Genomic DNA, 60,308 nt, shown 5'->3' with positions numbered 1-60,308 from the left:
GATGAGGAAAGAGATTGGAATAAAGATAAACAGTTCATCAATGAAGATGTTGACAGTGTGAAATTTTTGGAAATTGCCTGTTAACCATTTAAAGTCATTGGAGACCTTCAGAATGACAAGTCTGAAAAAGTATTCAGTAATCTTATCTACAAAAGAAACCCCAATGACAATTGCTTATGGTGAATCTCTTCTATTTTGACTCTTTTCTTTCATTATATTTTTCCTTCCTACAACAAGGAAAAATATGTGTGCCAGTCTTGTACAGGCACAATGGAGACAGAATTAGAATCTGATTTACTTTGCGGGAAGCTATGCAGTCCTTGTCCTTGGGGTTTATGCCTTCACAATTTCTACTGCTACATTTCCCAGTTCTGCGCATTTTCCACTTCTGCTAAAGCTCTCCAGCAGTCCATTTCATAACTCTCAGTTCCTTGGTAAACCAAAATAGTGCTTGAAATCCACTGGAGGGAAGGCTGTGTTTAGAAGTGATATTCAATATCAGTCTATTTCTATATGCTACAAAACAGTCAGCTTCAACAGCATTTTTTTTTTTTACTTTTGCTTGGTGTTTAGCCTACTCCCTTACAGTCAGGTCACCTGGTTTTAAAGACAGGAGTTCAGTTAGTCCCTGATCACCTTGCCTCTCAGGATACTAGCCACAGTTGCCAGTAAAACATCAAGAAATACATTGCCTAGACCACAGCCATTCTGAAGCTCAACACTGCCCAAAAGTTTATTTTATTAGCCCAACGAAAATGCTATTCCTAAAAGAAGGACAATAAATTAAAACAAAATAAAATACATTGCATATATGTAGTGCACAACAAAGTCAGAAGTTAGCACATTCCTTATGCTGGTATCAGACTTCTAAAAATCCCTGACAATTTAAGTATATTCCTCAAACTCCCTTCATGATAGCTCCTTGGTTTTTTTTAACCTTCTTCCCTAAATTATGACCTTCTTGCTTTAACATTCTTTCACATCCTTCACCACAACTGCATCCTTGATCATGCCAATTTACTTTTGTCATAACAACTCACATCTGCTAACTATCAGGATAAGCATAAAAACATCATGGCAGCCTTCTTACTCCCTTATTCCATGCCTCCCTTATATTACAGCCACATATCTCACCACCTTCCAAGTTAGCTTACTGCTTTATACAATAATTCATCCACAGAACTGGGAGAAATATTCTCCCTCTACTCTTATCCAGGTATTTCTAATAAATGCCAAATCAGTGTTTTGTTCAGGATTAAATCCTGGATAGATGTTTTGTCAGAAACTGACTTAGCATTAAAAAGTTGGATCTTCAGACTAAAGCAAGGGTGTCAAACTCAAGGCCCGTGGACCAGATCTAGCCGTGATGTGGTTGGATCCAGCCTGCGGGGCCATCCTGGAAAATGTAAAAGGCTGGCCTGCATTGCTTTGGCCCAGTCTACCCCGGTCATTTCAGCCTGGTCTACCAAATGTGAAGAGAAAACACTGGGCCAGCGTGGCTTTGACCCGGTATACCCATTACAAAGAGGAAACATCGGCCCAGCATGGCTTCAGCCCAGTCTACTCAATGCAAGAGGAAACATGCCAGCAGTTTGGGGTGTGATATCAAGCTGGTCATGCCCACCCAGCTGGCCATGCCCAGTGAGTGATGTACAGCTGACCATGCCCACCCAATCAGGCACACCCACCTGGCCCCCTGAGGTCAACCACAGCCCTGATCTGGCCCTCAAGGAAATTGAGTTTGACACCCCTTGACTAAAGGGTCTTCCATCTCTGTCACTGTCATGTCATTAATAAGATTGTAGTCTGAAAGGAAGGGAGATCAGGCACTGGTCTTCCCTCCACTCCTTGTAACAGCTAGATTGCAGTTGCTCAACATATGTTTCCCTGCAAATTATTACCTCAAAATCTGTGACCTGTTCTCCCCCCCCCCCCAATTGTTCTGTAACAGCACACCATAATAAAATAAGATCAGTAATATGTGGCAGTTCCTTCCTTATTAGAGTCCTATCTCTTTCCAAATATTTGCACATAAAGCAAAAACAGGCTAGGGCAATAAAAATAGGTAAGTTATTGACTGAAGCAGGATTGTTTAGTCTCCTTTTCTTTGTACATGCAAATGATGCCAATGTATATAAACAATGGATGGGATTTTTATCCACTATCTTGCCTGTTTTTTTGCAATTCCCCTCTCCAAATGTTGCTGCTGCTACTGAGTGAGCAACCTCAGGGACAGTTGACCCTTTTACAACCAGGAAGCAGATGATTCAGACTTTATACCAAAGGCTTCATCTTATAAGAAGCTGGCAGGCCAGTTGGTATCTTTGTGGCTCCTCTTCTGAGTGTTGATGGTAAAAGTCTTTTTCATGTGTAATAATTGTATAAAAGGAGGAATTGAGAAAGGTCATGCTGTTGTAAAAAGGAGTGAAAAAATATTTAGATGGATAGGTCAAAAGAGGCTAACATGGAAAATGACTACTCATGTGATATCCATCTATGAGTGGAAGGTCAAGAAGATTGTTGATTGTGTTACTACCACTGACATTTGATTCTGCTGCCTTTTGTTTCCTCAGTTGTTGCTGTTTACATAGTCCTTGACTCATATTTACTTGTCTGGTTCCAGTTTATCTGCTTTCTTCGTTTGGTCATTTTCAGAGTAGCAACCAGAAACTTCATTAAGGATAAAAAAGTGGATTAGAGTACAAGAGAGTTTTTTTAAAAAGAGAATAAAATGTTGTTATGCTCAGATAATTATATAATCTTTCTTAGACATCTTGACTATATAGTGAACAGACATCATGATGGCTGTTGTCAGCATTTTTGTCATTTCATTGTTCTCTGGGACTCTCCTATCTGACCTATATTTACTCAATAATCTCAGTTACCAAAAACATAATGACCTTGTGAATGGTCAAGGTAGATTCCATTAAATCCAATCCCAATCTATAAATTTGACTCTTAAGATATCAACATGCATGTTTTAAGATAATGTCATTTTCAGGCTACACTCAGAGAATATGCCCTTGGTTAACTTAACTATTAAGGATATAAGTGAGATTTGTGACTGGATTTACAGTAGGTTTATACAAAATGTTAGGCTAAAATAATGTGAATGCAGGCACCAAGAGAAGACAGTCAAAAGTTAACATTGTGGAGATGTGCATTTCATATGTGCATAGCAATTATACATGCTTGGCATTATAAGACAAGATAGAAATACTTGCACATGGATTCGAGAACAAACGAAAGTGTATGATATCAAGAGAGTAAAAAGAAATAAAATGGGAATAGGACGGTCACATAGCAAGAAGAACTGATGGCAGCTGGACTAAGGCAGTCATAGAATGGATTTCACTTGATAAAAAGCATCCACAAAAAAGACCTATATTAAGATGGATCGATGACATCAGCAACTATTTTGGGTCCAATCGTCAAAAGAAAGTTCAGGACTGTATTGGTTGGAAACAGGAGGAAGAGACCTTTAACCTGCAGTGTACAGAAAATAGTTAGAATGATGATACAAATAAGTAAGAAATCAGTCTGGAATAGAGATATATATAACAGTTCGTACTTTGAACTGCAAGTTTCCGATTGGGATCTTGGCAGCAGCCTGATTGAGGTTTGCGAGGATTAGTGCTAGGAAGGTCAGCTGGATGGGAGGGCTGGTGGAAGGACTTCACTGAAAGCGGCAGAGAAAAGAAGGGCAGAAATCCAGAGGCCTTGTCTTTTTTCCATGTAAAATTATTTCTGAGGGTTTTGTTTTTGGCTGAAATCATATACAACAAAAACATTCCAGATTTTATGTGACCCATTCAGAATAGTTCAATAGAACTTTTGGAATGCAATGTTTTTGTTTCATGTATGATTTTTTTTTTTTTTTTTAGTTTTATAGTCTCCATTTTTGGAAATTGTATAAAACTAAAGCCCACTAATTTGGGCTTGAAGAGCAGGCTCAGATTCAATACTGTTCTTTGCAGGAATTCTGTGGCCTCATACATTCTCCTAGGAATTTGGATGGGATCAGGATTGTGTTCTGAGTTCTCAGCTTCTTTCTCTCTCTCAGAAATATGCTATTTCTTTTTTTTCTGTTGAAACTGAACACTGGATAAATACTGCAAAGAATTGTTGAAACTCCTTGCCACTCAGAAGTAGGATGTATATATGCATGTTATAAATATGGGATTGTTTGCAGTGTTGTCCATAGACCGAAGCAACTTACAATTCAAAGCATGTCTAACTTTTGTGAAATGTAACATGATCTTTTTCCTTCTGCCCATAATGACAATGTTATGGTTTGGGGGTTTGATACAATGTTTCATTCCAATTTCCCACAGTATGTTTCTACCAGCAGGAATTTTAAGTTTAAGTTCAGTTTTCTGCAAAGAAATGAGAGAAAGGGCGTGATGAAGCACCTCTGCTGCTTAACAAATAGTCCCATATGTAAGAGCTATAGCATTTCAGTGCATTTAGTAATTTCTGATGTTGTAATTCTTGATGATGTAGTAATAATTCTGTTCTGCACTTAAATATATATTGCCAGAGGCAACTATGCATTCCATAAGTCTGCTATTCTTATTAATATTATATATACCACCAGCTAGGTGACTTTAGGCCAGTCACTTTCTCTCAGGCCAACTCACCTCACAGAGTTGTTGTGAGGTAAACAGAAAGGAGTATTAGATATTTATTTTTTTTAAAATGATTATTTAAAAAATAACAAAAGGGGATTAAAACAAACAAACAAAAATCATATAAAGAGAACCAGAATAAGACAATGCTTAGAATATTAGATTTGATTATGGGGCTCCCATTGTTTTAGACCCCACTTAGCCATGAAAGCTTATAGGGTGACTTAGGGGCAGTCATGATTTTCACCATACCCACTTAACAAAACCAAGTCATATAGTGTCTTTTTGGCTAAATTTCCATTTTATGATAACTCTTACTGGTGTTTGTTGTCATGTAGTTTATGGCTTAATTGTTTTTAAACATGGTCTCCTTCACTCTGATACAGTACCCTAAGCACTACAGGTTGTCCTCAATTTATAACAGTTCATTTATTAACCATTCAAAGTTACAAAGGCACTGAAAAAAGCGATTTATGGCTATTTTTCACACTTATGACCATTGCGGTATGATCAAAGTTCAAATGCTTTAAAATTCAGATGCTTGGCAACTGACTCATATTTATGACGGTTGCGGTGTCCCCAGGTCACCTTTTGCGATCTTCTGGCAAGCAAAGTCAATGGAAAAGCCAGATTCACTTAACAACCATGTTACTAACTTAACTGCAATTATTCACTTAAGAACTGTGACAAGAAAGGTCATAAAATGGGGCAGAATTCATTTAACAATTGTCTCACTTGGTAACAGTTGTGGTCATAATTCAAAGACTATCTGTGTTTCATACTGGCTGTGTTTGCAGAATAGGCATACAATAGCAGTCTCAGCCCATGTGACAAGGTAAACTATGAACATACGATGTATATACAGCATATAAAGGCAGAAATGAATGTTGCTTGGGTTGTATTTGTCTCTGTTAGATATTGGACCCAGGACATTCTACAGTATATTTCTCATCAAGGCTGCAGTCTTGGAATATTTCTTTCGGGGTAGTGTGCAATAAAATATCTTTACATATCTAATCTCAAAACTAGAAATCTCAAATGGCACTATGACCCAAATTGTACTGTCTGCAGATGCACTCTTTTTGTCCTTTGTGAATATTAATTTTGCTGATATTTTGATTGGATCTTTTTCTCATGTTTTTGTTTGCCTTGTCTCTCTGTCTCTATTCCCAATGCTATACTTGGCAAAAAGAGTGTCATGCTTGGCATTTTAAAGCCATTTTCCAGCTACAGCCTGCACAGCTGTGGGAGAAACAGAAGGAGGCGGATCTGGCAAGGAAAAAAGTTCCTTTGCTGGATGTGAGGAAATAGGAAGATGAAAACATGCTCCACCCGCCTTTTCACAGCCAGCCGTACCCTCTGTCTTCCAACCCAGTCCTGGCAAATGAAACTCCCTGATTTCTGGTGGTGCTTGGCGTACATATAAAAGACTTGGAGATTTCCTTTCCAGAGACCTTACTTCACTAACAACACTGAAGTGTTCCTGGCTTTGCAAATAAGTGACTCCTGACTGGGAATGTTTCTCCTGCAAATTCTTCTCCAGTCTTGGGCTCTCTATCACTGGGCATACGGTGAAGGTAAGTTTGGAAAATCATGTTGGCTTGATTTAAAACTGGAAATAGTGAGTATTCTGTTTGATTTGATTAGATTTCTGAGTAAGAAGGGTGAATATAAAGCTGGCAAAACACTCTATGAATGTGAGTTGTGAAAAGTAGAGGAATAAATTTTTAGTCTTTAACATTGTGATTTTGGCTTAACATGCTTATCCACGGATCTTTCTCTTTTTTAGTCATACTGCTTATTTTCACAGATCTAATTCATATACCTGATGGTGGATTATCTATAGTACCAAGTTACAGAATAGTCTCCTTAAAATTATTTGCCTGGGGCTAATTCTACTATTGTTTAGGTAGAAAATAAATATATTTTTTTTAAATTTATGTTGGGTTTTGAAAATATTTAACTAATTGTGTAATCCTAAATATCATTTGCTGGGGAATAATCCCGCTGAAATCTATGGAAGTGACTTCTAAGTACATGAGTGCAGAAATAAAGTGATTGGATTGAAACGTTATCTGTGCATTTGTTTCATGATGCATCCAAATCAGTAAAAATATTTTAATGACATTCTGAAATTTACAAAGAATCTGTTTTGAACTCCCAGTTATGATTTGGAAATTAATGCATATCTATTTAGGTATATTTAGAGATAAAATCCTATTATCTTCAAAGATTGATGGTGATAGATGCAGAACTGTTGATTGGAACAGATTAGTAATAATTTTCAATCTCTTGCATAGAATGAATTTAGGACTATTTCTCTTGGAGTAGTCAGGACAAATTTGTGCAAATGATTAACTAAAAGGATTCCTCAGAGGTAGGATATTGTGCAATAGTTACCATGTTCTAAAGAGTAACCATGTTTTAAAATAAGGAAAGATTCCATAAGATAACACTGCTATCCAGTTGTAATGGAACTTCAAGAACTTCAGGGAGTGTCTGTTATTTAAACATGGAGTTCCTTCTCATGTACAGGCATGCACCCCACATACTTCCATGCATTCCGAATGCACCCTTATTCTAGTTTTTTAGGAATAATGACTCAATCTTGAATCTATCTCCTATTTTATTATTGGTAACACGCCTTGCAAAAACAGTTTCTCTCCTCCCAGATATATGGTGAGCCAATGGCTTGCCTTTTTCTTATCTTCACTCTCAATCTTGCATATTTTAAGGCACAGCGTAAACAATAACCATAGCATAAATCAGCTTCACATTGTTTTTTTTAATTAAAAAAAAATACAGTCCCCACATCAAGGAGAAAAGCCATCTTGCCACAATTGCATCATTACATTGCTTACCATGGAACTTTGGTTTCCCCAGAATATTAAGCATAGCTCCATCAAAAAGTATCCCCCCCACACACATTGGTCAAGTAAAAATAAAGTGAAGTAGAGAACTTGACAGATCATCAGGAAAATGATTCGGCCATAACTAATACTGGTGGACAGTGGATCATCTCAGAAGTGATAGATTATTCTCCCTTTTAGCCACATTTTTTCCATTAGAGAAAGAATGTTGAGGCCACTATAAACAATGGTGCCTGTCAGTCTGGATTATATAGTTCCCTGGCAATCATCCAGTGCCACAGTCGGTGCTAAGAAAAACATCTTTTCAATGGGGAAATTAGGCAGGAACGCCCCCCTTCCTGAATGTGCAATACTTCCTGTACTAATCCCTCTTCTTTTTTCAGTTAAGGTTACAGGATGTCTTTGAACAAAGGGAGAGAAAAAAAGAGTGAGATAAAAAGATCAGCCAAGCTGATTTCCTTTCCTTTTTTAAGGGGAGGTTTGCGCAAACTCCTGCCATCCTTCACTTGTTTAGCCAGAAGGAGTGGACTGGGAAGAAGGGACTTAAATTATTGCTTCCACTGGCTTGATTATCTCCTTTTTATTATTATTTTTATTCTCAGAAACTCATACCTTCATCATGACATTGACTGCCAACTTTTCAAAAGAAAACTCTGGGAAATTTGTAGGCAATGCCATCCTAAATGGGATAATGACCCATAGCTTGGAGGGTAATACTAAACAACTGAATGTGAGCCAGCTGTCACCATTAGAGGCATCCAACCAATGGGAACAGACAGAAAGCAAACTGCGCCAATATCTACAGAGCTTCCAGGGAATGGTTGCTGTACTCTCAAAGGAAAAGGTCATATCCTGTGAGTAATAGAGGTTTTAAGGTGGCAATACTTGGGAGTTCATGTTAAGGCAAGAAAAATTGCCTTTCTTTTTCTTTGCCAAGAAAAATTGTATTGCTGAGTACCAACATCTATGGTTGATGAAAAAAATGATGATATCATTTTCACTATTTTGAGCTGGGAAATGTATGCAATGTAATTTTTAAAAGCAAAGCCTTACTTCCCAGTAACCAAAAATAATGAAAGAATTGAAACATTCCAGCCATACAAGTAATGTTACCACATCTATTGTACCCCTTCTTTCTGCTAAAACTGAATTGCTCACAATTTCAAATTAACACTTGAAAGGGGTTATCTCCTGTTAAGAATGAGAATAAATGGGATTATTTCATCAGAGATATGGAATTGATAAGCAACGTGTTTGTGCTCATTAGATAGCCATGCTGTGTCTAACAGGAGCTAATATGGATTAGTTGCAAAGAAAACATGACAGATTAATGCTGTTTCTTTTGTTAGTTACTATGATAGATGAGGGGAATGCTGCTGCCATGCTGCATTTGGAACTCATCAAAGAAATTGAGAGTTTCTTCAAATATTCTCCATAAAATGGTAAAATAGGGCCTAGCTCATACTATAGGTAGGTAAACTTTGGAGAGCACTAGTTATGGCTGCATGTCAGCTTGAGGGAAGTCAGTAGTGTAGAGTCAAAGAGCTCGGTCCATGTCCCCATACTTTTTAACTTTTTATTAAAGAGAGTTGAGGACACTTACAAAATTTGCAGTACTAAGGAGGGAGGAGTAGGAAGTTAGCACCCAGCCCTCTCCTAGGAAATATTGAAAAGGCAGAATATTATATTTCCCTGGATCAGAAATGGAGAAACATGTTTTAGGCAGGAAACAGACTCACTCTTAATAGCCCCCATTTTCCTTAATGGCTCATTAAAATGCCCAAGCCAGTCTATTCTACAAAATAGAGTTCTCCCCTTCAGCTCCTAGGTGATGGATGATATTAACCTTCCACAGAAACTCACCACATGGCATCTGGAAACTCAAAACTTGGTCCCACGGGAGTCTGACAACCAATCAGAATACATTTCTTACACAGGAACAGGAAACAGAAAGGTGGGGCTGAATAGAGAGTATAAAGCCAGGAACTTTCAGCTCTTCCTTCTCTTTCTTATTCTTCACCCAACATTGAAGCACATGATCACCTTTTCTGTTCAGGAGTCAAGCCATGTGGTCCTGTCCACCATTAAGCCATCTTTCCAAGCAGCCTCCATGTCTCCAGTATCTTTTTCCCCACTTGAAGCTGAACCCAGAAGGACATTTCTTCCAACAGAGGGATGGCCAATACTTCGTGGGGGATGGAAGATTTAGACAACTTGAGTAGTACATTGAAATAAACAGAATGGAATTTAATATAACATAATATTCCATATCTGGGTAGGAGAAAGGAAAGACCCAAGTATAATATGGAGGATATTGGTTGGCAGTAGCCCACATAAAAAAGATCCGGGCTATGGTCAAGTTCCTTGAATACTTTGAGGCCCTAAAGGTCAAAAAGGGCAATAACAAATTGAAGCGGGTTCAGGATATGATTTCCAAAATGATAAAAGAGTCTGGAAGCCAAGCCACATAAAGAATGATTAAAGGACTTAAGTATGTTTGGCATACAGAAGAATCGGAATAAGATATGATAGTCTTTAAAAAACAAAAGGATTATCAGATACAAGTGGAGGTATTATCTAATGTTCTAGAAAGCATGATCAGATCAGGTGAGTTAAAACTGCAAGGAAGTAGTTTAGGTTAGAAATCCTGATTTTTCTGAACTGTCAGCCAGAGGAGCAAGTTGTCACAATTCGCCTCTGCTGAAGGCCAAAGAGAAGTTGGTCATCTGTCAGAAATGGTCTAATAGATGCCACAGTAAGGAAGGGGATGGACTACGATAAATAATTTGTAAAGTTCCGTCCAACTCCATGATTCATAGCACTGGCAGCAAAAATAAGGAATTACATTATCTAATACAGTGTTTCTCAACCTTGGCAACTTGAAGATATCTGGACTTCAACTCCCAGAATTCCCCAGTCAGCGCTGGCTGGGGAATTCTGGGAGTTGAAGTCCAGACATCTTCAAGTTGCCAAGGTTGAGAAACACTGATCTAATCGTGGCACGACAAAACCGCGCTATGCAAAATAGCGGAGATTAAATCGCGTCACTAAAGTCGCGACGTCATCATCGCGCGTCATCACCGCGGGGACAACAGCGCGGTGACAGAAGGGCGTTCTACATGCTTCGTTCTTTGCCTCCAAAGGTAACCCTCCTCCTCCAGCTGACAGCGGCAGCAGCAGCCTGCGGGAAGGGTCCAGCACAGCCACGGGGGACAGCAGGAAGCCCGCGGGGGGCCCGAGCAGGGCCGCCGACGGCGGAGGAGGACGCAGCGGCGGCGGCGGCTGAGGCTCTCCCGGGGCCGGCGAAGCGGGCTTGCCCGGCAGAGGCAGGCCGCCCTCTTCTTCCTCAACAACATCTCCTTGGATGGGCGGCCGCCGCCACCGGGCAACCTGCTTCGCCGGCCCCGGGAGAGCCTCAGCCGCCGCCCGCCCGCCCGCTCGCCCTGCCTCTTCCTCCGGGGGAGGCGCCGGCGGTGGAGGCCGCCCGTCCAAGGAGATGTTGTTGAGGAAGAAGAGGGCAGCCTGCCTCCGCCGGGCAAGCCCGCTTCGCCGGCCCGGGAGAGCCTCAGCCGCCGCCGCTGCCGCGTCCTCCTCCACTTCCTGCTGCCCCCTGCGGCTGAGCTGGACCCTTCCCACGGGCTGCTGCTGCTGGGCAGCCCGCTTTGCCCCGCGCCCGCTGCCGCTGTCAGCTGGAGGAGGAGGGCTACCTTTGGAGGCAAAGAACGAAGCATGTAGAACGCCCTTCTGTCACCGCGCTGTTATCGCGGCGGTAGGGTCGTTTTTTTCTTAGCGCTTCAGACGCAGCGGATTTGCCTCCGCACTTATGTCGGCGCGGATAAGGACATCGCGGTTTTGTGGTGGAACCGATCTAATAGATGTCCACAAATTCTTTTTAAGAAGAGTCCTTTAAAAGGGAAGTAAAATAGAAGATTGGAAGCCACTTTCGTAACTTTCCCCCCTTTTTATATTTCTTTCACTTATTTTATTTTACTTTTAGTTTTTTTGGAAATTGGTAATTTTCACTTTAAAAAAAATTAAAAATATATAGATTGTACTGAAGTTATGATAAAGCAAGTAATTGGAAACATGAATGTTGTATAAGAATATTTTCAAGCCTCAGATTGAGTGCTTTGTTTGTTTGTTCTATTATGCTCTATTACTTTGTGTGTGATGTTCAAATAAATCTTTACTACATATTTTTCTAACGAACATTTTGATTGCAGATCCCATATCCCTATATTGCACAAAGGGGTGCGAAGTGTCGGAAAATGGCACCAGAAGCTTCTACAAGATTTCGCTGAATGGGAATGATTTCCTGAAATTTCACACAAAGAGTAATAACTGGGAAGGTTTAGCTAACACTTCGGTGGCCAACTATACTAGTCAGAAGCTGAATCAATTCCCAGAGACAACTACCAATCTACAGTTCTTCCTAGAAGAAACATGTGTCAACTTTCTAAGGATGCATACTAACAACAAAGAAGCCATAACTGGTATGTGAGACAATTGATACTGGTAGTTGCAGAGAAGCCTTTGGCTAGACAGATATCCTGACAAATTATCCTGGCTCAGTCAATTCTTCTTATTCACTAATTTTCAGAGGAAAAGATATGCAATAAAAGTAGTGCTGTCATCTCAATAACACTGGAGAACTAAGAGATAGAGAGGAAACAGAGTGCTACAAGATATGGAATAGATAGTATAACTGGCTTGAAAAGAGATGTCAAATAAATGCATAAGGACACATAGTAAACACAATGAAAAGAGATGGCATATACTTAGAAAGCAATAGAGATGGAAATATTGTATATAGATGTATATATTGTAAAAATGAGAAAGAAAAAAAAAGAAACAAAGAATATGTATAAGATAATGGAATGGAAAATGGAAAACCCAAAATCAGAAAAAATACCGATAAGAGAAAGCTGTAAAAGTGTGAAGGTAGCAGCTGCCCAAAAAGCCAACAGTTCTAGGCTACATAAACAGGGATAGAATCAAGATCACGTGAAGTGTTAATACCACTTTATAATGCCTTGGTATGGCCACACTTGGAATACTGCATTCAGATTTGGTTGCCACGATGTAGAAAAGATGTGGAGACTCTAGAAAGAGTGCAGAGAAGAGCAGCAAAGATGATTAGGGGACTGGAGACTAAAACATATGAAGAACATTGTAGGAACTGGGTATGTCTAGTTTAATGAAAGGAAGGACATGAGAGCAGTAGTCCAATATCTCAGGGGTTGCCACAAAGAAGAGGGAGTCAAACTATTCTCCAAGGCACCTGAGGGTAGAACAAGAAGCAATGAGTGGAAACTAATCAAGGAGAGAAGCAACTTAGAACTGAGGATAAATTTCCTGACAGTTAGTACAATTAATCAGTGGAACAGCTTGCCTCCAGAAGTTGTGAATGCCCCGACACTGGAAGTCTTTATGATGATGTTGGATAGCCATTTGTCTGAAATGGTGTAGGGTTTCCTGCCTAGGCAGGGGGTTGGACTAGAAGACCTCCAAGGTCCCTTCTACTCTGCTATTGTATTGTAATTGTGATTTTAATGTTTGCAAAATGTCAAACAAAAATATTTAAAAACAAACATACACTGGAGAGCAAAATTCTGCAGTTTTTGCTTTTCCTTAATAGAAAGTAATAATTTTAGAAATGCGTAATGAACCAGGAAAATAAAATTCTTGATCATCAGGAAGGGCATTCAGCCAGTATATGATCAGTTCCAGCCAGTTGCCCTGACTCTAGCCCAAATAGGGAGTATAAGGGAGGTAAAAATGGAATATTTCATAACGTGATGTGAAGATGGGCAAAACAGGGTCTGTGATCCCACCACATAGTGCAAACTATTGAACAAAATAAATATTGCATGCGTGGTTGTCTGTTTGACTTCCGGGGTACAATTCTAACTTGGGGAAGAAAATCTATGTCTGTACAGTAAATCATCACAAGACGTTTCCTTTTAGCATTTTCTTTCTGCAAAAGATTTCCTATTGAGATAGTATTTGAAATGATATGTTGTTCCCTCCCTCTCCCACTCCATCATCCATAACACTGCCCACAAACCCAGCCTAAAAACAAGCCTAAATTTTCTATTTTCTTTTGCAGGGCAGCATGAAGGACCTTCACACACTCCGCTGGTGATAAGCATCAGTATGGGTGCTCTTGCTCTAGTGGGATTAGCTGTGTGCCTATTCTTGTGCACAGGTGGGAAGAGATAGCAGAAGCACTGACACACAAATGAACTATCAGCTTTCTTGGTTTCTCAATGCAGCCTATTGGAAGACAAACACGCAGGACTCATAAGTGTGTGGGGAAACAGAACGCCACAATGAAAAATATAGGCATCTTGTATCTATCTCAACAAATGATTGCCTTTTCTCCTTTACAGAAACTTCAGCTCAAGTTCCCACCTAACCAGAGTTCATTCATTACTTTGAGTCAGTCACTTTCAACTCAACTCAACCCAACCCAATATGCTAGTTTTCATACGACATTGTATTTTATCATGCTGAGAGCACCAGGTTAGAGACCAGGAGACTAAGTTCTAGTTCTGCCTGATATGAAAGCCAGCTGGGTGAATCTGGGAAGTCACTCTTTCTCAGCCACAATGTTGAGTTCAGGCGATCAATGCATCAACACTTGGTTGATCTGGAAAAAAGCAGACGTTCTTTTGTAGGCAATTTTTTTGTGTAGGAAAGCAGGAATTTTTTTTTATCATGCTGTATCAGTATATACCTGTTTTTTCCTATTGTGCTGATTTTTTATTGTGACTATGTTGTATTTTATTATATTCTATCAGCAATTTTTTAATTTGCACTGTACTAATACCCCATTTTGGTGAGGTATTTAACAATCGGATTTGCATGTTCTTTTATTCCTTTATCCTTCAGGCAAATACAGTATAAAAATCTAGAATGCCTGAATTTTTTTTTGTTTCTTTCTATGTTCATCATGAAAAATTTTAGGCATCCCTGATCAGATCACATTAGAGTTTTAACAAAGGAAATACATTGATTGTAATATAATACACTTCAGTTGATTTTGGGTGGCTCTTTCTATACTTCCTTCCATTCCTATAGTTCCAAAGACAATTTATGATGATAAATCCAGTGATGTGAGAAATCTTATAAGCCTGTGGACCTTTAAGAACATTCAGAATTAGAAACTGTATGTTTTAAATTTAATTGGGACACGCTAGAAATAATGCTTCTTTCAAGAGATTTTTATAGAATGTCTTCAGAATTTTACTAGAAATTAGGATTCCATTATTTTTTCTGGATGCTTAGGACTACAGTGTGTACCAAGAAACCATGAGATAACTCCATGCATTTTATCCTCATAACACTGAGCAGCAGCCAACAATTGTGAAACTGTTTCCTGTTCATCACTTCTAAGTGCTTTAAAGATCCCCCAAAAGTTCTCAGATAATTAAGGATCTTATTAGCTGTTCACCAGAATTTAGACCTTGGGCTTTCAGTTATGAGTTCGCATAATCATATATTTAAATATAGTTACATTTTTTTTAAAAAAGAGCATTTTACCTGTCTGTTTCATTTGTAGAACTTATAGTTCTTTAAAAAAAAGAAAGAATGGCAAAATTGGCTGGATGTTTTTTATAAAGTTATTCCAATCTATGCACAGTTTGTGACTATTTATTTTACTGCTGGCCTTTTTCTAGTTCTCTATTCATATAGTGACTTCATCAGTTCCATCCATTATAATACAATGCTGCGGGTAAATATCAGTGGGCTGGTTTTCCAGATTAAACAAAACAATTTCATTTTCAGTCAAAGAAATAAACATTATTTACTGCTAGGTCATTCTTGAGACTAAGAGGCTGATCAAAGGGTCAGAAACTGCAGCCATCTTTTCAGTAGATATATAAATATGATAGTTCAAAATTCACAAAAGTCTGCATGAGACAGTTACGGGTGTGTCTATTAGCCAAGACACTGGGAAAAATAGAAACTATGTGCCTTCCTAACCATATCTTGTCCAATGGTCCTATAGCCATGTTGAGCAGTTACAGTGTCTTTGTTGTATGTACTGAAAATATGCCAATATTTATAGGAATGAGTACCATACACTGTGCAATATGCATAATTTGGAAATATCTGGGACATTCTAAACACTCAGATTCCATACTTTGCAGTTCTGGAAACATATGTGCTACTTAAAATATGAATGGGCCCAAGGTTCTCACAAATTTATAAACTAGTATTGTTACTTATCTAGTTCCATAAAATGTTGTAACTGCAAATTAGAGGAAATATCAATATAGAGCTCTGTTTAAAAAAAAACAGCAGCTCCTATTTAAGTGAACAAAAGCAACATAGCACATTTCTTCTAAGTGCAATGACAAACTGTTAGTAAAAAGGCTCTCAGTTCATTTAAACCAGTTTCTCTCAATTTAACATTTCTAAGTGTTAACTTGCAAAGATCCCCTATGGATGGTGGCAAAATCTAACACTTCTACAACTGTAAAGAACAAGAAACACCTGGCAGTTTAACCAGAAGAGAGGCCAGCAATTTGCAGAGGTAGTTGTTATCTGCTCATGCCTCAGATTTGAACAAGAAAGATAGGGATAGGTGTAAGTCCAGGATGGGCCATAGAACATCTCACAACCATGGTGATACAAGATAAAGGAACCATGAAAAAATTATGAAAACTCATTAAGAATGGCAAGGAAAGTAACATCAAAATATATTTGAAAACGGAACTTCAGTGTGCTAATTCAGTTAAAAACACGATCTTTCTCTCAACTGTTGGAGCCTAATTGCTCCAAGTAGAGCACCAGTTGTATCCAGAATAAAGAAATTTCATTTGTTGTCTTCTGATCCATCCCAAAATTATCCTTGCTATTGTAAAAAAAAAAAAAAGATTTCAGAGGTTACTTCACCCTCTGCATTTGTTCTACAATGACCAGCAGAAAAGACTGCAGTTTACAGTACTTATTTCATTTATCCACAAGAAAGTCCATTTGTCTCAGTCTCAATAGCCCTGCAGTCCATTGTACACCTTCTGAACAGATGCTTGTTTTAGCAGTTGTTTGAGACCTGCAAAATAATAAAATCACAATCACAATACAACAATACACTCGAGACTGCTACTATATTAAGGGAAAAACAGTCATTATTCTTAATTCTCAATCAGCATATTACTCAAAACAGTTCAGAGAGGAAACTTTCAATAATACTATCGTTAGTCCTCGACTGATCACCACAACTGAAAATTTATGTTAAGTGAGTTTTGCCCTATTTTATATCCTTTCTTGCCATTGTTGTTAAGTGAATCACTGCAGTTAAGTTAGTAACACAGTTGTTAAGTGAATCTGGTTTCCCCATTGATTTTGCTTGCCAGAAGGTCGCAAAAGTTGATCGCATGACTCTAGGACACTGCAACTGTCATAAATATGAACCAGTTGCCAAGCATCTGCATTTTGATCACATGACCATGGGGATGCTGCAACGGCTGTGTGAAAATGGTCATAAGTCACCCTTTCAGTGTGGTCGTAACTTCAAACAGTCACTAAATGAACGGTTGTAAGTCAGGGACTACCTGAATATATTCAATTATTTTGAAAAGGAGGCAATCACATTGTTTTGACAAATAGTTACAGCAGAATGAGAACAAGCCAGGTACCTTTCTGAAAAAGATCCCAACTACTTTTAAGATTAGCCATTGCATTCTATAATGAATAATTTCAAATTTATGATAATGGGTTGTTTGTTGGTTGCTATTTACTGTATCTCTTCTAAAATTTGAACCAAAAGAGATCCTAGCTTAGATCTCTTAATATGCTACAATGAACTGTTTTTAGAAGTATATGTTGCTTTGGGGCTGTATAATTTAATAAATAAATCTACTTTGTTTCAAAAGTTATTTTTATAGTTCTTAGCATCTCTAAACCAAAACTGTAGAGTTTTGGAATGAGTTTGGAAATCACAGAGTACTTGATTGCCCTCTCTCTCCATTGGTGTCATTTCTGGTTTTCAGATCGCCATGAATTTTTTTAATGTGATCACTGTAGCTTCTTATACTGTTTTCATCTTATTAGCTTCTGATACGTAGTACTATTTGTTGTTGATGAATTTATTAAAATCTGCTTAATTGATGTTCAGCATTTTTATTTGACTATATTTAACCTTTAAATGTTTCTTTATGCTAAGAACCACAAAAACAGCCATCAGGTTTACTTCCCCACAATGTTCCTTCTGCTTCTATTCAATCTTCCCAACTGGTTAGCATCAAAAACATGGTTAGCATGATTACCAGATTACCCTAATTTTAGTGTTTTTTCCCATTCCTAAAAAATTAGGAAATTGTCAGTTAGGGATGTCAGAGATTTCCCCTCAAAAGATGTTAGGGTAATTAAATACCCCAATGCTATTAAATTTAAATTTAAAGTTAAAGGTTTTCCCTGTCCAGTCATGTCCATAGGGGATGGTGCTCATCTGTTTCTTAGCCGAGGGAGCCAGCATTGTCTGAAGACACTTCTGTGGCATGTGACCAGCATGACTATATGCTAGGGTGCACAGAACGCTGTTACCTTTCCAGTGAAGTGGTACCCAGTTATCTACTTGCATTTGCATGCTTTTGAACTGCTAGATTGGCAGGAATTGGGGAATTGTTGGCAGGAATTGACAGGAGCTCACCCTGTTGTGCATGCTCAGGTCTTGAAAAGGGCTATCAACCTTCCAGCTGACCTGCTCAGGATCTTAACTGCTAAGACATAGCATCCTGTTTAATTACATTTAGAGGGCAGCTTATATTTTACGCCTCCTTAAAAAAATTGCAGTTTGCTTTAGGGAAGCATTCCCATCGGCTCTTTGTTTAGCAAGAGACAATCAACACTAACACCAGTATGTAGGTTGGTTTCTTGACTCATTTTTTTGCTGAGCAGGCATGGAGCTCCTTGTTCTGGCACTTTCTGTTACTTCTGGCTCATTTGGACAGATTGTACCCTCTAGATTTCTACATTCTGAGCATTAATATGTTGATAATGAATTTAGTAATGAATTGTCAATGTTCTTTCTAAGTTATCATTATGTTGGTACTATACATACTTTCTCGCTGTTCTCCAGTCAACTGTTCTTTTGGAAATTCAATATCAAATGTAATGATAAGGGAGCCTTTGATGTTATTGTTATCAAAGTTTGGAAGACCTTCTCCTTTCTTCCACAGCTTGGCTCCAGGTTTTGTGATTTTATCTCGGGCAATATGGACCTAACAAAAAAAACATACATGTTGAAGATTTTCAATAGGATTAACATGTTTAAGTGGGAAGTATTTTACCAAAAATAATCATAATGTCAATACAGGTAGTCCTTGACTTACGACCACAACTGAGCCAAACATTTCTGTTGTTAAGTGAGGCATTTGTTAAGTGAGTTTTGGCCCATTTTATGACTCTTGACACCCCAGTTGTTAACTGAATCATTGCAGTTGCTAAGTTAGTAACATAGTTAAGTGAATTTGGCTTCCTCATTGACTTTGTTTGTCAGAAGGTCACAAAAGCAGATCACATGACTCCAGGACACTGCAACTGTCATAAATATGAACCAGTTGCCAAATGTCTGAATTTTGATCACATGACCATGGAGATGCAGCAAAGGTTGTAACTATGAAAAATGGTCATAACTCACATTTTTTCAATGCCATTGTAATTTTGAATGGTCACTAAACTGTTGTACGTCAAGGACTATCTGTAGTATATCTTAATGCCAACATGTGTATTATGGATACAAAAGGAAATGTTTTCAGACAAAGTAATCTTCTACTTACCTTATGTCCATCTAAATGAGCAATATCCATTTCAAATCCAACAAGAGCTTCCACAAGTGAGATGGTAACATTTGTATACAAATCATCTCCTCTTCTTTCAAAGACTGGATGCCTGTAGTCAACATATTAAAATATAAATATTTTTTATTTCTTACTTCTTCAGGCATGGCAAAATCACTCTTTTTACAGCACGTGAAATTAAAAATTATAATTTAAAATTACTGACAAATTGGAAATTATGTATTAATTTTCTGAAGAAATCCATTTAAATCATTTTGAAATTTGAGTGAGTACAGTATGCAAAGTAATTTTTTGAGTCATGATTAGAATTAAATTAGCATTTGTCCTAACACCACAGGGATATTAATTCTAATTTTATGTACTAGTGTTTATACGTGTGAGATGTCTCTGGATGTGTCATAATATGGCATAGAAAAACTTTTAGATCTTTTATAGCAACTCTTTGTTTCCTTTGAAATCACCTTTAAACATTCAGTGCAGATATTTTTTCCAGAAACAACTCGACTCAGCTAGTCTTTGGTAATAGTTGAGAAAGATTTAGTCTGCTTCAGACCACCATTGTTTCCCAGAAGCAAACATTTTTAATGCTCTATGCACTTCTTGCCCCAAAGGATAATCTTACAGTCGGAGCATCTCTGGTTTAATGGAATAATCTGCCCACCAAAGCCTTTGACTGCATAACATTTTTTATTGCAAAAATATGTTAATTGCTAGTACCACTAAAGCAAATGTGTTCATTGATAGCTAATATAGAAAAAAACATTGGTAAATTATTTCATAAAGCAGACAAACTTACTTAAGAACTTTTATTTGGAAGCGCAAGTCACCTGGTTCTCCATCAACATGTGGTTCTCCTAATGAAGTTTGAACAAGTGTTAGGTATGTTTAAATATTTCATAACTAAACCATCTCTTTATAATGAGACCTTAAATCAGTGATGGCTAACCTTTTTCTAAAGATGTGCCAAAATTGTGTGCATGCTCTCTATCACGCACGCCTACCCCCTTGTGCATGCGCACGCAACCTCTCCTGTACATGCGCACGGACCCCCCAGGAACAAATTTCCAGTTTGCCCACTGGACCTGTTTTTCGCCATCCCCATGCTCCGGAGGCTTTCCTAAAGCCTGGGGAGGGTGAAAATGGCCCCCTCCCACCCTCCGGAAGGCCAAAGATCAGCTGGCCGGCGCGCACATGCACGGCGGAGCTGGGGGGCTGGCAAATATGGCTCCACGTGCCACACGTTCGCCATCACGGCCTTAGATCAATGTTTCATTAAGATTTCTATAATGGCATGATCTCTCAAGATGGGGACCTTTTCCTCAAACTCTGTCCTTGTAAGTTAATGAAATTCAGTTAACTAAAAAAAATTGGTATGGTTTATTAAGGCAAAAATCTAAAAATACAAGCTTACAACTAGTTAGACTGAATGTAAAATCTTATTAAACCACCTCTTTTGCTCTGCATAAACATCTATGGTTAGCACATAGTTTTGATATAATAATTATCCAATTTATTCAGATTGTGAAATATCTGGCAACAAGAATAAAAATAGGTAGTGTTGCAGCGACAGGGATAAAAAATTCAAGGATGATAAGACTGACCCACAAGGTTTCTATTTGTAGTGTCATAGGAACTCACAGCCAAGTTCCCTTGAAAATTATTATGTAGACATTGGCCAAAAAGCTTATAAAATAAAAAAAGGGAAAGAAAAAAAATGTCATGACATATGGAAGATAAATAATCTTCTGCACAAGAATATGTATCTTCTGTGTGTATTTAAATTTTAGTAATGTTATTGGAAATAATTTTTCAAAGGCACAAAATGTTCTAAGTATATTTATAAAGCAGAGTCCAAATTTCCATCCAGTTTATTTTCATCAATTTGAAGTTTTTCATATCTCATATAAATTAAAACTTCCAATAAGATGTAAAATGTTAAAGAATAAAAATTAAAAGATGTACCTTCCCCTATAAAGGGATATTCCATCCCATCCCTAACACCAGGTTCTATCTCCACTTCTAACGTTCGTTCTTCATTCACAAGTCTGAGAAACAGGAAAATATCAAACAGTCAAACAATAAAATATTTATATGAAAGCAGAGATTCACCTTTAACACTGCATTATTTTAAGTATTTTCATTCAGACTGTATTGTGTTTTATTTATTTTACAAATGTTAGCCTACTCATGCTTACAGCTATGGTCCTAGGTTTACATGCCCCTTGCAATAAACAAACCCCTCATAGGTTTACATACCTCTTGCAGAATTTTTAAGATGTGATTCATTTTATAAGTGAACATGAATTTACTTACACATTTTTGTCATGTGATTGAAATTAAATGTTCAGGCATCTAAGAACATCACAATCATAAAACAAATCATAGCAATAAATGAAATAATAAAATTGTTCTGTTCAAAAATTCCCATACTCTCAAATATTGGGCAGCCTGAAAGTTGTGAATGGGACACACTTGGACCTTTCAACATGACGATGATCTGATACCTAAAGCTATGTTGACCCTTCAGCAGCTGCAGAACAAAGTAAAGGTTCAAGAGTGGCAGTCAATTTCCTGACTGCCACCTCATTGAGCCTGTCTGAGATCTCAAACATACAGCCCATTCTAGACAACCAAAGTGTCAGTCCTGGAAGCTATCTTTTACATTGGGCCTTCAGGCCTGCCATTTTTTGCTCTGGGAAAATGGGAGGGGGGATTATATGGAGTATGGGTGATATATAGTCAAAATAACATTCCTGTCTCAGAGAGTCAAGGACACATTGCCCTGCACCTGCGATGGTGTGACTGGAAGGCATCTCCAGTTTTGGACAGTGCCTGATTTGGTCATGTGATGGACATGTTGGTGCTGGGCAGGGACTTGAACTTTCATTTGGATGGGGAAAACTTGGAAACTTCCAGATTTGGGTTTTCCTAGATGTGTCAATATGACATCTCGAATAAAAATGGAACTTTGAGGAAACTCAAGCCTCAAGAGTTTTCTTTTGTTGGGGGTGTTACTTGGAACCCTGATATTAATCCGAATCAGAAAGTTTCCAGGTTGTGCAGGACTTGCAGACTTTTTGCCAAAAGGATAGATAGCTTTACCACATGAGAAAATGAAGGGCTTCATTCATAACTATCCTAATAGACTGCTTAGGATGTTGATGTTAAATGGAGCAATTAGGACTGTTAGGACCATTGATGTTAAAGGGAGTAATACATATTATTAAGAACTAAGAGGATGCAAACCACTGTTTTATTAGGTTTTCATTGCTATGGTTTAAAGATTGTGCTATTCTGAGATGCCTAATAGCTAAATTTGAATCACATTATAAATCTTTTAAAAATTGTTTGATTACTTTTGTTTACTTACAAAATAGTCCATAATGTATGAATTCCTCAAGGGTTACGTAAATTTATGAGCACAACTTTATTTGCATAGCTACAGGAAACACCTCAAACCTTAGCTAAATATATATGTTGTACAACAGTGTTTCTCAACTTTGGTAATTTTAAGACATGTGGACTTCAGCTACCATGCTGGCTGGGGAATTCTGGGCATGCATCTTAAAGTTGCGAAGATTGAGAAACACTGTTATAAGAAGGATGGCTCTACATGGGTAAAAATTTGAAGGCCGGATGTATAGATATTCACAAAGCACCTGTTGGATACCCCTTTTAAAAACGATGCCTTCCTGGAATAGCATAGTACTTTCTACACTGCACTCCTTAGTAAAAGATACATTTGATTTAAAGAATTGTCAGCAGGTGCTACCATATATCTTCTACCCCCACTTAGAATTTGAAGCACTGCATTGCAACTTTTATTTGGCAGAACAAATCTACCAGGGATGTTATAATGACAGAGCAATTGTATGGGTGCCTTTCAATCACCGTGAAGATTTTCAAGCACTAAAGTTTCTCCGTTCTCTTTTCAAGCCATAAAGAAACCCAACAACAGTCTATGCCACCTTGTGGCTCATACTGGAAATGGAACCATCCTCCCTCTGCTATTTGTAACAATTATGTATGATAGTCAAGCACCAAATAGCCACAGGACCTCAAACTCACTTGACATTGGGACACTCATCACAGACAACCTCTTGTGTCATCTGGAAACGTCCTGGGCCTAACTGGGTTGTTCTCATCTCTTGCCGGCAATTGCATTTCCGCTTCCCTGGTGCCTGTCTTGCAACTGGCTTGTTTCTAATAACCTGCAAACAGGTAAAGAATGATGTTATTGGAAGTAAATTTTACAATATACAACACTTTAGCCTTTCAAATGAAAAAAAGCAAACATCTCATTTACAATACACCTGCTATTTAAACTTTGTAACATAAATACACTTAATATAAACAATCACAAATTATGCCCTGGATTTTCAGTTGTTAGCATTTAGTTGTGATTATTATTGAACTTTCCCTTATTTAAAATTAATAGCTCATTAACAAATAATAATTTATTAAATAAATTATTTAATAAAATAAATACCAATTTAGAGGTTTATAATCTTAGCACACAATAGAATTAGGAATCCTTTGACCATGTTTGAAGACTTACTCAGTTTCCTTTTCAAAAATACTTCAATGGAGCTAGTGACGCTTCAAAAAGGGAAAATGTGAAAGAAAAATCTCAGGGAGACTTCAAATCCTAGCTAAATTCCTACACTTTAGATGATAATCACAGCGATTATACTTAATTTCAAATATAATTTAATATGCATGTAACAGAAATAAAGTTTAGTTTTTATCTTGGTTCCACTCATTACTTTTTGGAGGATGTCTGTCATCAAAGGCAAAAAGTGTCTTTGTCTAGAAAAAAGTTACACGGTCCTGTTGTGTATAAATAAAGCCACTGATTAATTTGAATTGCTCTTCTATTCTTTCTTTCACAAGCATGTAGCATTGAAACAACAGAAAACAGTTACCTAACATTTACCATGCACTGCAATTCCACATAGGTGGTCCCAAGAATATTTTTGGTGTTTCCTTCATATTCATTAACTGAAAGAAAACTATTTCTAATAATGACCCCTGAAAAACAGATTTATATAAGCAAAGGAGATTGATTAAGCAAATTGCCTAACTTACTTCCACAAAATTTCCTGAGTACACTTCTTCCAGTGTAACTTCTAGGTCCACAATAATGTCGCTTCCCCTTGGAATGTTCCTGTCTTGCTGACGAGGATTGCCTCCAAACATGAAACCAAAATCTCCAAAGAAACTGAAAAGACACGAATATTAATTCATTTAGCTTTCTTTCTATTAAACTTACAGGAGAGCAGGTAAGAATTACTAACTTGGGCAACTATCAGTATAGGAAATAAGATTTACTGACTTATGAGAAGAAGATATAACAGAATCAGACTTGCAAGAGTCTGTTATTATAGCCAATCTCAATAAAAGTAGCTTTAGACTTCCTGTGGAGTTATAGTGGGTATGACATCAATTTTGCAAGTCTACTATGCTCTTTTATTGAGATAAGCCAAATACTTTTCCTTTGTTACTGGAGACTGGTTATAATTCAGTTTAGTGAATTAGTGAGGTGTCTTTCTCAGCCCCTTTCAAATCTTATCTGGTTTTTATGCTGGACTTAAAATATGTTTTATTTCTTGTCTTGGCAACAGAGCTTGCATATCTTCATCAAGGCCATCTTCCTTACACTCTACAGCAACTCAGGCAACTCTATTTTGACAACCTCCTTACTTGATTTGCTGTTCAGGGCTCTAGAGAAACTTTCATGGAATTATTAGCTAGCTATGGAGAAACAAGCCATATAAGAGTACATTTATCCTTGGTTGTAAAAATGGAATTGACTGGGCAAAACAGCCATCAGCTTCCTATAAAAACTGATATTTTCTTTTAGAGGAAAAAGTATAGGAAGTCTTTGACTAATGACCATAATGGAGCTTGCCCATTATGGTTGTAAGACATGGTGATCATAAAAGTGTGGGCTATGTGACTGATTCAATTTTATGACCTTTTTGTGATAGTCATTAAGCAAAACCACAGTCATTAAGCAAATACCACCATCATTAAGCAAACCAATGGTCCATGGTTTAGTCAAGAGTCAGAAATGCTGATTTTCGGCAAAGCTGTCACAAAATGTAGTCAATGTGATTCTGGAATGCTGCAAATGCCATAAATATGGCCATGTTGCTAAGCACCTGAAGGTCTGTGATGTGACTGGGGAGGGCAGCAACTGTCAAAACTTTAAATTTGGGTTGTAAGTAGCCACAAGATAGGTCTCTTTGCAAGTTGAGGACCACCTGCAGAAGGAGTCTGGTAGATAAAAGTGACATACACTTTCTAATCAATCAATACACTAACTGTGAACTCTAATATTCTGTTGCCAGGCCTGTAACTTGTTTGAAATAAACTGATAACTATGCCTCCACACAAATCCACTGACTTCTTAAGTTTGTGCCCATAGTGATTCGTGGTTTTCCAAATGTTAAATGGAATTGAGCATTCAGATTCAGATTTAAGGCAGAGTTATTTCAACTAAACAAATAGCATGGCATGTGACTGTTATTGTCTCTGTTGCAAGACAGCAATTCCTGGTGAGGGTTCATCCATGGCGTAGTGTTAACTGAACAGGTAGACCTGGCATGTATTAATGAAACCTGACTTGTCTTCTCAGAAATGTGTGCAGGACACTTTGGGTTTTAAACAACATGTAGGACAGCAATGAGAATGCTACTTGTCAGAGCTATAACCAGCAGCCTTTTTTTGTCTTGCAAAGTGTGAATGCCTGTATGTCAGACTGGAGCTCCTGCTTATGACATAGCTTCTAAGTCCATGGAGTAATCAGAGTTGAAAATATAGAATAATTCAGAATAGAGATAATCTCTTCTCAGATGGCCTTGATCTTTGGTGAATCCTAGGCAGAACTTGGAATGATATATCTCCCACTCCAAACATATATAGAACTTCTCCAGAGGTTGCATAGGGTCATCATTATAAGTTCCCAACTTGAGTGTTATGAACAACTTTCTAACTCTAACTTTCTAACTGATATAGTTTTTATTGTTCTGCTGGCATTTACTAATAGCATTTACTCATTGCTGTCTTTCATATTGTTTAAAACTAGTTTTAGATGCTTCATTGCAGTTTTGCTCTTGCTGAACAAAACATAATTGTAACACGGCTGAAATTAATGAATAAAGGTGTCATTGTATTATACTGTAAGATAACACTTTATCATGGAAAAAAGTGAGAAGGAGCAAGGCACACTTACTGTGAAAAAATATCTCCATGAGAACTTTGATGTCCTTCTTTCAACCCTTCTTCACCATAGGCATCATACTGCTTTCGTTTTTCCTCATCTGACAATACCTGCAGGAGACATAAATTGCAAGTATTAATATAGGTTTAAGGCAGTGATGGCTAACCCTTTTCTCCTTGCATGCCGCAATCACACGTGTGCGCGTGACTTTGCATGCGTGCCCACAGCAATAATGCAACGCACCAGTGCATGTATGCAGGATCCCCCCGCACCCTCCCGTGCATGCATGCAACCCCCATCGCCCAGGCATGTACGCACCCCCCCCCGCACCTTGTTTTGGCCCTAGTAGACCTTTCTGAAGCCTCCTGGGACCAAAAATGGGCCTAGGCGGGGTGGTGGTGGTGTGTGTCACTCCCCTACGCCCTATTTTGGTCCTAGCAGGCCACCCTGAAGCCTCCTGGGACCAGAAATGCGTGGCAGAGATCAAAAAATCAGCTGGCTGGTGGGAGGCCTGGTGGAGCTGAGCTGAGCTGGGCAATGGCTTGCGTGCCCATAGAGAGGGCTCCATGTGCCACCTGTGGCACGCGTGCCATAGGTTTGCCATCATGGGTTTAAGCTATTCTAAAAAGGAAAATGGACAAAATTATCATTTTGCCTCCATACGATACAGATCTGATAATTTTGTGGTTGTTTGATATTTTCCAGAAAGAAATATTTTAAACTGAAAGCAGTTTGTGTCCGTCCCTCACCTATGTATCACACCCAGAATTCCACAAATGGTTTCCTTTTCAGAAAATTATATCCTGGAAAACTATTAAGACACACCTTAATGGACAAATCATCATGTGACCCATAGGCTTTTTTGGGGTAAAAAATAACCAATCCAATGCCACCAAATATTGCTGCCACCAGGAATATTGGTGGAATATTGCTGCCTTGATTTCACAGCCACTTCTGCTTCAAAAGACACACTACTGAGTGTCCCCAATGCCTCCAGGCCTCAGAGGATATGGCCAACTCCCACAACTATGCTGCTAGCCACTGAACAGCTAATCAGTTTGCCAGCTACTCCTTTGTGGACCATAATTATTTTTAAGGTATCAATCTGGCATTTTTCCCTCAATGAGTTGGGCAGGCCTGGTCTAAAGAAAAAAAAAACATTCCAAAGTTCTCTAAAACATTCAATTTGCACATACTAAATCTTTTCCTAATTAAATGTAATTTATATCTATAAATTTACATCTATATTTAAATAGTATAACAACAAATAGGAACATGTTTCATTGGTTTCTGTCTAAAAGATATCCTCAGCAAATGTGTTATAAAAACAAATATAAGGTTAGCAGAAACAAAACATTAATGTCACTAAAGATTCTAAACAGAATAATGTGACTGTAGTACATAGGGATTATTGGGATACAATATCAACTCTTTTTCCTCTAAATCTCACAGAACTGGCAATTTCAGGAACACTATAATGATTTTCTGGAATTTAATCTTCAAACTTCCAAGCTGGAAGCAATTTGTGGTCGCTCCCCTCATCCAGAATTTATGCATTAGCAACTGCTGCCTAATTCTCTATAGTCAAAAATATGTCTAATTTAATTTAGTAATACTTTTATAAAAAACAGTGCACAGAACTGCACTTTTCATAATACTTCACATATCTTTTATCTCTATATAACCAGTGATCACCTAGATAAAATTACCTTGCAATCTCCAAAAATAGTTATTTTGGATGATTCTTTCTTACCAAATTATAGCATATAATTGCATACATTATGTTGCAGCTTGTTCAGAATTGTTAATCCATTTTGTCATAATACATTTTACAGGACTGTCTACAAGAGGAATTAATACCGGTAAGTACTTAACTATCCAAAGGATTCTAGTTCAAGGAAAAAGGTTGAGAAGAAACTGACAGAAATGAGGAAGAAGAATGAAGCATAACAGCTTCATCTGTTTATTTTCTTTTCTGTTACATATTAGCTATTCACTTTTCTATCCTGATGTGTGTATGAGGAAGCTACACACAGCCAGAGCAAATCTTATTATTAAAGCTTTTTCCTCATACATAAATTTGGAGTAGCATGTCCCAAAACAATGCAAGAATATACAATACAATAGCAGAGTTGGAAGGGACCTTGGAGGTCTTCTAGTCCAACCCCCTGCCTAGGCAGGAAACCCTATACCAGTGATGGCGAACCTATGACACGCGTAGCCATTTGGGGTGACACGCACAGGATTTCATGCGATTCATCCTCGGCTCCTGCACGGCCGCCGAGGATGAAAGAATCTGTGCTGGATCTCCCCCGCCCACACTCACTTACTGTATCGCCGTCGCCCCTTTCTGAGCCCAGGGGCTGCTGGTAAGGCGTGCGTGCCGTGCGCACACACGTCATCAGCGCGACGAGGGAGGACCCGCAGGAGAGGAGCGCGGGAACAGTGATTAGAACAGTGCGCGCCTCTCTCCAGTCAGGCCGGCACAGAGAGTCTACTCCTGTACTGGGACTGTCGGTTATGACCACACCACAGCAGGGAACAGCGGAGTGCCAACGGGAACTGTGAGCGCCATTAGCAGCCCTCGCGTCACTAGGAATATTCATAGTAGGGGCGGGCTGGAGCGGCATGTTGATGAGGACGTGGAGCTGGAAGCAGCCGACTCCACAGCCCTGGTTCACGGCACCCCAAACAAGTTCAATAATATTAAGGGCAACATACGAAATCGACTGATGAACAAAGAAGTTACTAAGCAGGTATGTTAAATAATTTGTTTTTGGTTTATTAAATACAATTATATATTGCAATTATATATTTTTGTAGTTTAAACTATAAATTGCGCAAAATTATGTTTTTGTCGAAGTGACACACAACGCGAGTTATGCTCGATTTTTTGCCGATTTTTGACACACCACGCCAAAAAGGTTGCCCATCACTGCCCTATACTGTTCCAGACAAATGGCTATCCAACATCTTCTTAAAGACTTCCAGTGTTGGAAGTCACAACTTCTGGAGGCAAACTGTTCCACTGATTAATTGTTCTAACTGTCAGGAAATTTCTCCTCAGTTATAAGTTGCCTTCCAAATTTGACAAATTAAGCAGAAGCCTCTGCTTGCTCCCCACCGCACATAGCCATCTACAAATCTTTCTCTTGCCATTAATCAATTAATCATTAATGAAAGTATTCTTTAGCAACAGCATATTAAATTCCAATGCAACATTCTAACACATAATTTTATACTTTTAAACATCACTTAATGAACATCCATGTTTTGACATATTTCATCTGCTACACTTAAACACTGAATAGAAATAAAAATCCTCTATTGCTTATTCACAAAAAATAGCACTTTCCATAAATCATTTTCAAGTACTCAATTAAATCAGCCTAAAGAAAACAAAGGTAAGTTTTCAAGAAGAAAAGTCTCATTAATGTCACAAATATGTTGCTACTCCCAACCCACCCCCACCCGAATGGTATGAATGTTGTGTTCTTTTTAATTATGTATTGTTCTTATGTGTCATTGTTTGTATCCCCTTCCCCATGAGTTGTAAGCCGCCCTGAGTCCCCCCAGGGAAAAGGGCAGCCTATAAATAAACTTTCAAATTCAAATTAGTATCCATCCTACTAAAATTCCATTGAAGAGGACCATCCAGGAAGCACAGGATGCATATGTTGACCACAGACTTCTCCCAAATACACTTACCTCATAGGCAGCCCCAAGATCCTGAAATTTTTCCTGTGCTTGTGGATCATCAGGGTTTCTGTCTGGATGAAGCTGAAGGGCTAGTTTTCGGTAGGCCTTTTTAATATCTTTAACAGATGCACTGCGAGGAACTCCCAAAATCTTATAGAAATCTCTCCTGAAAAACAAAAAGAGGTTATTCCCTCTTATGATCCTCAAATTAAAAAATATTGGGAGAAAAACAATTTACGTTCTTCTTTGCCATAAGCTGATAACAACAACAATGGTAAAGTAAATTAAAAAATTCTACAAGCCTTATTATCTAAGGATAGCTGCACATGTTTTTTTTTTTTACTAACCTATGATCTTAAAGCTATAGTCTTACATGTATTTCAGCTATCATATTTAGGATTACATAGCCAATACAGATAGCTCTCATGTGCTCACTCCTGAATCTAACAACCCTTCAGATAATTACTTATATCCTAATCACCGCACGATTGGATTACTGCAATGCACTCTACCTAGGCCTTCCTTTTAAGAGCATTTCAAACTACAGTTAGTCCAGAATACACAGCATTCAATGTCCTTTGGTATATCTATGACATTTGCAAACTACACCGGTTACTGGTAAACTTCTGATTATCACTTATACAACCCTTCCTGGCATAAGACCAGGTTATTTGAGGACGTGGACAAGGCCATGAGAGCTGTAAGTGCCTCCACGTGTGTACTGGACCCGTGCCCCTCCTGGCTGGTTGTTAACAGCAGGGAGGTGACACGGGGCTGGATCCAGGCGGTTGTTGCCGCCTCCCTTCGGGAGGGGGTCTTTCCCCCCACATTAAAGGTGGCGGTGGTGAGACCCCTCCTGAAGAAGCCATCTTTGGATCCGGCCGTCCTAAACTACTATCGTCCAGTCTCCAACCTCCCCTTTGTGGGGAAGGTTGTTGAGAAAGTGGTGGCCTTTCAGCTCCAGCGGTCCTTGGAGGAAACCAATTATCTAGATCCCTTCCAGTCGGGTTTCAGGCCTGGCTACAGCACGGAAACCGCTTTGGTCGCATTGATTGATGATCTCTGGAGAGCCAGGGATGGAGGTCATGCCTCCATCCTGGTACTCCTTGACCTCTTTGCGGCTTTCGATACCATCGACCATGGTATCCTTCTGCGACGACTGCGGGAGGTGGGGGTGGGAGGCACTGTTTTACGGTGGTTCTCCTCTTACCTCTCGGACAGGTCGCAGTCGGTGTTGGTCGGAGGGCAGAGATCGACCCCTAGGCCCCTAACGTATGGGGTGCCGCAGGGTTCGGTCCTGTCCCCCCTCCTCTTTAATATCTACATGAAACCGCTGGGTGAGATCATTCGACGGCACGGGATAAAATACCACCAGTATGCGGACGATACACAGCTGTATCTGTCCGCCCCGTGCCAACTCAATGAAGCGATTGACGTGATGTGCCAGGGCCTCGAGGCTGTTAGGGACTGGATGGGGGTTAACAAGCTTGTACTCAATCCAGATAAGACCGAGTGGCTGCTGTGCTTCCCTCCTACTAATTGGCCAAGTGTTCCACCTCTCAGGCTGGGAGGTCAAACAGTACGCCCCTCAGATAGGGTCCGCAACTTGGGAGTCCTCCTGGACCCACAGCTGACTTTTGAACACCATTTGTTGGCTGTGACCAGGGGGGCATTTGCCCAGGTTCGCCTGGTGCACCAGTTGCGTCCCTACCTGAACCGGGAGGCCCTCACAACAGTCACTCGTGCCCTTGTGACCTCCAGACTGGATTACTGCAACGTGCTCTACATGGGGCAGCCCTTGAAGAGTATTCGGCGACTTCAGCTTGTCCAGAATGCAGCCGCGCGAGCGATCGTGGGTGCGCCTCGGTTCACCCACGTAACACCTATCCTCCGTGAGCTGCACTGGCTGCCTGTTGATCTCCGGGTACGCTTCAAGGTGCTAGTTGTCACCTACAAAGCCCTTCATGGTATTGGACTTGGATACTTGAGAGACCGCCTACTGCCAATTACCTCCACTAGACCAATTAGATCCCACAGACTAGGCCTCCTCCGAATTCCATCAGCCGGCCAGTGTCGACTGGCGACTACCCGGAGGAGAGCCTTCTCTGTGGCTGCTCTGACCCTCTGGAACGAACTCCCCGTGGAGATTCGTACCCTCACCACCCTCCAGGCCTTCCGCATAGCCCTTAAAACCTGGCTGTTCCAACAGGCCTGGGGCTAAAGACTCGCTGCCCCACTTCGAATGGTATGATTGTTGTGCTTTTAACTATGTATGGTTTTTATGTTTTTGTAACTCTGTTTGTATTTCCCCTCCCTTTTTGAGTTGTGAGCCGCCCTGAGTCCCTTCTGGGAAAAGGGCGGCATACAAATAAATTAAACCTTAAACCTTAAACCATCTATCTCCAATGATTTCTGCCTGTCAAATAACATTAGTCAGAGTTAATGTGCTCCAGGTCCCTTCAACCAAACAATGCCATCAATTACATAGAATTCAGAAAGTATGGTTCTTTCTGCTGTAGTGTCTTCCATCTGGACTAGTAGCCCCCAAAGATCTATGTAGCTCCCACTGTAATAATGTTTTAGAAGTATTTAAAAACTATGATGGTGCTCCCACCCCTTGGGATAGGGTAATTGTGAATCCTGTTGGTGGAGATTTATGGGGAAGGGGGTCAATATATGGGATATGGTAGTCCAGACATTTCAGATTTTTTTCTTTGTTGTTTTTCTGTTTTTAAACTGTAAGTAGTCCAAAGCAATTTTGGAACTTGATTGCCTCCAAATCTAAACCAAAGGGAAAAAAAACTGTAATCCTTACACAACTAGAAAACTCTAAACTGGGAAACCCTGGCATAAGATTAAAAAGGTCAGATAAAATTCCATTCTTTATTTGTTCATTGAAAGTTGCATACACCCGTGAATGTATTGACAGAAACAGGAATAAAACTCTTAAGTATAAATAAATGCACTCTATGTGTTGAGTGGAAGAAATTTCCCACATTTCAATAAAATTTTCAAGAAGCTTACATTTTTTTTAAAGAAACAAAAGGATTATATTTTTAAAAAATGAAATGCAATAAAATAAAAGCATATTAATAATTAATAAAGGGAATAATAATCAAAGTTATTTAATGACATATGCCTGTTGCTACAAAATTATATCAAAAGTAGGTGACAGCTAAGCTTTCCTCAGGAAATATTCCATAATTGGACCCGTACTAAGAAAGTCAATAACCAAAAAGATAGCAGATTCAAAAACCTGACTTCAGTAGGGTAGAGGACAAGTAAAAGTGGAAACTTGGATATGGATTCAGCCACTGAAAAGAAGTAAAGTAGTAACAGGTCTAAAGCGAGCTTCATGACTGAGACGAGGAATTTGAACCTGAGTGGTTATACAGGTAGTCCACAACTTACAACAGTTCATTTAGTGACTGCTCAAAGTTACAACAGCACTGAAAAAAGTGACTTATGACCATTTTTCACACTTATGACCATCGCAGCATCCCCATGGTCATGTGATTTACATTCGGATACTTGACAACTGACTCACATTGATGACAGTTGCTGTGTCCCAGGTCCACGTGATCAGTTTTTGTGACTTTCTGACAACCAGTCAGTGGGGAAGCCAGCTTCACTTAACAACGTTACTAACTTAACAAATGCAAATTATTGACTTAACAATGGTGGCAAGAAAGTCATAAAATGGGGGCAAACTCACTCAACTAACATTTCACTTAGCAGCATACATTGGGGGCTAAATTGTGGTTGTAACTCGAGGACTACCGGTACTCCTAACACACCATGTCCACTACGACTCATCTCTCTTCCCTCACCCTCCCCAGCGCTTTAAAACACTGGGCACATCTACCTATGAAGGCACAAGGAAATAGAAATGTTTCCTGGCCACCTACGAAGGGGGATGAAGGAGGAAAGGGCAATGTTGTTGTTGTTGTTGTTAGTTGCGAAGTCGTGTCCGACATCACGACCCCATGGACAATGTTTCTCCAGACCTTCCTGTTCTCTACTATCCTCTGGAGTCCATTTAAGCTCACACCTATTGTTTCGGTGACTCCATCCAGCCACCTCATTCTCTGTCGTCCCTTTCTTCTTTTGCCCTCAATCCTTCCCAGCAGTAGGCTCTTCTCCAGTGGGTCCTTCCTTCTCATTAGGTGGCCAATAACCAATAAAGAGCAATAACCACCTACAACTCTCCATAGGAAGAAACAGCCAGGAAGCAGAGGGAGAGGGAGCTGTCCGCACACGAGGTTGAGTAGGTGGAAGATTGGAGGATGGGGAAGGGGGGGGCAGAACGCAGCAGGTCCAGCGGGCCTTCCAGAACAGCGAAAGGGGAAGAAAGGCAACGGGGGCTCCACCCTACCGCGGGGCCACCTGCAAACCGTAGCCCGGAACGGGCTTTCCTTCCGGCCACTTCTTCCTTCACTGCACTCACCCGGCGATGGCGTCCCCAAGCAGGCACAGCAGTAGTAGAAGGAGGCCACCGAGGGAGCGGGGGGACATGGCGGGGGTCTAGTCGAAGCAGCTCCCGGCCCTTACCTTCCTCACGCACCGGTAACCATAGGCACGAAAGAGAACCCCCCGGTACAGCGACGCGGCCAATCAGAGCCCAGCAGAGCAGGCAACCCGCTGGCCAATCACAATTGCACACTTCACCCGCCACCCGGGTTAGATCGGACCAATGAAACTGCGGAACGTCAACAAATCAGGACGCGAGAAAGAGCGTGGCGAGGAGCGACGTGATGATGTCACGCCTAGGTAGATTTCAAAGAAGAATTCGTTTTAGTTCCGTATATTTTAAAGCAGTTTAAGCCGTGGCTTCCTTGTTGGTTTCTAAGGTTGAACTCGTAGCAAACAGGTTTTTTTTGTCAGCCTGTGACTTATCAAAATCAACGAACTCCATTTTTAAAAATTAAATAACGCAGTTACATCAACGGTAATTCTGACAGTTCATAAAATCTTATTTGTAAATGCTTAACTATGCTCCGGCCCTTCCCTTTTTTCTTCATCGGTTCTCTGAAGACCAGAATTCCTTGACACATTAAATGATAACACATTTTTCTAATACAGGCTGGGACCAGCGAATGCATTTTAAGAAAAACAAAATGCCGTTCTCTGCAAATACATTTATACAAGAATAATATTTGCCTCACCAGGGGCAGTACCTTTCTGACTTTCTGGGACTGGAAACTAACCAGATTGGTTAATATGAGAGGAATATCTCTATCAATTTATCGATCTCTTTGAATGTCTATAGATTTGGAACTCTCTGCTTCGGCTGCAAATTTCTGGATGATAACTAGATGGCAGCAAAAAGAAGCTTTTGACTGAGGTTTTTTGGACCCCTTGGATGTTTATACGCTGAGTTAAGTTAAAAGCATCCCGGAAAATGACCCTCATAAATCACCTCAGGATCTATAAGGAGATATTTTTAATAAAATGTATGCATTGAAAGAATAAAAAACGAAGTCAAACTATTATCAAATACCTAAACACGATCATTAAATGTAAAAGTATAAAACAGAATGCTGTTCACAACGCTGTAGAATAGATTAATTGAGTGAGGCAAATGGAGGTCAGTTTTCTGATCCGCCCAGTCTACAGAGGTCGCTGTTGCGAACTCTTAGCCTTTTAACTGCCATTCCTAGCCAGAACAGGAGAGATACGGAGATAGCGATTGGTCTAGTGATTCTATAATAGAACGTCTTTTGAAGCCTTCTCCAGGGAGCGGTTTTATTGGCGAGTGAGTCAGACGTTGTGCGCAAGTGCGGAAAGAGTTGGCCGTGGGCATTCGAAAGTGACTTGGCGGCTGGCGTTCAAGAAGCGCCGGCGAAGAGAGGCGGGTGAGTTCCTTTTCTCCGCCTGGAGGGTGGTGTCGGTCTCCTTGTTTCGTCACTCCATCTCTTTTCGCTTCGTGGTGGAATGCTGTGAGCAGTTGTACCAGAAGTGCGGCTGCTCTGTCTCTCCTCTTCTTTTTCTTGCAAAAATCCTCCCCGCCAAAACCGTCCAACAAGAAGAAAGTTCGCATCTTTCATGCTATCTTCTTTTCCTAAGGGTTCTTCCAACCAGATGTTGCATATCTCCTGCTCTATTGCATGTCCTTAGTTTTTATTCTCCATATTCTAAAAAGGAATGGAGAATAAATAAGTTGCAGACTTGTCTGCTCTACAAGGGAACTCACAAGAGGCCAAATATAGTCCTCAAAAGAGTTCCATGTTCATTTACCTCCCAGCCTCCATCATGATTTCCATCTTAAGAACTCTATATCCTTTGTGCTGAACCAACAATGTATCAGTTTTGCTTCAGTGCACTTAAATTTCAACAGCAGGTAGATACATATGTGTGAAGTATGTATAAATAGCAGAAATGTAATAAAATTTTACCAGACCTAAATGTTAGTACAGTAGTTTAAAGACATAGAAACGAAATAGAGGGAATACATTTCCATTTGCCCATAAAACAGAGCAACAAAATGCAAGGCAAATTTGAAGAAAGTTTAGAAAGAATCATACTTTTGATCACACCTGCCTTTATAGGAGCTATTTAATTAGAGAATGAGACCATTCACAATGCTATGGAAAGTGCAAATAGAACAAATTTGTAGCAGAAGGCAACTAGCAGTAAGTAGCAGAATCAGGATAGAGGGCCTAGGCTTTTGAATAACAAAAAAGTGCAGTACAAAACCTCAGTAACTGCATCAATATTTGATATACGCAATTGAGAATGCCTTTAAATATTAGATTAATATCCAATAAAAATGTTTTACTTTTCTTGTTAGTTTGTAAGACAAACACGGCTAGAACAAAAAACAATAAAATCAAAAAGAAAAACACCAATAATCCCAAAGAATGTATTTGAAAAGAAGGATATACATACACAAACCCAATTCTTGAGAAAAAAACCCAAACGTACCAAATACCTGCATTTAATTTTTCTTTCAAAAATGACATGTAAATAGAAAATATGTATTATTGCTTATCAGACAAATAAATGTTGACTGGATTAAACTGAATTTATTATTTACTGAATATTTTTGGAAGCTGTTGAGCTCTTAGGGTTTTAAAAAGATAGTTTCCCATATTTTTAAATACCACTGAGATAGTTTACTTTTCAGGTTTTTGCAGTCATAAAAATTAACATTTAACAATTACATCTAAATTAATTTGTTAAGTTAGATAGACCAATCTCTATACATTAGGAAATACTGTATAGTCAGTAAATTACCACAACATTCATAACAAAATATTACTGGGTGATTTTTCCAATTTCTTTAAAAAATTATGACCTGACTACTGGATTCTGATTATCTGGGCACTGACAGCAAAGATGATACATATCCATTAATTTGTGCCCTATATCACCACTTCAGAACAGTTGCAGTGTCTATAGAATTACTCTGGCAGAATGTAATATGATGCATAGATTTTTTATATTTATTTTGGGCTCAGTTGTGATTGTAAGTCGACTACTTGTGTAACATTGACAAAGTTCCCTTATTAGAGATAGTCCTGGACTTATAACCACAATTTAGCCCAAACATTGTATTGTTAAGTAAGGTAGTTAAGTGAGCTGTGTCCCATTTTATCACCTTTTTTGCCACAGTTGTTAAATGAATCACTGCGGTTTTAGGTGAATTATGCTTTGTTTAGCAAATCTGGCCTCCACCAGCTTCTTGGAAGCTGGATGGTAGGGTTGCAAATGATCCCTGGACAGTGCAACTGTTATAAATACATGCCAGTTGCCAAGCGTCTGGATTAGACCATGGGGGTGCTGCAATAGTTGTGAATGTGAAAGTGGTCATACATCACTTTTTTCAGTGCTGTTGTAACTTCGAATGGTCACTAAATGAAGATTGTAAGTTGAGGACCACCTGTACTATATGAAATATAAATACACCATTCTTCCAATATAATTGATGTTCTTAATTGATACAATTTATATATTTACAAATGAATGATTCAATTCATTGAATGATCTGACATCAGGTTGGTACTTTGGTCCATTGCTTTTGTAAAATAAATTCAGAAACCACAGGATTACTATCTATCATTAAATCTCTAATTATTTTATTTCATGCTTAACTTGTGAATGATCAAGGAATAATAGGAGAGACTGATTTGGCATAAGACATAATTTACATCCTTTTCAGACTTCTTTTTAAATCTGAATGTGAAACAGTTATTTTTTACTTTCAAGAGGAAATGGTATTTCTTTAACTGAAAAATATATTGTTTACTTGGTTTATATTCAATGTACATTCTGTGACTTTTTACAGGAAAATTCTACTTGTTATCCATAGACACCTATCATTCTTCTTTACATACTATATAGTACAGAAGCTACAATACAGTATATTTTATTTCTGAAGCTGCTTTTTATGTCAATAAAATTCCTTTATTTGAAACCATATAAATAGGCAGTTAAATTAAGCACACTTGAAGTAAAAACAGGTTATTTCATAAATAGATTATTTTACCTGCTTTCAGTAGCTTTTGTAATAAATGTAATAATGCCAAAATAATAAGATCATGGCTGATTTCATCACATAGTGTCATCATTTTTTACTTTTACCCCCCTCCCCTCCAAGGTGGTCATGACTGCTTCTGTCCTCTTAAACCATGATAATGAAAATAATATCAAATCTTACATTTTGTTAATATTATATCTTAATTTTTTAAAATTAATGACATCCTATGTCATGATGACTGTATTAACATGAGTCCACTAAATCTTTGTTGACACTAATTGAAATGCACTTAATTCAAACTGTAGTTGAGATATGTCTGTATTTAAAATCTTCAGAAATATTAACATCTACAAACATTATTTTATTATCTATTTTTATATTAAAATTTTAGATATGCCTGCTTTTATTATTATTCTTGCGTTAGCATTCAAAAAATAACATAAAGCAAAGTGGGAGAGAAAAGTCTAAAAGGCTAAAGCATCAGTGATACTTTTTTTGGAAGCTCTTTTAACAAGAAATAAAGCACTCCACAAATGTTTTCTTTGAAAGAGCAGACTAGAAGTGAGTTATGACAGAGTGTTGCTTTTTATCTGTTGGCAGTTTACAAGGGATGCAACATATTGAAACCAACAGTCAGGGTGTTTAAAATAAGGCTGGAAAACTTCAGAAAAAAAAATAGTTTCCCAAATCTCAGAAATCAGGATAAGGCCATATTGATTAAATTAATAGTTTGTTTTACTATTGAATGAACTTGAAATTCTTGGATGATTAATGGATTGATTTAGACTGATCTTCCAAATGTTGTCTTCTGTATAGTCCCAGATTCAGACCTCTTACTATGACTTTCTGCAAGTAACTCTAGTTCAAGGTCATTGCTAGAGAAATTACTAGGACGAATATGATTCTAGCAAGGAAGGTAAAGAGATTACTGTATTTAATGAATAATTATAAAAGGGAACTTTAACAGTGTTTTCTTCATTTGCTCCTTCCTTTGAATGAATTGCTGAGGTGAATAAGTAAAAAAGGACTGTTCAAAATCTTTCATTGTTTGTATGAGAGAGAAAGGATTAATAAGCCAAAGCTGTTCTTCAGGTTCTAAGCTCTGGCTCCATTATAATATAGCTGCTGTTCAAAATTACTTATGAACAAGGGCCATACAGGACCCACTATTTGGCAAGTCTATTAAATACAGAAGTTAAATGTCCTATTACTCATTTTCTTTCTATGCAGAATAGGACTGAATAATTTGCAATCTGTGGTTGCTCATTGCCCTTCTGCCCCCAGAATTTCTCAAGATTATGCTGCTGAAATTTGGCAAAAGGTTTCCATGGTGATATGAAATAAAAGAAGCATCACCTCCAGTAGTTTTACACATTTAATGCTTCCTCTAATGGGCACATCCAAAAGGGGAAATTGGGCTGAACATTTTGATGATTTCCATCATCCACTTTTTTAAAAACTGCAGTCTTGAATTCCAAAAGTTTTTCTTGACCTGATAAAAGGTGAAATTTAATGTGTATATTTTGGTAATAAATATTTAAATAGGATAAACCAGAATAAAATTTGAAATGTATAAGATATGAATAGGGATGCAGTGGCTCAGTGGCTAAGACGCTGAGCATGTTGATCAGAAAGGTCGGCGGTTTGAATCCCTAGCGCCGTGTAACAGAGTGAGCTCCCGTTACTTGTCCCAGCTTCTGCCAACCTAGCAGTTCGAAAGCACATAAAAAATGCAAGTAGAAAAATAGGGACCATCTTTGGTGGGAAGGCGCCTTTGGCATTTAGTCATGCCGGCCATATGACCATGGAGACGTCTTCAGATAGTGCAGGCTCTTTGGCTTTGAAACGGAGATGAGCACCGCCCCCTAGAGTCAGGAACGACTAGCGCATATGTGAAAGTCTTTACCTATCTTAAGATATGAATATTTAAACATGAGGTAATCAGGAGAAGTTAATATGGGAAAATTCATTGATTTTCATATATAATTTAATTGGAGACAGGCCTGAAAACAGCATTTTGTGTTATTTCTGCTTTTTTGAATTCAGATATATAAACTCTGCACCTTTCCAAAATGGAGAAACCTTCGGTCAGTTTGTGGGTGAAGATGGAGCCTTTCATAGTGGGAGCATTGCAAATCCCTCCTCCTTCCAAGTTTAGCATGCATTATCTTCGGAAAATGTCAACCTATGTCAGAATGCGCTCTGGCCAAGGCTATTATCCATACCTTACCTGGTCTATGTGGCGACACATTGCTTGTGGAAAACTGCAACTAGAGAAAGAGCTGGCATGGCTTTACTTTGAGTCGTTTGACAGTCTTGTTGAGAAGACTTCAGAGGAACGACTAGAATGGGCTGAAGTGATATCTGGCTGCGCAACTGAGGAAGAGACAGAGAAGGAAAGGAATCGGGTATGAATTAATTGTATTTTTTATATAATTTTATGGAATCTAAATTTGTATTGCTCATAATTTTTTGTGTTAGTTCAGTCATTGCACCAAAATGGTTTATTTCTTTCGGGTATACATTGCAGCACTAAAGCACTAATGTAGGTGGATCAAACACTGTTTTGTTTTTAGAATAATTTAGACTATTTGAAATTTAAGCAATGTCTATCCATCTATTCCACTGAAGTACAATTTTCTGAATGAAAAATAGCCTTACTAAATATTCTATTTGTGTTTAAACTCTTTTTGAATCTTTCCTTAGTTATTCGTGGATACTCTTCAGTTCCTGCTATTCCTTTATATTCAGCAATTAAACAAGGTTTCTTTGAGGACATCCTTCCTTGGAGATGAGTGGCCAAATCCTAAATCTCACAGTGGGCTAAAAGAATCTACCAATCAGATTAAGGTATTTTTTGAACCTCTTTCCTCCAAAAATATCTCCCTGTAGAAGGATACTTTATGCTTTTATTTGAAGGTAGTGTAAGAATAGCTTGTTAAGTTATAGTATACTTCCATTTTTTTATATATTTACACTACATACTGAAATAATTAATTAAAATAAGTGTTTTTATAAAAAAAGTGGAATTATATATAATATAAACACCTATAAAATAATATTTGATATCCATGTATAAATTCAAAGAAAACTTTAAGAAAATAATAGTACAATTAAATTGATTTAGCATACTGTATAACTCTACAGTACTGCTACCAAGTATATGCTATTTAGATAATGGTGAGAGCTGTATCAAGGTTAGCCTTCTCCTACCTAGTACCCTCAGAATATGTTGAATTTTCAACTCTCATTATCCCCAGTTACTATGAACCATGATATAACAATCAGTGCTAAATCTGTAGACCTTTCCTGTTTCACAGTGATGCATAGAATAGAATATGCACTATAAATTGATGGACTTTCATTAAAGCACCATCTCACATCTCTTAATACCACTTTATATATTTTCCTTTGTAGCATTTATGTGTGCAGGTAGTCCTTGACTGACTACCACAATTGAGCCAAAAATTTCTGTTGTCAAACGAGACAGTTGTTAAGTGAGTTTTGTCCCATTTTACAACTTTTATTACTGCACTTGTTAAGTGAATCACTGGTTATTAAATTAGCAGCACAGTTGTTAAGTGAATCTGGCTTCCCCATTGGCTGCTTGTCAGTGAAGGTCACAAAAGTTATCCACATGACCCTGGGACACTGCATCCATCATAAATATGAATCAGTTGTCAAGTGTTTGAATTCTGAACATCTGACAATGGGATACTGCAATGGTCGTAAGTGTGAAAATGGTCATAAGTCATTATTTTCAGTGCCGTTTTAATTTCAAATGGTCACTAAGCATAAGTCAAGGACACCTGTATACAAAGCATGTATGGATCTTCAGAATTGGTAGCTTCTTGTCTTTTTTAAAATAACAGTAAGAGGAAGCCTCTCCTATTCTGATATTGATTATATGTAAAGAAATTGGAGACTACTTTCTGCTGCTTTTTATATTAGATGCCTAATATAGTTTCTAGCAAATGAACAAGAAAAGATTTTATAAGTAATCTGCACATCCCTGGTTTTTACTTATATCTTACTTTATATTTATCATTTATTAATTTATATCTGGACTTTCCTAAAACATAAAATAGCACACATAGAGCTGCATCTTTCTATTTTATTCCCCAATAACAATCGTGTGATGTAGGATAAGGTGAGAGGGAATGGTTGGCTCAGGATTATCCAATGAGCTTCTGTGGATGATAGCCTTAGTATTAGTCCCACATCGTAATCGCTTAAACCAAGATACCCAGGGTTCCTGGCCCCATTAATTAAAGTATATAAAGCTAAGGTTATCCCTATGCTCTTGTATGGAGCAGATGTTTGGGGTCTATACTCAATCACAGTCCTAGAACAAACATAATCCCAGCATTTGAGATGTATTTTGTGTGTAGATCTAAGAACATCTGCTGCAGCAGTTAGAGCTGAATTGGGAATTCATACAATTCATGCCCTATCCAAAATTAGCATATACTGTAACTACTGGCACAAAGTCAATGAAATGGAGACTGATAGACTCCCCAAGTTATATCTACTAGAGCAAATAAAATCACAATCACAAATCTCCTGGATCACCAAAGTAACAAATTTTGTCAGAAGCTGTGGTCTTCCTGTCTCTTGCGTAACAGGAGAATAATTTAAAAAAAGAGCTGCCCAAAGAATTAAGGATATAGAACACAAAATGACATAGCTATTCTTAGTAATGTGGGTAACTTGAAATAGCTAAGCAAATATAAACGTACTTTTTGAATAGACAGCTATTTGAAGTTACAACTACAAAAACATCTAAGGGAGATATTTATATGAACGAGATTCAAACAGGTCAACACAATGGTCAGATATGGGAGATTCCATTCTATACCTTACAATGAACATCTCTGCATTTGTGCAGCGGCAGAGGTAGAAGACTTGGCTCACATCCAATTTGTTGCCTGTACAAGAGGGTGAGAGACAGGTACCTTGGTCTATATACAAACAAATAACTGATTGGGATCCCTATATCAAAACAACTTACCTTATGTGCGGCCATAATCTGAAAATAATATTTAACACAGCACAGTACTTAAGCAAAATGATTCAGTTGAGATCTGCATATGTGGGACTGATTGGGGTAGATTGCAGGGGTGACACTGAAATATGATTTAATTGTATTTTATCTGTAACTTAAAGTATTGTATTCTATTCCAATTTCATTTTAGACTACATTTTATTCCAATTTCATTTTAAATCATATTTTATTCCAATTTCATTTTAAACTGTATTTTAGCCAATTCCATTTTAAACTGCTTTTATCAAATTTTAGTAATAGTTTGTTTCTGGAACTTTGCACTTTGATATGGCCGAAGGGCTAATAAATAAAGACTCATTGTCAGTAAGCTGAAACCAAGAGAACAGTATATACGTATGATTTTATGGATTGATTCTTGTCTCTAATATTTGTCCTTATGCTTGGTTTGAAGAATTGGAATGACAACTACCACCATGACTTTGTTGAAAACCATCTCCAGGATCTTCTGGAATTGTTACTGGACCCAGATCAGCTTAGTGCCTCCTCTCATTCTATGCACAACAGCCTGCTATCCCCCAAAGCTGTTCAAGCGCTTAGTTTCCTTATTGAAGGAAGTGTGGATCAAAATAGGACTGTCCACCCTCTTCATGAACTTGCACTTTGGCAGCCATTGCATGCCAAGAGTGGCTTCTCGAAACTTTCCAAAGCCTTCTCTTGTGCCAAATTCGAATCATGGCTGAGGGCTTGTCTGACTGGGAACCCATTTGGAGCAACAGCCTGCCTCACATCTGGAAGAAAGCTTGCATGGGCGCAGCAAGGTACAATTATTTCTGTTCATAAAGTTCCTACTGACTGCTTGATAGGATGACTCCATCATGACTGCCCAGATTTAATCAATATTTTAGTTAAAATGTATACCCCAAAGTTAATTTTAAAATGTTTTTAATAATAAACTTCAGGAACTTAAACATTTTTATTATGAAGGTAAGATGCCAATTAAAATGTATATAGGAGTTTTGGAGCATTTCCACTTAGGAATCACAAACTCAATTTTGGTAAAAACTTTGATAGTTTCTAGGATGCTAAATCATATGACTCAAAAATCAAGTATGAGTCTTTTATAATATCTCCATACCTATTTTACATTAGGGCTTCATTAATCTGTATTAAATACTATATACTCATATTTCCTCTTTGAATTATTAATTCATTAATTAAATTTATATTGTATCATTGGATGAGTTCTGACAGTATAGTACTAGTTTTTTTTTAATTGTTCTTGCTGGACACTGTCCTAATTGAAACTCATAATACAGTCATTTTAACAGCTTTCTGACAATATAAATGGGAAATATAAGATTTACAAAGTTGTACAGGATCTGGAATAGTGAATTATTAGCTGTGAATAATTAACTTCAATTGCATATTTCCTTAAGTTGAGAATAGGTAGTTATATGAAGTCCTAAAGTCATGTAACATGTTTTCTGAATATTGCTCAATATTTCCATAACACCATTAAGAGGGAAAATATACTTTAAGGATGCATGGTAGACATTTTAGTGCTTTTGATTTGGTAATAAATTGATGGAAGTTTATGACTTAATTTCATAATAAAAATCCTTGATGCTTGGGATATGTAACATACCAGAAAGAAATGTAACTTGTTGTTTTGTTTTTCTTTAAATATTTAGAAAGCCGTGCCTTTGTTATAAAGAGAATTTCATAGCACTGTACATAAATATCAGACATACTGCATAAAAACTTAACCATTTGTACAAGAAAATTAAGTGCTTTTTGAATTATTCCAACCAGCTTGACTAGAATATATTTGTGAATATTGAAGGTTTTTCTTTCTTTGGGAAATATAGTAAGATACAGCTAAATGAGAGGTTTTGGCTTCAATAGGACTATTTTTAAAACTAATATTTCAACAATTCTTCCAGTTGAAGGAACAACTAAACGAGCTAAAATAGCTTGCAATACTCACATAGTCCCTTCAGTTCATCGTGTGATTGTGATGAGCCAGGTTTACAAACAAACATTAGCAAAGAGCTCTGTTACCCTAGAAGATACTCATGTGAAGATTCATCGGTGCTGTGAATCTTTTATCTATTTACTATCTCCACTGAGGTAAGGTATTTTTCAGTTGCCAATATTTGCAACCTGATATAAAAGATACATGTATAAATGTATTTTGTTGTTTTTGGTCTTCTATTATTGGCTGTTTCTCCTCTCTTTCAGGTCTGTAACCATAGAAAAATGCAGGAATAGTACCTTTGTCCTTGGTCCAGTGCAAACTGTAGTACATCTCCATAGTTGTGACAATGTCAAACTTGTTGCTGTTTGCCATCGCCTATCTCTATCATCTACGACTGGTTGCACTTTACACGTTCTCACTCCAACCAGACCTCTTATATTATTGGGTAACCAAGCAATAACTTTTGCTCCCCTCCATACCCATTATCCAATGCTTGAGGATCACATGGGCAGAACAGGCCTAGCTACTGTGCCTAACAATTGGGATAATCCAATGATAGTATGTAAAGAAAACTGTGATCGGGAGGTATTCAGACTTCTCCCACCCTCAGAATTTTACCCCTTTGTTGTTCCATTTGAAATGGAGGGAGACACAACAGAAATACCTGGTGGTCTGCCACCTATATATCAGAAAGCACTGAGCAAACGGGAACAGAGGATACGAATCTGGCAGAAAACGGTGAAGGAAGCAGAGTTGACCAAGTAAGTAATAGTTAATTTTCCAGGAAAGCAGAGTCAAGCATTGTAATGGCTTTAGCATTAAATGCATCAATATTTATGCAAATAATTAAAATTTGTTCTGTGGATATTGTTTTTTTCTTTTCTCTTGACTTGTAGTCCCAAAGACAACTATGATCCTTTTATTAATATGTTTTTACAAATTTTACACCTATCAAGTAAACCCAGTTTGTTAGCTGCAAATTAAAATTTAGAAAATTAATGAGCAAAATATCTCACACATTATAAATGGAGATGAACAATTCTTTTGCAATCAAAGCACTTTACTTTTGACTTTAAAAGAAAACTTTTGAATACTTCAGGGTGCAGGCAATCACATGGTGATATCTTCTGAATGGAAATGAACCACTAGGTATCAAGACACGTAATGCTTTTTGGAGGGTGGATTTTTTTGTCTTCGCTATTCCTATTAATTTTAATTTATTAATGATAAATATTTTTAATATTTTGGTCAATTAGAGTAGCTCAGTAAAATAAATAATTTCTAAAAATAATAAATAGAAATTATATTTTCCATACTTTTAACAAAACTTGTTTTATTACACACACACACACATACATACACATGTTCAAAATAAATTGAATTTAAGTACTAAATTAGACATATAAAGCCTAGAACAGCTATAGTGAACCTTTTTTGGCTCGCGTGCCATAAGGGGGGGAGACCAGGGGGGTCGTGCCACACCCATAATGCAATACGTGACCCCCAGTGCGCATACAAACAGAGGCACACCCCCCCCCCCATTTTTTGCATGCTTTTTTCGCCCTTCCCAGGCTCCAAAGGTTTTATAGGAGCCTGGGAAAGGCAAAAACAACCTCCCCCGCCCTCCGGAGTCTTTAGGAACCTTCAGGAGACTTCCCTGAAGCGTCTGGAGGGCTTAAACCGACCCTATGAGCAAACTGGAAGTCCTTTCCTGAACTTCCGGTTTGCCCATAGGGCTGGTTTTTTGTGCTCCAGAGGGCTTCTGGGGGGAGGTGCGGGGGAGGCTCTTTTTGCCCCCCCCAGGCTCCTATAAAGCTCTGGAGCCTAGGGAGGGTGAAAAATGGCTTTAAAAAAGGCTGAAGTCAGTTGGGCAGCGTGCGCATGCGCGGTGGCCTGCTGACAGGGCAACGCCTCGTGTGCCCTGACAAATGGCCCCGCATGTCCCCTGTGGCACGTGTGCCATAGGTTCGCCATCCCAGGCCCAGAAAAAGATGGAAAAAATGAAAAAAAAATCTAGGCTTCTGCCTATCCCCCAAATATATGTAAATATTGTAAAAATGAATTATTTTGTTTTTGATATTAACTATTTGACTGCTTATTTCTAAGGAGGCAAATGTCATGAAATTTCATGGAAAACTAATATAAAATAATATAATAAAATATAAAGGTAACCATAAAGAATATAAAAACAAAATAATTTATTTTATTGTAATATATTTTTAAAAATGCAACCAAGGAAAAGTGAAAAAGAAAGGAACAAAAAGAAATTGAAGATGTACAAGTTGAATAAGAATTTTAAAAGTAACTTTAGATTAGTGCCACATATAAAGGTGGAATTATATCAACTATATTATATTTAACCCTTTAAAACCACTGTCAACATCAGTTAATTATGAAAGGAAATTAAAGCAAGAAGCATCACTCAAACTAAACAATATGGACTTCTATTTAATTTGGGGAAGCCTGTCTTTATATAACAGATCAAGCAATATTCTAAAGTCTTAGGCAAAGAGAAATCCAAAGTTCAGGTGTGATATAAATCTTTGCGTAGAATTATGATTCATAATTCATTTCTAGATTGAATTAATATCAGACTTGTTTTGTAAACATTACATTGGTGTATACTCACATTATATGATCTACCATTCTAAGTAAAGCATGTAATTTTCAATAAAGATAAGTGGTCTTAGCAACTATCATCATGGACAGACTAGTTGTATCAATTTTGTAGGAATATATTGCTTAGTAGTGCTTAATAAAAAAGTTGACCGTAACATTTTGTTCCATTCTACACTGATTCATTTTTGAGTTTTATGACTTTGCAACTAGATATGAAAAAATTAATGGAATATCTTCCATTAACACTGATTTGTTAGGCTTATATTTCATGGACTAGAACTTCAATCTCCTGATTTGTAGTTCAACACTGTAACCATTAACAGCACAATAACTTGCGGAAGCATTTTTTGAAATGTTTTCTTGATTGTTTTTATATAGGTTTAAATGATTCTCTTTTATTTTAATATTATAAAAATCGTACAAAATGTTACATATTATAAAAAATCTCAACCATACCACAATAAATTCAATCCCTATGATATTTTTTTGGGGCAGTGTGTATGTTTACCGAAGAAGTGATAGGACACAAATGTATACAGCACAGAGCTAATCCTTTCCCTTGTTTCAGGAATCAGAGGAAGACTTTCCAGATGTTAGTGGAGAACAAATTCTATGAATGGCTAGTCCACACAGGCAGCCGTCAACAGCTTGATAGCTTGGTACTTCCTGCTGCAGGATCTAAACAGGCAGCAGGATAGGAGAACCCTTGAAGCAACCAAATCATCAGGTGAGTTCAAAGGTCACATTTATACTGCGCACATAGAAACTTTGTATTTTACTATAATATGAACAATTATTTCTCTGTAATTTAGGTCCAAAGTTGACTTAGGCTATGGTGGTACAAGTGAGGAATGTGCTTCTACAAAGTATAGTTTATATTTAGCATTATAAGATTTTGTAATCTAATTTGTGATTGTAGATTTTAAAAAACTATCAATTAAAGATTACATTGATTAGAAATATGTTATTACCACAAGATTTTTTAAAATGCTGGCTTACTTTTTCTTATATCGAATAAAATGTGTGATGTTATTATCATCACATTAAATATAACATTTTTATACTTTTTCTGTTAAATACGAACATCTCAGAATTAAAATAAATTGGTTCTCGAGTTTCTAATCAACTCCTCATTCTTTCATAAATGCTCCAGAAGCATCGATTTGCAATGCCCTTTTGTTTTAGAATGAGAGAAGAGTTGAATGCATCCTAATAGTTGTTTTATTAATTGGTGCCTCCTTCTATCATATATCTATAGACGACTATCATTTTTCTGTCAAACTGTACAACTTAGCAAAAACTTACTTAAGCAATTTTTGTTATCTCATCTATTATACTCTGTATTTCTGGTTTATTGACTGTCCTAGTATCATTCTTTTATCATTGTGTTTAGCCTATTGCAATCTTGATGACTAAGGATTTTGTCTCTTTGCAGTGTTAACATTCAATTATTGTTTAACTTATATATAAAACTACTATTAAGAAGTTGTCACCTGTCATCTGTGACCACTAGACCTGAGGGCAAAGCCAGGTCTTGAGAGATTTCTGGAACATTAACAGGGATGGAGCGAAACTCACTTCAAGGGGGAAAACGTTCCATAAGGCAGGTGCCACAGCAGAGAAGACTTGCTGCCAAGTGTTGTTCCCTAATAGAGAGGGCCTGCATTATGTCTTCTCTCCGAGATCTGATGGAATGGGTAGATGTAGTTGGGGAGAGGTAAATTGCCAGATAAATTGCCCCATGCCAAAACTCTGAACAAATATAGCCCATGGAGCAGAGGTGTAACATGTGCTGTTCTAGAACTGCCTGTGCTGTTGCTTTCTGCCCTAGCTAAAGTTTCCAGATGTTCTTCAAGGGCCATCTAGAATAGATTATGGTAGTCCAGTTGGCAAATGATTAGAAAATGAGTGATTATGAACAGAGTAATCCAATCCAGGGATGGATACAACTGGCACACAACATGAAGCTGTGCAAAGGCCCTGTTAGCATGACTGCACAACCAGAAGTCCCCAAAAGCTAAACCCACTCAGTCTTTCCAGGGTCTGAAACAGCATCCTACTATTACTATTGTTTGTTAGGTATTTGTGATTGAAACTATCAAATAAACTGCTACTACCGTGTGATTGGAATGTGATGAGACTGCTGATTCATCAATTTAACTATCTATTTGTTTTGTTATAGTTCTGGAGATGCACTGTGCCAAGTGAAAAGTATTTCCCTCATAATAGACTGGGGCCAACCTGAAGTTTAGAAACATGAATTTGCTTAATGGCATTATCAAGAAGGAAATGGACGTTACTGCATATTTCATATCAATTGCTCTGGATCTTTATCGGAGGATCTTGCTATTAATACTTCACTGTATACTTGAGAGAAAAATGTAAATTCCTAGCATATTTAAATGTGCAGGAAAAGGTGTTATTTTCTTGATGTAAAGATAGTGGTACTGCTCTGATTGCTGGGTAAATTTTTTTTGTTATTAATTAAATATTGTTTATATTAATGTTTCTAAATATATTTTTATATCGGTTGTTTAACACTTATGGGATGAAATGTAATTAAATTGACACAATGATATTTTGTGCCTCATTTTCTTTTTTCAGATTTAATGATGTACTCACACTTATTACCATCCGTATATTTTGGGAAAAGGGTCTTGGATGCAAGGGATTGAATTCAGGCTTAAAGTAGGCCCATTGAACTGTACAGATTTAAGTTAGTGATAACTAAGCAGTCAAAACTAAATTGATTTAAGTGGTCACCTTTTAATATTATTAAGTTTATTTATTTATTTATTTATTTATGGAATGTATATTGTCGCCAGTTCGCCCATGGCGACTTAAGCTGCTAATTCTTCCATTTTGAAAGAAGTAGGCAGATCTAGGGATATTTTTTTCCTAATTTTTGGAACACCAGAATTTCAGGTCAGCTATTGAAGCTGACATATGGGAATTTCAAGGTAGAAAAAAAGAACTCTTTCTGTGAGGGGTGGAGGATTGATTTTTTTCAAAGGCTTCTTCAGTGTTTACCAGCAGATAAAGGAAGCAGACTCCCACTGATGTTCTCCTGAAACTCCCCCTTGAAAAGATATGAGTTCAACCCACAGGTGATATTGGATCTTCAAGACCTACAGTATATCTTGTTAGAGTTGTGCTCAATGCATTTTCTAATCTCTCTTTAAAGCCATTGGAGTTAACCATCCTGCTTTTTTGTCTTATGTGTAACATGATTTATTCCACAAGTTAATTATGCATCACATAGGAAGTATTTTCATTTGTTCTAAATCTCCTTCCAAACACCTGCATTAGATGGCTGGTAGTTCTTACCTGCTAAGCGTGATTTGATATTTGTATGATTTTATATATATTTTCCTCAGTTGTGTTCTTGTAGGAACACATACTCACATGGTTATATGGGTTGGAAGTTAGCAAGCCTGTGTCTGAAACCTGTGTGCTGCCATGGAGAGGAGTGAGCTTCTGTCCTTTGCTCCTGCTCCTGGTAGGGACATGAAAGGAACCCCCAGCTGGGTGTCCCCTGGGCAATTATGGCTAATGCTTTCAACCCGGAAGGGCTTAGGTGCTTCTGGCATGAGTTGTGAGTTGTCTTTTTCCAAGTTAATGAGTGCTAAATATTTCTTATAAGAAAATAAGCAAGGTTCCCTTTTTCTGCACTTTTCCAGTTTTGCTACATTTTTTTTCAAATGCAAGACCAAAATAGTTCTGCAGAAGTGGCTATATATAAAGGGATTTTTTATTTTCTGTCCCTTTTATAATGATCTTAGCATGTTTTTTTTTCCAATTGCATATATTGGAAATACACAGTTGACACCTCTGAGGTGATGCAATGTAGGCAACAGTATGTTTATTTGCAAGTTAATCTCATTGCATAGAAAGGTGTAAGCATGCTCTAGAAAAACTTGGGTTTTGTTGTTTGAAGGCTTACTCTTTTCCTAGTGAGTTGAGGGGAAAAAAGATGAACTATGTCTACTGTCTTCATGCCCTCTTGAACTATTCTGAATTCTGCTGAACATTTCTAGAATATTGTCTACCTACTATCCTTGGCAGATCATATGAAGCAGTATTCTAAGACACACATACTGAAATATTGCTTATAGAATCTTAGATTTAAAAATGGCCGATACCCCAAACTATATAATACCAATTTTATATATACAAGTAGTTCTTATTTAACAACTGCCTTGTTTAGTAACTGTTTCCAGTTATGACAGTGATAAAAAAGTAACTACTCCTCATATTTATAACATTTGCAGATTGGTAAAACAAAAGAAACCTGAAATAAGATGGTAAGCAGAATTGTGGTTTCAGTTAGCAAAGATTTCACTTAGTAGCTGGCCCTAATTTTGGTCACTAAATAAGAACTACTTGTATTTTCTCAAAATGGAATGTATAAATCAAGTCTGTATAGAAACTACCAGCTATAAGCAGTATTTTTATGAGTTATTCAAGAAATGTTTTAGTTAGCTAAACCTACAACGAAAGATCAGAGCCATTTGTAGCCTTTTCCTTGGGAGTTTGCAAACAAATATATTAAAATACAGCAGCTAGGGAGATACAGTACTTTGCTCAATGGCAAGTGTATTACTTCAGTTAAAACTATTTCTCCATAGAATAATAGCTCACCAGGCTACTTTCCTCATTCATGCATGGTTCCTATGTTTTCTGGCATTATGCTCCACTGAGGCTTCCTTTAGTTGGATCCATCATTATATGTAACCAAACAGGGGAACTGTTGCCATCACTCAATAGGAGCTGCAAGCACTTTTTATTTTGAGTATTTCTGACAGGAGTTTGGAGTTCTGACTCAGCATTGCATTCACAAGCCTAATGCATTAGAATGAGGAAAAATAAAGGGAGAAATGAAGCAGCGAGGCTTGCTTTTATTTTATAATCCTCTTTGTTTTTCTAGAACTTCTGAATAGCCACAGAATCACTGAGTCAATTTTGGAATCCCATTTTCATGACAAAGCAAACATTTATCCTAAAAAATGAGCCCATTATAAAATGAGGCTTCCTGGTTTGAGCTCTTGCAGTTACTTCTAGTCTCTTTTCTTTAGGAATATTGCAGCCAACATTGATCATGTTTAAAACTGGAAACAGGGTAAGTTATGGTTTCAGTCTAAGGATATCTTTCTTTGTCCTTTTGTTTGTAAGAAGATGACATCTCAAGATGGAACCTGCTGGTGAGCTTGGCAGAACTGAGATAAAAAGCAGAGTATACGAGGGAGATGTTTCCCATCTTCTGTTAGAAAGCAAACTGCTTGGGAATAAATGAATGCCTGAAACTCTTAGTGGATTTTTCTAGCTTTCATCAAAACAGATACTATTTTGTCAAATTAAGGTCTGTCCGCATCATTGAGAGTATTAGATACATCCTACTTTTTTGATGTTTGCTTCATTCTGTGGAAGATAAGAAAAGATATAGAAGTTCTGAGATTTACTGGGGTGATCTTGAAATGAAGATTTAGTCTAGCACTAGGACCAGTATGTTCCACGCAGAGAACAAGTATTTCCTTCCAGCTGTTGATATATTTGTATAAGTTACAGAGTAAATCTAGCCAGACAATCACTTTAATCTGCAGTGCTACCCAGGTACATATATTTCCTTCATGTTAGTCAACAGGTACTGTAATTGTTTACTAATTGAGTAAGTTCAAGATTAGAATCTCGGCAGGGCAGTTCATCACTATCCACAGCTTACTGTGAGAATGAGGGTAAATGAACAACAACAAAAAAAGATGATTTCCTTGGTGCTTTGGATTTTGGGGATGATTTACAAAAAAACTACCCTTGAACAGTTCCTTGAGAATGTCTTACCTTAAACTTATGAAAAGAATATACTCTGAACAATTAACTGAAAGTGTTTGTTTGAAATTGTATCACTCAATTTGAAGTAGAAAAGTACCTAGTTGGATGCTTTCCCATGTTTGTTTAAAATAAGGTGCCCCAGAGAGGTTCAAGTTTAACTATCATTCTGATACGTAAGTTGAAAACTTTTCAAAATATGTGCAGAGAAACTGTTGTTCGCAGGAAGAAGCTTTCAAACACAAAATTCCCATATCTTCTAACAGATCTATATTAGGCAAAGTTCAGGGAGATTTTGCACAACATTGTTTTGTCTTCTACATCTGTTTCTCCTTTTCTACATTAGGCATTTACATTTGATATGTTATTGCTGCTGTGATATTTTAGTACCTATTTGTGTGTGATCCCAATATCTTCCCCTGAGTTTCTGTTCTGTGTCTTATTCATTTACTTCATTAGTTGTATTTCATCTCTGTGGAAATGCTAGCAGTTCCTCATATTCCATATTCACTGCTATAGTATTTTCTCCAACCTGTGAACTAATTAGTACAAAATATCACAGTTCCATTTCCCCTTGCATCACTTTTTTAGTGAAAATTCCCATTCAGATATATTTGTACCAATAAATATTTTAGTCTGAGAGCAAATGGCAGCTTGGATTTGTGCACTTTTTATTGGGAAAACAGCTCTCTGTGTGTCTCTGTGCAAGCTTCTGAAGGGCTAACCTCCTCCTCTTCTCTCCCCAGATAGTTTGCTTCACATTTCCTTTTTTTTTTAAATTTAAAAAGGACAAAACACGTAAGAAATTTAACATTCTTAAAGGGGCAGTTTAGATGGAACGTTAATCAAAGTAAAGACTTCCATCCTCTGAAATGTAGAGTAGTGATAAATTCCAGTTACTGCAAAATTTAGTACAAACTCAGGAGATAAATTCAAGCAGGAATACTGCGGAGAGAAAAATTTTTTGTTCCTGTAACTGGTGTAGGTTCTAGCTTTTATAGTGAAAAGTGAATATGTGAGCAATCGGACCCTTTGGCCATACCATCTTATGTGCAGCCTTTATTTAAGCTATTTCTATATTTTTCAAAACCTTGATTCATGCTTCAAAGAAGACAGCTAATTAGGGACTTGGAGAGGTCTTCCATGCGTTCATACTTCTGGATATATTGTATGGATTGGGATTGTGTGCATTGATTTTAGGATAAGTCTGGAAAGGGCAGATGCTCTGGGTAGCATGAAATTCCCTATTTATACCCCAGATATTTAAAAAAAAACCATTCGAATCTTCATATCTCTTGTGTATAGGTGAATGAAGAAAAGAACATAAATTAGATTAAAAAAATAAAATATATCTATCCTCGGGTTGTGGGATCCTTGGTGCTCTCAGAAAGCACCAAGGACCTCACAGTTCAACCCTTAGCAAAAATATTCTTTTCTATCATGTCCTTAGTTTGGTGCTAAAGGTATGAAAATAAAATATTGTATATGTGACAGATATTAATTTAGAGCCATAAAGTCTTGAGAACTTCAGAAATCATCTTCCATTTATAATATTCCTGTATAGGAAAAATAGTAATAACCATAATAGCAATAATATATCACATCTATGTCTTGTATTCTTCTGGAAGATTGAGTGTTATACTGTATATGGATATTTTCTTCATTTTATCCCCTTAACAACAAAGAACCAAGTGAACTCATTGAAACTTAAACTATGTCTTTTGGTCCCAATCCTCAACCTGAGTCGCTATATTATACTACAGTACTTTCTTTTTTCTTACCCAAATCAAAGACAACCAACGGAGAGCTATTAAAAACATCACCGGGAACAACTTTGCAACCCAATTTTACCCTCTGTCCCCATGATACTGGCCTTATTTTGTCTCCAAGCTGTAATTGAAATGTTGCATATTGCTGTTCTTCATGCTGCAAAATGCCAGGCAGCTCTAAAACGCTCAGAGTTACAAAGTGTCAGAACAAGGCATTTTTATACTATCAAAGCTGAGATCTATAAAACTGTATTCGGTGGAAAGATTCAAAGGAGGGAAAGAGAGAATTGTGTCTTTTATTGGTAGTACTAAAAGCTGTTCATTCAGAAATCATTTCACCAAAATTGGATGCTGCTGCAATGAGTTGATGCCATAATGAATCTTTTGATTATTTGGGGATAACTAGCATGTCAGTGTATCTTTTCATAAATCTTCTGTTAAGTTGGGCAATATCTTGGCACTTAAAAATCAGTTTGGGATTTTTTTTTTCTATTTTAAACACCAAAATAAACTTAACATATATTATATTTCCCTATACTGTAGGTTTAATGTATGGGAGCCAAAGATATAATTAGATATCATCAACAACTTTGGCATTTAGTTATCCAAAGTACCAACCAATAAAAGGAATATGGTACAAGCTCAGGTGCAACTCCCATTAATAATTAGAGGCAAGACTTTCTCTGGGTAATGCTCATCTGCTGCAGAGTTAAGACAGAGACTAGTTTTACAGACACATATTTCTCTCTCCTTTGCTTGTGTTTCAGATCACTTTCTATGAAGGCAAGAATTTCCAAGGATGCCGCTATGAGTCTGATAGGGATTGTTTGGATTTCCACACTGACTTGAGCCGTTGCAATTCCATCCGTGTAGAAAATGGTGTCTGGGTTGTTTATGAGCAGCCAAATTTTGCGGGAAGCATGTATGTTTTAACCCATGGAGAATATCCTGAATATCATTGCTGGATGGGCCTGAATGATAGAGTCAGCTCCTGCAAATCCATTCAGTTGGTGAGTAGGATAGTTTTCATTTCCCTTCAGAGAAACACTCTTTTCTTTTTACAAAATATGGTTCTTCTTACTATGTTAGTTCACTTCCAGTAAACTTTCCAGTAAGCTTCCTGGGAAAGAATGTAGACCTGGTCTTGGAAAGAGTAAATGGGAGGTAGGGAATGAATTTACTAGTGAGGAGAAAAGATCACTCAATCCTGAGAAAGAGGAAAGCCTTAGAATAATCCAATATAAAGCAGGTGTGTGTGTATATATCCACACCACCTATATGCTTATGAGTACACACACACACACCACATATTTTGGCCCAGAAAAGTTGCAATAAACACACAATTTATAAATATCATTGAAACACAATAATTTATGTTTAACAGTAGCTGCTTTTATATCCATAATGTCCTTCAATTGCCTGACAGGTCAATATTTTCAAGTGAAGGTCATCTTTTAGAAGTTGCACAAAACATCTTGCTTAGATAAAGAAAGAACTTATATTTGTAATAACCTGGGCTTAGAGAAATTTCTATTTATTTAGTTGTATCTTTTATTATTTTTACAAATAACTCATAGCAGTGAACATATCTAATATTCCTTCCTCTTATTTTCCTCACAACAACCCTATAAGGTGGGTTGGACTGAGAGAAAATAACTGATCCAAAGTCACCCAGCCTGGTGCCACTAGGCCAGGGTTGTCAAACTCACGTGGTCATGTCACATGACATATCACGACTTTCCTCCCCATTTGCTAAAACGGGGATGGGTGTGGCCAGCATGTGACACATTCAGCCTGCGATGTGATTTTGACAGCCCTATACTCGACAAATCTGGATTACTATTACATTTTAATACAGTTAATAGAAAAGAAAGTTGTATTTGTGCGAGGAATGAAACAAAAAGAAAAGAAAAACTCAAGAAAAATATTAAAATATTCAATGTTAAAATTAAAAATGGTAACAGACTTTTGAAAAGTAAAAAAAAATGAAAATACTAAAAGAGAAACAAAATAACTAAATTTTACCAGATTTCCAGAAGAAACATGAAAATAAAGTATAGGAATTCTCCCAAAACCAAGAAGTTCCACCTCCATCTTGAATTAGTAAACTAATGGCAAGAAAGGGATTTCCATTAAATAAATAGTCCGCCAAATGATGATTGGGATTTTTTAGGCCCAAAATACAGAGCTGTACTTTACATTAATAAACCTAATCTAATGATATAGCCATCTGAAGTGATTTTGGTTGGATGGGCGATTAGTTTGAAGAAAGTGTCCAATTTTAACTGAGTCTAGGAAACATGCTATTTCTGTATGCTTCTCTCCCTAAAATTACAAAGTGTAGAGTTTGCAGTTTTTCTGTAGTGTGGAAAACACAACTTACTCACATTGGTTGGCATTAGTCTTTGCAATCCATTGGTGTTTGCATAAAGTGATGCTGAGATTCTCTTTTCTGATTTCTCACCCTACTACTGTTGATGTTCATCTTTAAAGGTCTGAATGTCCTTGGGAGACAAATGCCAGGAGAAATCAGTCTTACTGGCATTGTACATTTGGGACATCAATTGGTTTATATAAATTTTTCTTGAATGGCTCTATTTCTTCTGTTGGTGCACTTAAAGCTTCACTTGTTAACAACTCCATACTATTTACAAAACTGTGATGCCATTCAGCACTGGCTTAGAAAGTTATTCTCATGTGATCTGCTATTATGCTAACTGCTGATCTCAGTCTCACTGCATATATTAAAATTCCATGAATGTTGCTTCACGGAGTGCTATTTTCTGTGCCATTTTCATATGTCTTCCAGTTCTAGTTTCAGCTTTTTTTGCTAATAGAATTTACATTTTTTAAACTTACTTTTTAGTATATGGACATCTGACAGTTTATTTTTTACACCATACTAATCATATGCAGTTGACACTCCAGATTTTAATTTTACAGTCAATTTTTAGTTTACAAATATTTGCTCTTTTTCTTTACTGCTACCTCCCCTCCACCATATCTGATCAAATTTTACCTACAAATACAAATTTAAACACCAATATTTGTCGCCATTAATTCACCTGGAACTCAAACTGAAGCAGTTGAGAAGCATGTACATTTTTAAAGGGAAATATGGAACATTGTCCAGACTCTTTCAAGTACATTGGACTTTGTTGTTGGGCATCATCACATCACATTGTAATATATGGCAGAAATGTTATTGAAATTATAATATTTGTAAAATATAATGAATACATGTAGAATGAATTGCAAGTTATTATTTGTGATAATGAATAGTCCATTTTATAGCACATTTTAAGAGAAGGCAGAACGGTTTGTGTTCAACTCTTTAGTAAACTTCTCTCTCTTCTTCATTACAGAGTGGTGGAGACAAATATCAGATCCAGCTCTTTGAGAAGGGTGACTTTAGTGGTCAAATGCATGAATCTGCAGAGGATTGCCCTTCTGTGATGGAGAAGTTTCACCTGCCAGAAATTCATTCTTGCAAAGTTCTGGATGGGGCATGGGTTTTCTATGAACATCCCAACTTCCGTGGCAAGCAGTATTTCCTGGAGAGAGGAGAATACAGTAAACCCGTGGAGTGGGGAGCTGCAACCCCACTGGTTCAGTCCTTCCGCCATATTGCAGAATAATAAATTGCATGGAGTCTGAAGCTGATATGATAGAGACTTGATGCCATACCTGTGGGCTTCATGCTGCCTGTCATTATTCGTGGTATATGTGTCCCTTTGAGTGATCCTTTAAAGGAGATGACTAATCTATGCACTGCTATTTTGGAAATATAATTAAATTTATTTAGCATCAAAACCAGAGTGAGACTGATCCTTTTAACCCTGTCTCATATCTCCTTAGTTATGGTTTAGAGTATTGTCTCTCAATTTTGGCAACTTTAAACTGTATGGACTACAACTCTCAGAATGAGCTGGCTGGGGAATTCTGGGAATTGAAGTCCATACAGCTTAAAGTTGTCAAGGTTGAGAAACACGGGTTTAGAGAAAAGATAGTAATATGGTTAAAATTGAGAAGTGTGTGCGTATTTGAAGATATTGTTAAGGATCTCCTTTCCTGAATAATTCAAACACTGGTTTAGTAGATAAGAGAATAAGAAAAATCATTCTCAAAAGCTTTCTCAGATGCCCTCCAGATTTTCTGAGCACAAAAATCCATGAACAGGTTACTTTCTCTCCTTTCACACTGGCAGATTCAATGTCCCCTTTTTCTTTATGTTTAATAATGTAGATGGATGTAGAGATGTATATCACAATCACAATCCTTCTTTTCCCTTCACACATTTAGCCAAACCCTAGGGAGGACAGAAGAGCCATTTGAAGAAAAGAAAAAAACCACACCACTTTAGGGCAGCTTCCTCCGTGATGGTGTCCTGCAAAATGTATTGT

General features: G+C 37.6%; 4 protein-coding genes across 4 annotated transcripts; 3 read left to right on the top strand and 1 right to left on the bottom strand.

Moving 5' to 3' along the window:
- The first annotated feature begins 5,883 nt into the window (after positions 1 to 5,883).
- LOC106537604 (endothelial protein C receptor) lies at positions 5,884 to 15,136 on the top strand. The gene is made up of 4 exons (XM_014051786.2): positions 5,884 to 6,205; positions 8,101 to 8,352; positions 11,722 to 11,991; positions 13,608 to 15,136. Exons 1-4 carry the CDS (start codon positions 6,145 to 6,147, stop codon positions 13,718 to 13,720), a joined length of 696 nt encoding a protein of 231 aa, XP_013907261.2. The 5' UTR covers positions 5,884 to 6,144; the 3' UTR covers positions 13,721 to 15,136.
- Positions 15,137 to 16,189: 1,053 nt separating this feature from the next.
- DNAJB11 (DnaJ heat shock protein family (Hsp40) member B11) lies at positions 16,190 to 34,840 on the bottom strand. Its single transcript, XM_087725574.1, has 10 exons — positions 34,680 to 34,840; positions 30,242 to 30,398; positions 26,546 to 26,643; positions 24,397 to 24,529; positions 23,377 to 23,519; positions 21,271 to 21,353; positions 20,105 to 20,162; positions 19,288 to 19,399; positions 18,570 to 18,729; positions 16,190 to 16,559 (listed from the first exon to the last, which is right to left on the bottom strand). The coding sequence occupies exons 1-10, from the start codon at positions 34,745 to 34,747 to the stop codon at positions 16,495 to 16,497; spliced, it is 1,077 nt and encodes a 358-aa protein (XP_087581700.1). The 5' UTR covers positions 34,748 to 34,840; the 3' UTR covers positions 16,190 to 16,494.
- Positions 34,841 to 35,965: 1,125 nt separating this feature from the next.
- On the top strand, positions 35,966 to 50,891 carry TBCCD1 (TBCC domain containing 1). Its single transcript, XM_014051784.2, has 8 exons — positions 35,966 to 36,087; positions 40,758 to 41,119; positions 41,418 to 41,561; positions 44,168 to 44,534; positions 45,660 to 45,846; positions 45,958 to 46,455; positions 48,882 to 49,040; positions 50,496 to 50,891. The coding sequence occupies exons 2-7, from the start codon at positions 40,784 to 40,786 to the stop codon at positions 49,009 to 49,011; spliced, it is 1,662 nt and encodes a 553-aa protein (XP_013907259.2). The 5' UTR covers positions 35,966 to 36,087; positions 40,758 to 40,783; the 3' UTR covers positions 49,012 to 49,040; positions 50,496 to 50,891.
- A 2,390-nt stretch (positions 50,892 to 53,281) lies between these two features.
- On the top strand, positions 53,282 to 59,718 carry CRYGS (crystallin gamma S). Its single transcript, XM_087725573.1, has 3 exons — positions 53,282 to 53,432; positions 56,673 to 56,915; positions 59,271 to 59,718. The coding sequence occupies exons 1-3, from the start codon at positions 53,412 to 53,414 to the stop codon at positions 59,541 to 59,543; spliced, it is 537 nt and encodes a 178-aa protein (XP_087581699.1). The 5' UTR covers positions 53,282 to 53,411; the 3' UTR covers positions 59,544 to 59,718.
- The last annotated feature ends 590 nt before the right edge of the window (positions 59,719 to 60,308 follow it).

Source organism: Thamnophis sirtalis, unplaced genomic scaffold, assembly GCF_051295495.1.
Source record: "Thamnophis sirtalis isolate CommonGarterSnake01/CBP01778 unplaced genomic scaffold, rThaSir2_p1.2 scaffold_11, whole genome shotgun sequence".
NCBI lineage: Eukaryota > Metazoa > Chordata > Lepidosauria > Squamata > Natricidae > Thamnophis > Thamnophis sirtalis.
The sequence above is the reverse complement of the archived record's forward strand: the minus strand, read 5'-3'. Positions and strand labels throughout refer to the sequence as shown.

Coding starts and splice junctions, on each gene's coding strand:
- LOC106537604 (XM_014051786.2), top strand. CDS start 6,145: ATGTTTCTCCTGCAAATTCTTCTCCAGTCTTGGGCTCTCTATCACTGG. Junction 6,206..8,100: donor TCACTGGGCATACGGTGAAG/GTAAGTTTGGAA, acceptor TTTTATTCTCAG/AAACTCATACCTTCATCATG. Junction 8,353..11,721: donor AAAGGAAAAGGTCATATCCT/GTGAGTAATAGA, acceptor TTTTGATTGCAG/ATCCCATATCCCTATATTGC.
- DNAJB11 (XM_087725574.1), bottom strand. CDS start 34,747: ATGTCCCCCCGCTCCCTCGGTGGCCTCCTTCTACTACTGCTGTGCCTG. Junction 24,530..26,545: donor CATGGAGATATTTTTTCACA/GTAAGTGTGCCT, acceptor GTGTCTTTTCAG/TTTCTTTGGAGATTTTGGTT. Junction 18,730..19,287: donor CTCATTTAGATGGACATAAG/GTAAGTAGAAGA, acceptor TTTTTTTGTTAG/GTCCATATTGCCCGAGATAA.
- TBCCD1 (XM_014051784.2), top strand. CDS start 40,784: ATGGAGAAACCTTCGGTCAGTTTGTGGGTGAAGATGGAGCCTTTCATA. Junction 44,535..45,659: donor GCTTGCATGGGCGCAGCAAG/GTACAATTATTT, acceptor CAATTCTTCCAG/TTGAAGGAACAACTAAACGA. Junction 46,456..48,881: donor AAGGAAGCAGAGTTGACCAA/GTAAGTAATAGT, acceptor CCCTTGTTTCAG/GAATCAGAGGAAGACTTTCC.
- CRYGS (XM_087725573.1), top strand. CDS start 53,412: ATGTTTAAAACTGGAAACAGG. Junction 53,433..56,672: donor TGTTTAAAACTGGAAACAGG/GTAAGTTATGGT, acceptor CTTGTGTTTCAG/ATCACTTTCTATGAAGGCAA. Junction 56,916..59,270: donor CCTGCAAATCCATTCAGTTG/GTGAGTAGGATA, acceptor TCTTCATTACAG/AGTGGTGGAGACAAATATCA.